We start from the raw sequence: 72,089 nt of genomic DNA, 5'->3' as shown, positions 1-72,089 counted from the left end.
CTCCCGCAGTCTACCTAAACCCATGTCCGTTGAGTCAGTGATGCCATCTAACCATCTCATCCTCTGTCATCCCCTTCTCTTCCTGCCCTCAATCTTTCCCAGAATCAGGGTCTTTTCAAATCAGTCAGGTTTTCACATCAGGTGGCCAAAGTATTGGAGTTTCAGCTCCAACATCAGTCCTTCCAATGAATACCCAGGACTGATCTCCTTTAGGATGGACTGGTTGGATTTCCTTGCAGTCCAAGGGACTCTCAGGAGTCTTCTCCAACACCACAGTTCAAAAGCATCAATTCTTCGGCACTCAGCTTTCTTTATAGTCCAACTCTCACATCCATACATGACCCCTGGAAAAACCATAGCCTTGACTAGATGGACCTTTGTTGGCAAAGTAATGTCTCTGCTTTTTAATATGCTGTCTAGGTTGGTCATAACTTTCCTTCCAAGGAGTAAGCGTGTTTTAATTTCATGGCTGCAATCACCATCTGCAGTGATTTTGGAGCCCAAAAAAATAGAGTCAGCCACTGTTTCCACTGTTTCCCCATCTGTTTGCCATGAAGTGATGGGACCGGATGCCATGATCTTTGTTTTCTGAATGTTGAGCTTTAAGCCAACTTTTTCATTCTCCTCTTTCACTTTCATCAAGAGGCTCTTTAGTTGCTCTTCACTTTCTGCCATAAGGATGGTGTCATCTGGATATCTGAGGTTATTGATATTTCTCCCAACAATCTTGATTCCAGCTTGTGCTTCCTCCTTTATTTGGCTGCACTGGGTCTTAGCTGCGGCATGTGGGATCTAGTTCCCTGACCGGGGATGGAGCCCAGGCTCCCTGCATTGGGTGTGCAGTCTTAACCACTGGACCCCCAGGGAAGTACCTGTGTTTTTTTCTTAATGCGTAGGAAGTATGGGACATAAAGCCATCACAGTGGGCAGGGACAGGAGAGTGCACACACATGCATTCTAATCCCAGCTCTGTCCCTTGCCAGCTGTCCATCACTTGACCTACTCTCCCCACCCTGCAGTTTATGTGCCTGTAAAATAGGGATGCTGTGTGTTCAGTGACTCAGTCCTGTTCGACTCTTTGTGACCCCACAGACTGTAGCCCACCAGGCTCCTCTGTCCATGGGATTTCCCAGGCAAGAATACTGGAGTGGGTTGCCATGCCCTCCTCCAGGGCATCTTCTGCACCCTGGGATCATACCTGCATCTTCTGCATTGGCAGGTGGACTCTTTACCTGTTGAGCCATCGTGGAAGCCTGTAATTCACAATTCTTCTGCTCTTGGGAGGGTTATTGGAGATAATGAATGCAAACACTTAGCACAGTGCTTGGGGAATGCATAATATGGACTTAATATACATTAAAGCCAAATATGATAAGGATAGTTTTATAATTTTGTTTCCAGAAGAAAGCTTGATAACAGTTTGTGATGGGCAATTTTATCCTTCATCATTCAAAGTAAGAGGCACAATTCAAACTGTTCTTTATAAAGAAGTGTGGGGGCTGTGGAAAGAAAAACTTTTAGGAAAAACCTTTTTTCTCTCTGTAGAAGTCTCTCCAGTATTTTTTCTGAATTTCTCTATCTTTGCAATGTAATTTTAGTCAAAGACTAGTTTATTAAGACAGTTCAAGGTCTGATTTGCATGCAGTAATCTTTATTTTTTTAATTTAATTAAAAAATTTTTAATATAAATTTATTTATTTTAATTGGAGGCTAATTTCTTTACAATATTGTAGTGGTTTTTGCCGTACATTGATTCAAGACAATAAGATGCTATTCTTTTGGAGTTTTTTTCCCAGTTTTAAAAATCAACAGAATATGATCTTAATAGATACCACTGAAAGAACCAAGAAGTGAAATATTTGTAAATTTCCTTTACTGTTAGAAAAACAAGTTCACTGGAAGTCACACTATTTCAGAAAAATAGGGAGCTATAGTTCCTTCCCTTTGATCGGCTTCTCCATGAGACTAATATACTTTCCATATTTTACATTTTCTAAATTATACAAAATATGCGCAATAAAATGGAAAATTATTACCAAAACAATGATGATACAATTAAAAAAAACAACTTTCTCTGAAAGAACTTGAAAATATAAACGTATTTCTAAACTAAGGATTATTTGGGGAATTAAACTAAAATGGCAAATCTCCCGTTCCACATGCATACAATTCAAATGAAAAGGAGAATTGTCAACCAACTGTATCTGAAACAAAACTCTACAATTCGGCAGTGCTACTGGTACCTGTTTCTTGGGGCTGCATCATTCACTTGAAAATTGAGATGTTATTTAATTCTCTACAAGCATTTACAAGGCAGGATGCAGGTCTTTGGCCATGAGGAGCGCAGCCCAGGTCTCCATTCCCCCATCTCAGGCCTGACTGCCAGGCTCTGCTGAGGCCGGTGCAGAATCCCCTGCTTAAAAACAGACTCCATCTTAACGCAACATAGATACAGACCTGTGTGATATGCTCTTTGGTTTTTTTTTTCCTTCAACAGTGAAAACACTTTCACTGTCTAGGAGGATAATTAAATTTCTCCAGATTGCAGGCATGTCCTGAGTTGCAGGCCTAAGATAATTGGAGCCAGGCAGCTATTTGCTGTCTAATTTAAGTGGGTCCTAAGGCTTGGAGGTAGACAAACGAAATCAGCTGCCTGCAAGAGCCAAGACAGCAAAGGAAATGTGTGACGAGGGCCAGGTGGAATGACAAACAGAGGCACAAACGGATGGAAAGTGACAAGTGACATTCGGCCTCCATGGGGATAAAATAAAGCCTGTGGAGACATGGCAGAGAGGAGATTGCTGCCCCTCAAAGGGGTCAGCCTCGACTCCGGAACAAACAACTGTGGCTCAGCACAAAAGCGGGCCAGCACTGCCAGATCTTCTGACTTTTCAAGTGAACTCAAAGATCTGGGTTTTAGATGAAATTTTCTCTGTTTTAAAAGTCAGCAAGTCATTCAAGTGAAAGGCAACAATGCAGTGACATCATTATGATGACCAAAGAAAAATAGGACTGTAATTACGACACTGATTTCCTCACTCTGGCCCAGACTATGATGTTTTCTTTCAGGTTGCGTTTCGCCTTGAAATAGAAATTTGAGACAATTGTTATTCTGTCAAAAAACTCTTCTCTGTAAGAAATATTGAAGAAAAAAGAACCTAATGAACTGCATAGCACAGGGAACTATACTCAATATTTTGTAACAGCCTATAAGGGGAAAGAATCTGAAAAAGGTGTACACCTGAAGCTAACACATATTTCACTTCTTGGTTCTTTCAGTGGTATCTGTTAAGATCATATACTGTCGATTTTTAAAACTGGGGGGAAAAACTCTAAAGGAATAGCATCTTATTGTCTTGAATTAAAGATTACTGCATGCAAATCAGACCTTGAACTGTCTTAATAAGCTGGTATTTGACTAGAATTACATTACAAAGATAGAAAATTTCAGAAAAAATACTGGGGAGACTTCTGCAGAGAGAAACAAGGTTTTACCTAGACGTTTTTCCTTTCCATAGCCCCCACACTTTTTTATAAAGAAGAACAGTTTGAATCGTGCTACTTATTTTGAATGATGAAAGATAAAATTGCCTGTCACAAACTGTTATCAAGCTTCCTTCTGGAAGCTAACAAAACATTGTAAATCAACTATACATCAATTTAAAAAAAAAAGGAAGCTACACTAAATGCAATGTGATATCCTGGATCCAATCCTGGAACCGAAGGAAAAAACAAAAACATAATGGTACAGTAGTGAAATCACATCAGGTCTGGAGTTTAGTAGTAGTGTTGAAACAATGTTAGTTTTGACAAGTGGGCCCCAGTTTGTGAGATCTGAATGTGAGCGGAGACTCAGTGAAGGGTTTCTGGGAACTTTTATGCAAGCTCAATAACCTTTCTGTGTATCTAAAATGATTCCACAACACAGGGTTTATTTTTCAGTGAACTAAAGTTGACCTTTGAACAACATGCAGGGGTTAGTGGCCAGACCCGCCTCACAGTTGAAAATCCACATATAACTTCTAGTTGACCCTCCTGATCTGAGGTACCTCTTCGTCTGTGATTCAATCCACCCCTTACTGTGATATTTACTGTTGAAAAATATCTGCTTAGAAGTGAACCCACACAGTTCAAACCCATGAACTGTATATAAAAGAACAGGTGTGAAATACATCCAACAAGCCAAATGTCCATAAGCATTATTGTAGTATTGGCACAAATAAGTCAGAAATAAGGGCTAATGTACAACTGACTTTGGGTGGGGGGGTGGCTGAAAGTGAAAATTTCAAAAAGCACAATACATTGGGTTGGCTAAAAGGTTCATTCAGGTTTTCCACGAAACCTTACAGAAAAACCCAAACGAACTTTATGGCCAACCCAATATCTTCAGACGATTGGGTAAACCAATGTTGGTAGGTCAGAAGATGTATTAGGGAAGGTTGTAGGTGACAACTCTGAAAGAAAATGAGAGTGCACTGGTACAGAGCAGATCATGGCATCACTCATTTCTCTTAAAACACCGTTTCATAATCACAGGAAAGCTTCTGTATTCATCTGTGGCCTGCCAATTTCCTAACTTCTGATTTTCAACGGCTTTTCCTTCGCCAAGTTAATGAAATACAGGGTGTGTACTACGAAAGATTAAGCACGACTAAAGGGCCAGGAGAAAAGGAAAAAACTGTAGCTGTAAGACACAGCTACACACACGCACATGACTGTCTAGTCTCTAAATCCACCTCGAGCCGGATTTCTCAGCACTTTGCACTAGTTACTTCCAGGGGGGCTATCCTGTGATGTAAGATGTTTAGCTGTGTCTGAGACTGGTCTCTGCTCACTAGACAGTGTCACGTGTCCCCTGGGGGGAGAAATATCCCTGACTGAGAACCGCTGGCCAAGAGAAAAGCATATTTATGAGGGAGCATGCTGCACAGTACTGGTGTTCGAGTTGTCAGAACTACCAGGTAGAATCACAGGCCAGAGCTGTTTTTGTAGGTCATAAATGGTTCAATATCAGAGATTTCATGTCTCAACCTGAAATTGCTGTACTTTTCTACTAAATGGTAAATATCAAGATAGTAGCTGCTATGACTGGAGAAGGCAATGGCACCCCACTCCAGTACTCTTGCCTGGAAAATCCCATGGACGGAGGAGCCTGGTAGGCTGCAGTCCACGGGGTCGCTAAGAGTCAGACACGACTGAGCAACTTCCCTTTCACTTTTCACTTTCATGCATTGGAGAAGGAAATGGCAACCCACTCCAGTTTTCTTGCCTGGAGAATCCCAGGGACAGTGGAGCCTGATGGGCTGCCATCTATGGGGTCACACAGAGTCGGACACGACTGAAGCGACTTAGCAGCAGTAGCAGCAGCAGCTGTTATGACTAATAAGAATCATTAATAACATGCATTCCAATATAAACTTAGTGACAGGTTTTGCCATGTCATTGAATGTCCTGAAAACCAATCGTCAGGGTGGCTGTGCGACTTGGTTAATTAATGGAGATATTAAATATGTTCACATCCCAGCTAGAAAAAGTGGCTGGGAAATGTTTTTATTAATTTGCTATTGCTTCATCAGAAGTTGAAAGTGGATTATGCACTGAGAATAGTATGGTTGCTATTAACATATATACTCTGCTGATTAGATAAGAAATCCCCAGACAGTATGGCTCTCTGGCAGCTTTGAAGGCGGGTGAGGGTAATGCCAGTGTAGGCTGCCTGGCTGGCTGGAGCAGGGAGTTTTGGTGGCCCCATGTCTGAAGAGCCATGGTTCTCACAGTCCATACCATTGTCGGAAGCTCTGGTATCCACAGGTTGAGCCAGCTGAGATGTGGAGCACCCAGCCTGGTGGCCCCTGGGCTGCAACAAATCCAGGAGCTACCCCTGGGGCCCTAGTGATACCCATTTAAGGGGGACATCATTGGATGAGTTAGATGCGGTTCCTTGTGTCAAATTACAGCTCAGACAGGGGCATCCTTTAGCTGGTCATAGCTGCATCAAGCAAAAGATCATGTGGACAATTTTTAAAAATCAGGAACAATTTGGAAAATATTAGAAAATTAAGGAGCAAGATGGTACCCCTTAGGTTACTTGGTAAACGCTCTTGGATGATACAACTTAGTTTATTTAGAGACTAAAAGGGAACACATGTATAATTTTATATATGTATGATTTTTATATTAATTGTATTCCCATCACAGTTGTAAGATATGTTCATCTCATCAGTGACCTATCATCAGATATTTTGCATCCCAGGAGTTTCCAAAGGAATGCTTACCCTACCCGTTATTTAAGAATGAGCAATTATCTTCTATGTTTCAATGTTTAAAAAACAATCAAACTTATACACAGATAACAGAGAGTTTAAATCCTTGCCCACCTCTAACTTTGGCCACTTTGCTTTTTTTAAATTAAACTGATACAATTTATACTTGATGCTTTGTATTTCACACAAGATGGGTGTTTATTAAATGTATTTTACTGGATTAATTTAAAGCACCTGCAATTTAAGGACCTAAATATTCCAGAGGAGTGCATTTGAACTAAAATCTGTGATCATGGCTTGCAGCAGCTTTCTCTTGCTATGATAGTGTAACCCTGAAGGAGTGCCAATGGAGTTAATAATTGACAAAGTATGGCTCTTTCCCCAAAGACACTTGAGCTGAAGCTTTTTCAAGCCCGTATAAGGTCACATTATTCCTCTTTTAGAAGATTAAGAAAATCACTTCATGCTTTTGAGGACTGATGAGTTATCATACAGTTGGCATTCAGGGAAATAAACATCTTTTTTGTTATAAAACTATGCTCATAGATCAGATTCTTACATATGATAAACCTTCAGAAAGTACATGCTGAACTCATTGACGTACTTTAGAATTTTATTTTGGAGAAAAAGAAAAAGGCTTCCAAAAGTATTCATTTTATCTTTTTAAGAAAATAAACAGCTTTTCAAAACAAAACACTTTTTCAATAAACACCAAGAAAACGTTGATTTCAACATTTCCCTGCCACCTTTGCTAAAATAATTAGGTAGCATAAACAGTTTGTATCTGTTTAACTGACTCCTCTGAGCCTGAGAAACAGGATATCTGTAATACAGCAGCATAAGGAGAAATTGTATTGTATCACAGCCCTAATGGCATGACTGATGGCAGGAAGAGAGGATGGTGGTCCACAGAACTAAGCCAAGAATAAAATGACCCCAACTAACAGCAGAAGCACCACTAAATTGGGTGCCGTTTGGGGGTTCACTACCAATTCCTCCAAGGAAAAGCAACTCAGTATTCTGGGGAAAGAGAAGAAAAGGATCCAGAGAGACAAAAAGTCACTGCTAGAACTGGAAAGATGAAGGATGTGTTTGTGCACGAGTGTCCCTTATTACAGGATGATCAGAAAAACATGTTTTGTTGAGTTATTCCTTATCACTTCTAGGGGTCATTTGATACTATAATAATTCCCGTTTTATCCCTGGAATGTTTATGAGAATGGCTGTGTCTGCACAGCATAAAGAGAAGTGAATCTTTAGGAGGATGCCAAACGATGAGGGGATTTTTGGTTGCTGTCTGTGTTGATCATGTCAGTTGCAAAATAATTATGTTTTCATTTCACCATGTGTTTGCTCTATCCACATGCAAATTTAGGGAGTATTGGTTGGAGAATATTTCTAAGTTCTTCCCAGTCTGTCTTCTTTATTCCCCTCAAAAGAAAAAAAAAATGATGAGAATCTGCCAAGCAGTGTGCTAGATGAAGGACTGGCAAACTCCTTATGGCCTACAGGCCAAATCTAACCTGTTCCCTGTTTCTGTCCAGCCTCCAAGCTAAATGGTTTTTACACTTTAAAATATTGGGGGGAAAATAATATTTTGTAACATAACAAAAGTTAAATTTCAGTGTCTATAAATAAATTTCTATTGAAATGCAGCCATGTGCATTTATTTACATGTATGACTGCTTTTGTGCTACAATTGCAGGCTTAAGTAGTTGTAATAGAGACCCTATGGTCCATAAAGTTGAGAATATTTACCATCTGGCCAAACCCAGCGCTAGACTCTGAGGATGAATCTGTGGCCAAGACTGACTCAATCCCGGACTGTGTTACTTATGGTCTAGTCAATAGGCAACATGCAACTGGAGGCAGCACAATGACAAGTATATATTAAGATAAATGCTATGAAGGCAGTCAACACAGGGAGCAGGGAGGTAAAGAAAAAGTAGAGTGGAAATGAGGAGAGGAAAGAGAATTGTGGTTTGTGGGGAGATTAAAGAAGTGACATTTATAAACTGAGCCCAAGAGAGCAAAGTAGCCAAACCTGTGATGGAGGAGTCAGTTGAAAGAGCTTCCTAAAGAAAGGAAGACACATGTGAAAAGGTCCTGTGGCCAGAGAGCTATTTGTGGTGTAGGCAGGAGATGAGAGAAGCTGAAGGTCAGTGAGGGCATGTGAAGTTGGAGGGTTAAGCAGGGCCAAATTCCAAGCACAATAGGAAGCCATTGACAGGTTGTAAGCAGGAAAGTGACATGATACAATTGGCTTTGATTTTTAAAAAATATCATTCTTATTGTTGTGTGGAGAGGGACCAGAGAGGCAAAGATCTTAGTATGAATATCACGGAGGCCAAGGCTGGGGCTGACTGGTGGCTATGGCGATGGACAGAAGAGATCAGACTTGAGATTGAGACTTTACAAACAGAACCAACAACCTCAGCACATGAAAAGTGATGAGAAGATGAGAATCAAGGTCTGGGGAAGTAGGGGGTGGAGGAGAGAAGGAAATATTAGCCATAGGAACATACTTTCAGCTGTAAGATTAATCAGATCTGGACATCTCGTGTGCAGCATAGTGATTATATCTAATATTGTGTTGCCAAAAACGTTCATTCAGGTGTTTCTGTAAGATCATATGGAAAAACCCAGATGAACTTTTTGGCCAACCCAATGCTACTGTATTATATATTTGAAATTTACTGGGAGAGTGGATTTTAGTTGTTCTCGCCACAAGAAGGAAATGGTAATTATGTGCTGAAGGTGTTAGCTGACACTATAGTGGTCATCATTTTGTAATATACAAGGGTAACAGACAACACATTGTATATGTCAAGCTTACACAAGGTATATACCAATTATACCTCAACAAAGCTGGGGGTGCGGGGGGTGGGAATAAGACTTCTTATCAAAGAGGCCCAGCTTTTTCTGTAAATATAGTGAATATTGAGGCCTTAAATTCACATGATCTCTGCCACAACTCTTCAAATCTCTTCTTGTGGCACAAAGCAGCCACAGACAACATGTCAATGACCATTTTCATCTGTATGTGAATGTGTAAAGCTTAATTAACAAAACAGACTATGAACAGCATTTGGCCTTGGTTTGTCCACCCATTATAGAGTTGGATGTTCACACCTAGCCCTCAGGAGAGAGGTCTGAGCTGGAGATGTGAACATGTAAATCATCAGGATTTTCCAGGTCACCACGGGCTTGGATGATGGTAAAGAGAGCTTATAGAAAGATCAAAGGAGACAAGGCAGGCCAAGTCATTCCAACAACATCTCAAGAAATGTTGGGTGGGCAGGATCATCTTTATCAAAATTGTGTTACTGTGATTTCTTTAGAAGCAGGAAATAATATCATAAGGAAGAAGTATGTTTCTTGTACATCACGTTGATCTAAAATGGAAAGCCTTCTTCAGTTTCTCCTACTGACATGATGCAGTGATGTAAGAGGCAGTGGGTACAGTAGTAAAAGCTTCCTGACTCCACTACATAACTGTGGGACCTTGGGCAAGTTACCTAACCTCTCTGTTTCCCAGTTTCTTTGCCCGTGAAATGGAGATGAGAGTTATAAGACCAACCTCATTAGGGTTGAGGTGAAGGCCTGCCATGTAGCAAGTGCTATGTCAGTTCAGTCGCTCAGTCATGTCCAAATGTTTGTGATCCCATGGACTGCAGCACGCCAGGCCTCCCTGTCCATCACCAACTCCTGGAGCTTACTCAAACTCATGTCCATTGAGTCAGTGATGCCATCCAACCATCTCATCCTCTGTTGTCCCCTTCTCCTCCTGTCTTCAATCTTTCCTAGCATTAGGGTCTTTTCCAACGGGTCAGTTCTTTGCATCAGGTGGCCAAAGTACTGGCTGTATGTATGTGTGATATTATTCCTTATCTCAATGACTACCTTATTCTAGAAAGGGTTTTGCAACAACTTACTTTTTTGGTCCTTACTTAGTTTAGACCTTTCCCTTCTCTATCTGTTTGGCTCACAGTAAAATGAAACTCAATTCAGTTTAATTGACTTTGTGTTGCTCCTCTCATCAGAAAGCTCTCCCACCTTCTCACCACCCTGAAAACCCTCTATCCGCTTGAAGAACCTCTGGCGCTGCCATTATTAAACTTCTTCACACTCCCATCTGTGCCCTGGTTGGGAATTCCTGTGCTGCTTAACTTGCTGGACTCCACTACTTGAATTATGTATGCCATATCCAGCTCTCTTAGGATCAGTGAGGGCACTGAAGTCTTTATCTTTGATCTAATTTCCAGAAGTGACTGATCCAACCTACATGAAAAGGAGGTTCCCCTGGGCAGCATCAGATTATATGTAATTATCCAAGAAATCAGCTAATTCTACCTTCACCTCTCCTCTCAAGAATGCAAACTCTCTAATGACCAATTTTCATGGAAAGGAGTTAGTTTAACATTCACCTTCCTTGGGTCCTAGTGAGATTGACTTCTATTCCTGTTTTGTTCTGGTTTTCATTTTATTGCCTATTATTCTGGACTTGTTAATTTTTAGATACTTTGTGTATTTCAGCCCATTATCCTTCCATGACTTTTTGCTGTTCACACGGTCGCACCTTTGATGAGAGTAACCACTTTAATGGAGAAGGCAATGGCAACCCACTCCAGTATTCTTGCCTGCAGAATCCCAGGAATAGAGGAGCTGTTGTCTATGGGGTCGCACAGAGTCAGACATAACTGAAGTGACTTAGCAGCAGCAGCAGCAACCACTTTAAGCCAGCTCCCTGATCCTGCAGACATAGTCCTCTCTCCTTGCCTTGGAAAGAGCTGACACAGGGTTTCCTGGCTTGTGTTGTCCGTCCTTGCTTGGGACCTTAGACCTGCCAGATCTCCAAAGACCCTGGTTCCTTTCAGTGGCAGATGACATTCTTACTGAACTCCATATTCTTAAAACTGGTCATTAAAAGGAAGAAAATGAAACTCTAGTCTTGATTTTCTAGTACAAATTATATTTGAGGGTAACTACGTAGCTTCAGAAGATAAAGGATGCTCTTTTTTACTGGAGAATTCCAGTGAATATTTGTAGACAGGAAGGGATGACAGAATTAGGAAATTAGCATTTGCAAGGGTAGAAAAGAGCCTTATAATGAAGGAGTCGGACTATCACCGCCTTAAGCCAGGGTCATCCTCAATATCACTCATAGGAGGGCAACCTGACATGTTAATATGTTAGATGATAGTTATATGTTAGATAATATGATAGTATTGGAGTCATAAAGAGATGGCCTTTTAAAAATATCTCTAGAGATATAATTCACACACTATTCATCATTGTAAAGTATAAAATTCAATGCCTCTTAGTATATTCATCAGAGAAGGCAATGGTACTCCACTCCAGTACTCTTGCCTGGAAAATCCCATGGGCAGAGGAGCCTGTGGGCTGCAGTCCATGGGGTCACTAAGAGTCAGACACGACTGAGTGACTTCACTTTCACTTTTCACTTTCATGCATTGGAGAAGGAAATGGCAACCCACTCCAGTGTTCTTGCCTGGAGAATCCCAGGGACGGCGGAGCCTGGTGGGCTGCCATCTATGGGATCACCCAGAGTCGGACATGACTGAAGTGACTTAGAAGTAGCAGTAGCAGTAGCAGCAGTATATTCATAGAATTATACATCCATCTCCATAATCAATTTTAGAACATTTTCCTGACTCCCAAAGAAACCCCACAAGCCTTAGCCATCACCCCCTAGTCCCTCCATCCTCCCATGCCCCAGCCCTATGTAACCTTTAATGTACTTGTCTATAGATTTGCCTGTTCTAGGCATGGAATCATGCAATATGTGGTACTTTGTGACTGGCTTCTTTCACGTAGCATACTATTTTCGAGGTTCATCCATGTCACCACATGGATCAGAACTTCACTCCTTTTTATGGCTGAATCAATATACCATTGTATGGAAAGATCATGTTTTGTTTATCCCACTCATCAGTTGATGGACATCTGGATTGTTTTCACCTTTTAGCTCTTGTGAATAGTGCTTTTATAACAGAAGAGTCCCTTGGACTGCAAGGATATCCAACCAGTCCATTCTAAAGGAGATCAGTCCTGGGTGTTCGTTGGAAGGACTGATGCTAAAGCTGAAACTCCAGTACTTTGGCCACCTCATGTGAAGAGTTGACTCATTGGAAAAGACTCTGATGCTGGGAGGGATTGGGGGCAGGAGGAGAAGGGAATGACAGAGGATGAGATGGCTGGATGGCATCACCGACTCGATGGACATGAGTTTGAGTGAACTCCGGGAGTTGGTGATGGACAGCGAGGCCTGGCGTGCTGCAATTCATGGGGTCGCAAAGAGTTGGACATGCCTGAGCCATTGAACTGAACTGAACTGAAACATTCACGTAAATTGTTTCTCTGAGTACCTGTTTTCGATTCTTTCAGCTATATACTTAGGAGTGGAATTGTTGGGTCATGTGGCAATTTTGTGTTTAACTGAGGAACTGCCAAACTGTTTCCTAAAGCAGCTGTACCATTTTACCTGCCTTCAAGCAGTATACAAGGGTTCCAATTTCTCCACATTCTCACCAACATTTGTCACTGTCTTCTTGACTATAGCCAAACTAATGGGTATGAAGTGGTATCACTGTGGTTTTCTTTTGCCTTGCCCTGATGTCTAATGCTGTTGATCATCTTTTCATGTGTTTATTAGCCTTTTGTTCATTTTCTTTGGAAAAATATCTGTTCAAACCCTTGGCCTGTTTTTCTCATTCTTTTAATGGACTTTTTTTTTTTTTAAGAGCAGTTTTGGGTTCACAGTAGAATGGAGTGGAAAGTACAGAGAGTTCTCAACATACCCCCTGCCTCTTCAACTATCAACATTCTGTACCCAAGTACTACATTTATTACAACTGATGAACCAAGGTTGACATGTCATCCTCAGCCTAAGTCAGTAGTTCACATAAGGGTTCACTCTTGGTGTTGTGTAGTCTATAGGTTTGGACAAATCTATAGACATGTATCTACCGTTATAGTCTCATACAGAATAGTTTGCCTAAAAATGTCCTAAAAATCATCTGTGCTCTACCTATTAATTCCTCCCTCCACCCAGCCTCTGGCAACCACGGCTCATTTTACTGTCTCTGTAGTTTTGCCTTTTCCAGAATATCACCCAGTTGTAATCATACACTATGTAGTCTTTTCTGTTTGTTTCTTTTACTTAGCCATAGGCCTTTGAGGTTCCTTTGTATCTTTCCATGACTCCATAGCTCATTTCTTTGTATCACTGGATACATACTGGTATATAGTTTGGACGAACCACAGTTTATGTATCTATTGACTTACTGAAGGACATCTTGGTTTCTTCCAAATTTTGGCACTTAGGAATAAAGTTGCAGGTTCCTTTGCCCATTTTTGAATTATTTGTCTTTTTATTGTGTTGTGGTCATATTTATATGTTCTAGATACAAGTCTTTCATCAGATACATGGATTGAAAACATTTTCTCCCATGCTTTGGATTGTCTTTTCGGTTTCTTGACGGTGTCTTTCAAAGCACAAAAATGTTTAATTTTGATGTCCAACTTCTCTGTTTTTGTTGTTGTTGTTGCTTGTGTTTTGGTGTCATAATAAAGAAACCATTGCCTAATCCAAGGGCCTGATGTTTTCTTCTGAGAATTTTATAGTTTTGGCTCTTATATTTAGGTCTTTGATCCATTTTGAGTTAATCTTTGTTTATTGTGTGATATCTATATCTTTTTATAGATGCAGACTAAATAATTTTGAGGTCAGTATGCAATGACTGTAATGTAGAACACTTCAAAAAAAAAAAACAGATGACGCAAATACAGCAAAAGTGTGACAGCTGCTCAATCTAGGCGATCAGTTTGTGGGTGTTCAGTATTTAGAAAGTATTCTTCTTTAAATAGTAGAAAGTAAAAGGAAAATATATCAAAATAAAAATTGGAAAAAATACTTGATTATGAGTGAAAAATACCACTACTCGAAAAATAAACTTACATTCATTTTAACTTATACTTTGTTATTTCTAAACATTGGCATTTTATGATTAGCTGTAAATTATTTGTCAGACTCCTAATAAAGACACAATAGAATGGATGAATCAGTGTGTCTTGGCACTGCTCTTAGGAATCAGTGTTCTAGAGATTCTCTTCTAATATGGCAACTACTAGTCATGTGTGGATATTGAGTACTTGAACTATAGTGAGTCTAAATTGAGATGTGCTATAGGTGAAGTGTATGATTATACAGTGGAAGTGAGAAATAGATTTAAGGGACTAGATCTGATAGACAGAGTGCCTGATGAGCGATGGAATGAGGTACGTGACATTGTACAGGAGACAGGGATCAAGACCATCTCCATGGAAAAGAAATGCAAAAAAGCAAAATGGCTTTCTAGGGAGGCCTTCCAAATAGCTGTGAAAAGAAGAGAAGTGAAAAGCAAAGGAGACAAGGAAGATATAAGCATCTGAATGCAGAGTTCCAAAGAATAGCAAGAAGAGATAAGAAAGCCTTCTTCAGCGATCAGTGCAAAGAAATAGAGGGAAAGAACAGAATGGGGAAGACTAGAGATCTCTTCAAGAAAATTAGAGATACCAACGGACTATTTCATGCAAAGATGGGCTCGATAAAGGACAGAAATGGTATGGACCTAACAGAAGCAGAAGATATTAAGAAGAGGTGGCATGAATACACAGAAGAACTGTACAAAAAAGATCTTCATGACCAAGATAATCACAATGGTATGATCACTCACCTAGAGCCAGACATCCTGGAATGTGAAGTCAAGTGGGCCTTAGAAAGCATCACTATGAACAAAGCTAGTGGAGGTGATGGCATTCCAGTTGAGCTATTTCAAATGCTGAAAGATGATGCTGTGAAAGTGCTGCACTCAATATGCCAGCCAATTTGGAAAACTCAGCAGTGGCCACAGGACTGGAAAAGGTCAGTTTTCATTCCTATCCCAAAGAAAGGCAATGCAAAAGAATGCTCAAACTACTGCACAATTGCACTCATCTCACATGCTAGTAAAGTCATGCTCAAAATTCTCCAAGCCAGGCTTCAGCAATACGTGAACCATGAAATTCCTCATGTTCAAGCTGGATTTAGAAAAGGCAGATGAACCAGAGATCAAATTGCCAACATCTGCTGGACCATTGAAAAAGTAAGAGAGTTCCAGAAAAACATCTATTTCTGCTTTATTGACTATGCCAAAGCCTTTGACTGTGTGGATCACAATAAACTGTGGAAAATTCTAAAAGAGATGGGAGTACCAGACCACCTGACCTGCCTCTTGAGAAACCTATATGCAGGTCAGGAAGCAACAGTTAGAACTGGACATGGAACAACAGACTGGTTCCAAATAGGGAAAGGAGTACATCAAGGCTGTATATTGTCACCCTGCTTATTTAACTTCTATGCAGAGTACATCATGAGAAACGCTGGGCTGGAAGCACAAGCTGGAATCAAGATGGCTGGGAGAAATATCAATAACCTCAGATATGCAGATGACACCACCCTTATGGCAGAAAGTGAAGAGGAACTAAAAAGCCTCTTGATGAAAGTGAAAGAGGAGAGTGAAAAATTTGGCTTAAAGCTCAACATTCAGAAAACGAAGATCATGGCATCTGGTCCCATCACTTCATGGGAAATAGATGGGGAAACAGTGTCAGACTTTATTTTTTGGGGCTCCAAGATCACTGCAGATGGTGACTGCAGCCATGAAATTAAAAGACGCTTACTCCTTGGAAGAAAAGTTATGACCAACCTAGATAGTATATTCCAAAGCAGAGACATTACTTTGCCAACAAAGGTCCATCTAGTCAAGGCTATGGTTTTTCCAGTAGTCATGTATGGATGCGAGAGTTGGACTGTGAAGAAAGCTGAGTGCCGAAGAATTGATGCTTTTGAACTGTGGTGTTGGAGAAGACTCTTGAGAGTCCCTTGGACTGCAAGGAGATCCAACCAGTCCATTCTGAAGGAGATCAGCCCTGGGCGTTCATTGGAAGGACTGATGCTAAAGCTGAAACTCCAGTACTTTGGCCACCTCATGAGAAGAGTTGACTCATTGGAAAAGACCCTGATGCTGGGAGGGATTGGGGGCAGGAGGAGAAGGGGACGACAGAGGATGAGATGGCTGGATGCCATCACCAACTTAATGGACATGAATTTGAGTGAACTCCAGGAGTTGGTGATGGACAGGGAGGCCTGGCGTGCTGCGATTCATGGGGTCACAAAGAGTCGGACACAACTGAGCGACTGAACTGAACTGAACTGATAGGTGAAGTGTACATCATGTTTCAAAGACTTGGTATAAATATGGAAAATATCTCAATAATTTAAATATTGATTATAAGTAGTAGTAATAATATTTGGGGAATATATTTGATTAAATAGTGTATTAAGACAACTTCAGTCGTTTCTTTTTACTTTTTTTACACATGGCTACTAAACATGTAAATTACATACATGGTTTGCATTACATTTCTTTTGGACAGCACTGTTCCAGAGCACAAAGGACTGAGCTAGAAGGCCTGCATTCTAATCCCCTTGCTGCCTTTTACTAGCCATGTGACTTGAGCCATTTTTTCCATTTCTCAGCCTTAAGATAGTTGACAATAAATTCATTCAGCAAATACTTAGAGCTCTCACTATATAGACAGAAAATGGCTAAAAGATTGGCAGGAAATATAAGGTAAGAAACAGTTCACAAAGTCAAATCAGTGTTTTCCCATTTCAGCCCTATCCATGGGTCAGTGAAAATAGAAGTCAGCAATGGAAGTACCTTATCATTTTAATTTCCTCCATTAATATTTTATCCTAAAATAATATTTTACAATATGTTTGTTGTCTGAGATCATATGTAAAGATAGTTGATGTTCTTTTCATCCTCTGAATCTTGAATCTTTGAACATGTGTCCCATTTTCCTGGAGGCTTCCTCAACCCCACATTCTGTCCAAGAAGTCAGTGTACTGGAGTAGACATCTGGTGGACCTAGTATTCATGCCTTTATGTTGTCCCATACCACATGGATGCTGGTCTTGGCCATGTGACTTGCTTTGGCCAGTGGGACCTCAGCAAACAGGATAAAAGCAGAGGCTAGATAAGCTCTCACTCATTGAGAACTCTTTTGTGACCCATCTTGGAACCCTGCAGCCATGCTGTGAGGAAGCCCAAGCAGTTCCAAGGAGAGGTTCATGTGGAGGAAGAAAGGGACGGTGGTTCAGACAAGTGGTTCTCAACCTGGGGTGATTTTACTCTTCCAGGGACATTTAACAATGTCTGGAGACACTTTTGGTTGTCACAACTGGTGGGAAGTTGCTACTGGTAGAGGCCAGGGTGGCTGCTAAACATCCTACAAGGAACAGGAAAGAGCCTACAACAAAGAATTACCCAGTCTAGATGTCAGTAGTGCCAAGGCTGAGAGAGCTGCTCTAGACCAAGATTTCCGCACAACCTGGGTGTTATGCATCAAGGATGAAGTGGCTTGGGAGAGAAAGTATTCACATTTAAATAAAAATCAGCTTTCTGGGCAGTCTGCTACTCCTAGTGGTTTTAGGTGGCTCAGATCCATCCCAGTGGTACATTTCCCCTTGTTTACGCTCAGCATTTAAGCAGAGTAACTCATCCAAGTGTTGTGCCCACAACCATTTTTATTAGTTGCCCCAACTCAGATATTGCTTCTCCCTGGTAGTATTGAAGTTGTGGCTTGTGACACTTCAATCATAGCTTCCAAATGCCCAACCATGAACAGACTTTGAGGACTGGGGCTTTAATTTCTCCTGTTTTACAAAGTCCATATGTTTTGTTATCAAAGAACTGCAGCCCCACCACGCTAACAAGAGGCCACTCTCTGAGAAGAATGTATATATATTTTTGTCTGTGAGAGAAATTTTAAGGACATAAAAATTATAGTAATACTGTTGGTAGTAAATTTTATTAGGAGAGCTTAAAATAATTACATTGGCAAAGTCATTCAATGAAAACTTTAAACACATGGTTGAGTATGAGTATGAATCTCATTGCTACGGTGATTATCCATAAAATAATAGATAAAAAGTCATTGCAAGTAGGGTTTTTCCTCCTAAAACAATAGAGCACATGCACATCTCCAGGCGGAATGGAAAAGGGGCAGAGGTGCTGCCAAAATGAGTGCTTTGGCCAATTTTTTGGTGAGCAGGCAGACGCAGGAGTTTAAAAGAAACACTTGATGCGCTAGGTAGTCTAATTTGCAGAGTATATGGACCCAGATGAAAATTTCCGATGGTATGAATAATCCCAACAATCACCCACAGCCCAAGAATATGAAGTTGAATTAAAGCAGGCTACCCCCTGCCTGCAAGTGGCCTTCTCTTACTGATAGAGAGTCAATTCTTGGCAACATAAGGTAAAACCTAGCCATTTATCCACCCTGTTTAATTTGTTTACATTGAGAACGTTAAACTGACTAGCATCATGAACACATAGGCCCTCTACCCCTCTGTAACACACTCCTTTCCCCTGCATTTGGTTTGTGCCCAGAGGTTGGCTTTAGGACTGTATTTGCTTCTTTGCTTGTTGTTGTTTTGCTTTTAGAAATTTTGCTTTTTATTTATCTTTTTAAAATTGCAGTGTAGTTGATTTACAATGTTGTAGTAGTCTCTGATGTATAGAAAAGTGATTCAGTTATATATATATATATTCTTGTTCACATTCTTTTCCATTATGGTTTATTACAGAATATTGAACATAGTTCCCACAAACATTCTTAAATAGTGAACTACTGCCATGTCCTTTAAAAAAATATTTTGTTATTTTTTAAAATTAATTTTTTGTTAGAGTATAGTTGCTTTACAATGTTGTGTTAGTTTTGTATTTGCTTCTTGAGAAAACCTTTCTTCTCTGTCTGCAGGGAGGGAAGGGAAGGCAGGGCCTCTAGGAATGTGGAGGGCTGTGGCTGGGAGTCACCTGGGCCATCTTGCTCCTGGGGTCAGGCCCTTGAGAAAGCAACAGATAGGAGGCTGTGAAGCTGATACGAGGGGCACCGGGTCGACCTAAAGATGGGGAATCTGGCGGGGCCTTGGCTCCATCCAACATCGAAAGCAACTTTGCCCCTTAGCTGCTGTCAGGGCTCAGGTGATCATTGATATTGTGGCTTTTTCAAGGACCCCGGGCAATTCTGCTCTTTAAAGAAGGACTGAATGGTAAATAATTTAGTCTTCGTGGGCCAAGAGGCAAAATGAAGAGGCTATTACGGAGGTACTTAAATATCAAGAGAGGAAAAAACTTCACAATGTTTTTATTGATGAAATCCAAACTCTAATAATACTTTTTTTTTTTTTGCAGCAGACACCCATTAATGAGAGAAAGGAAAATACTTCTCTTAACTGGGGTTCAATGGCATGGTAGCTGTTATCAGGTACATCCAGAAATGGTCAAGTGTAAAGCGATGCTTAGCTCTCTGGTACAAACAGGCAGGATGTGGATCTCGTCTGCAGGCCAGTGTGCAGACCCTAGTAAACTGCCCTAGCGATCTGCAACGGGTTTGGGGGTATTTCAGGTTGGGAGGCGCTCCTGCTGGGAGGCATCTCCCTCCCCCCTTCCCGCACCCTCCGTCTGTGCACAGTTCAGCAGGTTCACCGACTCTCTCCCGCGAAGCTGGACGGAAAGATCAAGATTAGAGCCTGGATCTCTCCCACGGAGCCAGGCCACCCAGGGTTTCTCATCCTACCGCCCTCGGTGTGCAGCAGCCTCCGCCTCGCAACACCCTCGGGGCTCTTCTTCCTGCTCTCCGCCCCCGCCCCGCCCTCCCTCGCTCCTCCAGCTACCCGTCCGGCTTCCATCCTCTCAGCGCCTCGCGCTCCTCCTTCCCCGCCCCTCTCCTCCAGTTCCTCCGCCTCCAGCTCCTCCTCCGGGTCCTGCCGCCGCACTTTCCCACTCCGCGTCCTCTTGCAGCTCCTCCTCCCTCAGGCCCGCCCCTCCAGCTCCGCCTCCGGAACTCACCGCGGCGCTTAACCCACGCTTCCCACCGCGCGACTCCTCCTCCTTCAGATCCGCCTCCGGGACCGCGGCGGCGCCTTGCCGCTCCTCCGCCCCACCTCCTCCAGCTCCTCCCCCGAAGACCGCGGCTGCGCTTTCCCACTCCTCCCACCCCCGCAGCTCCACCCCTTGAGCGCCACCGCCTCCAGCTCCTCCTCCCCCAGGCTCCGCCCCTCCGCCCCGCCCCCTCCGGCTCCTCTTTAACTCGGCTCCTCCCGGGTGTCCGCCAGTCGCGCTTTCCCGCTCTCGCCACGGGTTGCCGAGTGACCGCCGCCTCAGCCGCCCAGCGTCGCTCGGAACTCCGCGCCCGACCATGCCCAACATCGTGCTCTTCAGCGGCAGCTCGCACCAGGACCTGTCCCAGCGCGTGGCCGACCGGCTGGGCCTGGAGCTGGGCAAGGTGATCACCAAGAAGTTCAGCAACCAGGAGACCAGGTGGGGGCCGGGCCGGGGAGGGCGCTGGGCGCGCGGTTGCGCGGCCGGGCAGGGGCCGGCGTCTGCCTGAGACCCCCTCTACAGCCGCCCGCTCCCCCTTCCGGGGCGGGCCGGCCACGACGGGGCCTCCGCGCCACTGCCGCGGCGTCCGTGAGAAGCCAAGGAGAGCGGCCCCAGCCCGGAAGAGCGACCCCCCGGGCGGCCCGCGGGGCTAGGTGGGTGCAGCCGGCTGGAGCCGAATCGAGTACGGGGCACGCGGGCAGGGACATGGCCCGGGGCGTGCTCGCCCCGGGGTCCGCGTTCCTGCCTGCAGCGCTGCTCGCAAACCCAGGGTGCGCTAGGGAACGTCCCGCCCACGTCCCCAGTCCCGGCGGCGCTCTGGGTTCGCCCAGGGCTGTGGAAAACGCAGCTTCGCTGCGCTCCCGGAGAATTCTTCCGAGGGCTGTGAGGGTCCGCATGTTGAAAACTCCCCAGGTGACAGTCCTGAGTTGATCGGGTGCCAGCTCTTGAGTTATCCAGCAGGTGTGGTCCTGCAAAGGGTTTAAAGAGCCTGAGAACTTCAGGGCTCACGTGCTGGGATCCCTTGTGCTAACTTTTCTGCCTCAGAGATGATGGACTTTTTTTTTTTTTCCTCCTCCAGCTTGTTCATCGTCCTGGGACACTGCATTGTCCAGCAGCAAGGCCATGGCTTGAGTGTAACTGCTGCCCCCCATGTCTCAGGTCCGCAAGAAGCGGTGACCTCCGTTCAGTGAGGTCAGGCTGGTGGCCCCCTCAGAAGCCGGGCCAGGGGCTCCTTTCTTTCCACTGGCCGGCTTTCACGCAGCTCTTAATTCATTTCAACTTGGTCCCATTCCTTCCCCCTCCCCCCTTAAAATATCTACCACTATACTCCGGTACTGATCTTTTTTTTTTTTTAATTTACTAATCATTTTGATATCTTTGGCAAAGATCCAGTTCAGCCAACATTTCCAACAAGCAGGGCTGGAACAAGTGTTGGTGAGCTGCAAAAAAAGAAAAACAAACCTCAAACAACTCCATCCATACTTTCTACCATTTCAGAAATGAACTTGAAATCCTAAACCTAAATGTAAAACCTAGAACTGGAAATTTCTGAGAGAAAACACGGGAGAAAAATCTTGATGACCTTGGCATAGGCAAAGATTGCTTAGCTACAGAGGAGTGGTTGTTATGACATAGAGAGAAGGTGGTGTTTGCTATTGAGTCAGCTTTTTAGGCTCCGTGAATTCCTTCTTCCATTACATGACCCTGGTGATAATAGAAGACACATTTGTGAATGAGTAGCAGGTAGTATTAATGCAGGAGTCTTTCAGCTAAAGAATTCCACTTTGCAGAGTTCCATACAGAAGTCTCCTAGGATTGTCAGGGCTCTAGCAAAGGATAGTATATTTAGGTTTGAAGACGACAATATTTAGCAGTCCTGTTCAAGTTTCAGGAGCTTTCAGAAGAAAGGGAGAACAGTTTGTGTTCCAGAGGTGGTGTCATATAGGTCAAGAAGAAGTTATTGTTTCTGAGTATTTTATAATTACCAGGGAATCAGAAATCATGAGGTGTCAGAAACCACTCACCATGAAGTCTGGGAATTGCTGTATAGTTATATTTTATTTTTTAATATCTAGACTATCAGAGGTTAACTTCCTGATTTCCCTCTTTCCCATGAACTGTCTAGGCCCAGAGGTTGAGTTTTTACAAACAGGCCTCGCTTTAATCTGGTAATCTGGTTTTTACTGTGTGGTCCTAAAGATGAAAAGCAGAAGGGCGAAAGGAAGAGAAAAATGCTTCAGTTCAGGTCTAGGGGCCCCTTCCTAAATCTCTCCCTGAGCCAGGACCATAAATCTGGTTTGGCGTCTGCTGGTCCTCAACTCCTCCTATTACCCATTTAAAAAGCACTGTCTAATTGGACACAGAGCCTCATGATTTTACCTTCTCATCTCTAAATCATTTAAGCTCCACAGGGAGATGTCAGTTCCAGCTTTCCAGTTGACCATTGAAAGGCTGTGATGACGTCCTAGAACAGCACTGATGATGGCGTCTGTAACCCTTTCTGCTGGTCAGTTAACCTGCCCAGAGTGGCTACCTGGATTGTAAGACCCAAAGTCCTGGTTATTTATCATGTACGATCGTTATTTCTTTGACTCTCACAGTGACTTGAGCAGGGCTCAGCAAGGAAGGCTTCTTTCTGCCCCACGTGTTGGCATCTGGGGCTGGAGAATCCACTTCTGAGCTGGCTGGCTTGCATGGCTGGTAAGTTGGCAGTAGCTTTGGCCTGAGAGCTTGGCTGGGAACCTCTGTACCTCTCCCCACAGGGCTGCTGGAGCTTCCTTATTAGAGCGTGAAAACTAGCGTCCAAGCACAAGGACTTCAAAACACAGGAAGTCAGAGCTCCCAGTCTGTGAAGGCCTGGACCCTGACGTCAGGGCATCGTCACTTCTGTCACGTTGTGTTGTCAAGCACAGAGTCCTCCCAGGTCTAGGGGGAGGGGCCGTAGATTGCCCTTCTTGGCAGAAAAAGTGTTAGTCTGTGGCTGTCTTTTTAATTACCACACCCATTCGTTGTTGGCTCAGATAAACTCATCAGCCTTATTTCAGGATCAGTGAAGAGCAGTGGATGCTGCCTTCTGCCCACAGTTTTTGAAAAACCTAGAATAAAGATCAGTCGTGACCATCTATATGAGTAGAATCAGGAATAGCTTTGGGAAAAAGTTGCCATGGTGATCGTACATAGTTTCTGTCTTCCCCATGGGGATTGAGGTTGTTCCTGAGGAAAAATAGGGCAAAGAAGTTTATCCCCCTGAAATTTGGGGCTAAACAATCATAACATCAGGAGTTGTTGGCAAACTTTTTCTGTAAGGGGCCAGATAACACTTTAGGCTTCATGGGCCCATAGCAGCTCTGTTGCTGTTGCATCTTACAGTTCTGTGGGTTAGAAATCCATCATGGGTCAGTGTTCCTTCTGGAGGCTCTAGGGCAGGATCCATCCATTGCTTTCCCAGCTCTTAGAGGCTGCCTGCTTTCCTTGGCACTTGGCCCATTCTTCCATCTTCAGGGCCAGCCACATAGCACATCTCTGACCCTGCTTCGGCCCTCAGATCTCTTTCTCTGACCTCTCTCCCTCTGCCATCTTTAAGGGCCCTTGTGATCACATTGGGCCAACTAGAATAGTCTAGGATAATCTCTCTTGTTTTCAGGTGACCTGACTAGTAGGCTTAATTCCATCTGCCACTTTGCTTCTCCTTTGCCCTGTAAATGAACATATTCGAAGGTTCTGGGGATTGGGACATTGATGTCTTTGGGAGGCCACCATTCTGCCCACCACACTATTCTCAGCTCACGGGCTGTAGATTGTCAACCTCTGAGCTATAATACCGGGATTTCCCAATCAACTTCACCTCACATTTGATGCAATGTTCACAAAGGAATTACATTTAGCTCCTTAGTACTTGAGCTCAAGAGGAGTACACTGTACTCTGTCACATGCTCATCCTGAGGCTGGCATTGTACCTTTTCCATCCATGGCAGAGCACAGAGTATGTGGGAGGCTGACCCACTATGATCAAAACTGTTTCCAGATCACGTCAAACTGAAAAATGGCATTTTTATCTTCTAATTATTTTACTTGAAGTTGGATAGAAGCTTCGTTGGTTCAGATAGCTTACTATATGGTATTCCAAATACCATTTATATTTCCATTTTTCTTTAGAAATAATCAGCTCTTCCAATGCTATTGGGTATAATTGGCTTCTGATCGCAAGAGAAAGGGCACAGCTAATTGTATATGTTTGCCAGTGTTGTATTGACTCATTCTCTTATTGAACCCCCAGAATCCTACACTTGGAACTTCCTGACAGGCAATTTTCAAAGAGTTAAGCTCCTGTTTGCTTTTTTCAAGACACTACCAGAGGATGTCCATCAGCAAAACCAGCAAGTGCACCAAGAAAGGGTACAGAGAGCAGGAAATCAAGGGCAGGAGACAAGGGAAGGGAATCCCCAGGAGGCAGCTGTGCACAGGGAGGAAGAGAACCCTGGTCAGCCAGCTGGGGGGCGAGCCTTGAGCAGGCCGCGGAATAGAGGTCACGCTTGAGGCCTTGACCTTGACATTGTGGGGTTTCGTTTGTTAGCTCAGTGTTGAGGCTGCCATTTGAATTGGAAAACTTAGTAGATGAAGAGGTAGGATCACTTCCTCCAAGGTGAACAACCCACCCCCCAAAATTGTGTACAGAAAGGCACTGTGAACTTGGTTTTCAGTTTACTGTATGGCTTGGCTCTGAATGGCACCGGCACAGTTAAAATGCAGCCCTCAGATTTGGTTGGCAGATAACTGATCTGTGCTGGGAGGATGGCAACATGAGATGGGAGGGCTGCGCTTGATGCAGGGGGTGGGATGGGGAGGGGACAAGTCAGTCCTCATGGTCTGGAGTGAGAAGTCAACCCGTGATGCCTAAAATGAAAAATCCAGATGAAGCAATCCAAGCATTAGTGAGGGTCTTTGAAGATAAATATGTCAAAACCACATCAAGAGATGAAATTGGCTGCCTCTGGGCTTATTTTATTTGCTATAAGCCTTACAGAATGGTTGGAATTCTTAAAGCAATGTATACATGTAACAGTAATGAAAGTAAAAAACTAGAATACAGTATTGAGCCAAAAAAGAGTTAACGTAACAGGCCAGAGACAGTTTCTAAAGAGCATATTAGAGTCCCTCGTATATGAAAAAGGCCCCTTTATAGGATGACCCTTGGCTGGCTTCTGGGAACTGAGTTTGCGCAAAGTTTCCCCCATTGCCCATGGGAAAGGGTCCCTGCTGAACAGTGAACCACATGGTTAACACTGAGTCCCTGGCCCCCAAGAAAACCCAAGGCAACAGAGTCTCCGATGAGCTTCCCAGGGCGATAGGGCTTCCCCTATGATTGTGTTGTCACAGCTGGTCGCTGGGGGAATTCACATGTCCTCTGCAACTCCACTCGGGTAAGAAGTGTTGGAAGCTTGTGCCTAATCTGCCCAGACCTTGCCTGTGTGCCTCTTCCCTTTTGCTGACTTTGCTCTGTCTCTTCTCAGTGGAAGATGCTCTACCTGCAAGGACCACCGCCTGCTGAGTACTCGCGAGTTGCAACCCTTAGGGGTGGTCCCAGGGAGGCTTAGCTATTAACAGTGGCACCTTCCTTTCCCAGCGTGGAGATTGGCGAAAGTGTGAGAGGGGAAGATGTGTACATCATCCAGAGTGGCTGTGGCGAGATCAACGACAACCTGATGGAACTACTCATCATGATCAACGCCTGCAAGATTGCGTCATCCTCCAGGGTGACTGCTGTGATCCCGTGCTTCCCCTACGCCCGGCAAGACAAGAAGGACAAGGTATGCGTGCGGGACAGCTGCTGGAGGAACCGGCTCCGGCTTGATGGCTGCGTTCATTTTCTCACTTCATACCTCCGACTCCCTGGGAAATGTTGGCCTTCTACTGTCATGATAGAGTAAACATGCTTTCTTGCCCTTATCCAAGGTTTATCTTTGAATCAGCCGTCATGTTTGTTGATATAGAAACAGGTTAAAAGTATTTTTGCAGGTCTGAAAATACTCTTACTATAGTCCTTGTGATGAAACTGGTGTGTGTCTTTGTGGTGGGGAGTAGAACTAAACACATACACACACACACACACTCTCTGGTGAGTGTAAAACGCTGATGGAGTCCCAGGCAGACCCCTGGATTGTATCCATGTCAGCATCCCGGTTGTGATTTCCTCCCTTAGGGCTGCAAAATGTCACCATGAAAAGCTGGGGTAAGGACGCACCATCTCAGCACTGTTTCCTACAGCTGTGTGGGAATCCTCAGTTCTCTCAGGATACCAAGTTAAATTTACACCAGTATCCCTTTTTAACCCCCCCACAGGAATGAAGTTGGTATTGTTGAATTATCCTTTTTGCAACAGTGGCATTGTAGGAGGCCCTGTGAGGTTGTAGAAGAAACTGAAGAAGATATGGTCTCTGCCCTCAAGAAAAATCAGGGAAGGTGGAGGGGAACTTGAGAAGGGATCGTATTACTCTGCTAGGGCTGCCGAAATAAACTGGAAGGCTTAGAATGACGGAAATGTGCACCCTCATCGTCCTAGAGGCCAGATGTGAGAGGTCAAGGTGCCAGCAGGCTGCACTCCCTCTGAAGACACCAGGGGGAGCTTTCTTTGCCTCTTCCGTTTCTGCGGGCTCCTGGCATTCCTTGGTGTCTGGTAGCGTCATTGCCATCCCAACTCGTCTTCACATGGCTACCTTCCTGTGTCTGTGTGTCCTTTCCTCTTTTATAAAAGGATAGTCATTGGATTTAGGGAGCCCCCTAATCCAGAATGATCTCATCTTGATCACTGTCTTCCTTTGAAATCAAATTGCAAAGACTTGATTTCCAGATGGGGTCAGAGTCTGAGGTTCTGGGTGAATGTGAGTTTTGGGGTTACCGTTCAACCTTCTATGGGAACAACACTTAAGCTGTTGCCCTCCTTGTGTTTTATGAATAGATGGTCAGTTCCAAGTGAATCCTTTTAGTTCATCAGCCACACTGTTGTCCTGTGATGGGATAACTAGTTACAAGAGAAACTTTCTTCAGTGCACCTCCATTTGTTTCCAGAATTGATTTTCTGAAACAATGCAAATTTTTCAACAGAACATAAGATTCCCCTCATGTGAAAAAAGTCTGTTTATAAATATGGATTCCTGTAGCAAGGTCCCTGTAAATTTTAATGTCAACTCCTTCAGGTGTGGTTTCCAGACTCTGCTGAACACGGCTTAGTCAGTAAATTGCCCACTAAAAATTTGATCTCCAGAACTCCATTCTGCACTTGAAATGTGACTTAGCATATATGTTAGAAAGGGTCAGCAAGCTTTTCCTGTGAAGGTCTGCATGGTCTCTGTGGTAACTACCAAGCTCTAGTTTTATGCCAGAGACAGGATGTAAATGAATGGACCCGGCTGTGTGTCTATAAAACATTTATTTATGGACATTGAACAGCAGGTAATTGCCATTGCCATGAAATATTGGAGTGTGTGTAGTATGTGGGGAGGTGTGTGTGTGTGTCTTTCACTTTGTGACTTGGCTTTAGCTTATGTGTAGGTCCCATCTGCTCCGGTGAGGCATATGACCTCCCACGTGTCATTTGTCAAGCTGCTTTTATTCCAGACTTGATTTGCAAGTTTTATGTGCGTTTTTAGCTGCTAAATTTAAATTGATTTCTTTTGCTCCCTCAGTGTAATGTGTTGTCCTAGCTCTTCCTCCCATTTGTGCGTTTCCATGGGATTATTCAGCATCTTCATTCTTGTCTGTGTCCTAGAGAAGCTAATATTCTGCTACCATCTCTCTTCTACATAACAGGAGGTTTAGTAAATTCTGTATTCTACCATTTGTCATCAGATTTCCTTTTATTTCTAGTAGCCTTTGCACTTGACACTAAGATATTTGATACATTACTGCTTTTTCAGTAAATTACTCCTTTTATTATTACTTGGCCATCTCCCACTGTGTTAACAGTTTGGAACCCTAGCTGGTTTTTTGGTTTTTTGCTTTCTGTTTTTTACCCTAACTTTCTTTTTAACTGATACAAATGCTGAGACACCTGCATTTTTTGTTTGCAAGTATCTGATTGGCAGTTACCTCTTGTTCCAAGATTGTATTTTCAAACTTTGTTTCTTCCATTTGATCATCATGATATAGAGACACCAGCAGGGTCTGTGTGGCTGATTGCCTGCTCCCACAGGGGGTGTGAGGTCACTCCTGGCCTCTGGCCTCCACTTGCCATCGTGCTGGCAAAGAGCCCTCCAGAGCCCCTAGTGGGCTTAACTATCCCCTGAATCTGCTTTGTCCGACTATCTCTTGATCCAGCTTCCATTGTTGGACATTTAGATGGGTTTTCTTGTGGAGGCCATTTTGAACACCAGTTTCTTTCCTTTCTTTCACTGTTACTTAGTCACTTTGCTGTCGGTACATTTCTTGGAAACAAAACGGTGGGCACTTTTCTTTTTTACCTCAATCAGACAATCCCACAACTTTCTGAACTTAACCACTGGTAGAAGAGACAAAGTGATCACTGTCAGCAACACAGAAGCAAGGGCACGATAGCAGTTGAGAGTTGACACCAGTAGTAGTAGAAGGAACCCAGAATTCAGAAATGGTACACTGTATTGTTGGAGAAAAACTGATAGCAAAAAAGGAATCACAGAGGGCTGTTTTTCAAAATTTTCAAAGTTATGATCTATTTTCAATGATCACATTGTTTCTTTTAATTTCTTAACTGGAAAAATTGAGGACAATTGTGCTGACACAAATTCTATAATCTTGTCCATTTTTAAAGCTTGTGAAGTTTACGCTTTTTATCAGGGCAGCAGCTAATATGCTGAATGAAATCTGGACTCTCTGGAGAATCTTTGTCCAGACTGGTCTGGCTCACAAAATATTTGATTTTTAACCATTTTTCATTAGAGGAGTCAACCGTTTTATTTGCAGTGGCTGTACCTTGACTACCTTTGTTGAAATGCCATACTAATGTTTTCTCTTTCTTGGCCATAAAGTCAGTTAAAACTTGTGAATCATTTTTCTTGCAGAATGCAGTTGGGTGTTAAGGCAAATTGTGAAAGATGGTCTGAAAATTAACTTCTAAAACAGAGTTTGAAGGAGAGCAGAAAGTATGGATTTAGAAATTGCTCCTGTCTCTAGCTCTCAGAAGTAAGAATGGCTTGATGCCGTGGAGAGACAGAGGAAGGAAGTTGATCAGCATAGTGAATCGCATTCCCAGCAATGGATTTGTTCTTTTACTTACCCTGGAATTTTGTTAGACTAAATAACTCTCTCAGTCAGTGAGGTGAATGACTAAGCCTTGGAAACTCGGTTTTCTAGAGATCCTGTTATGAAATATTTATTGAAGAACTATCATATGCAAGGTACAGAGCTGGGGTTGCAGGTGATGCAGAAATCTCCAAAACCAATCCTTTGTGCTTGAGGGACACATAGTCTAGTTGTGAACTATGCATTCTACATAAACTATCTTCTGATGTCCATCTTTAAGCAGGTGGCTTATGGTGGTCCCATGTGGTGGGGGCCAAATGCTGTGTCCCTTTATAACAGACAGATCATTCCTCTCTGGAATTGTCCAAGTGCCTTAAAGTTTGGAGACTGGAACCAGATCTGGAGGATCAGACATACAGGGTCTGCAGAGATGGGGGCAGATTAAGGGTAAAGTGGGAGTGTGGGTGTAGACAGCAAGACTTACAGTGTTCTCCAGAAGAGAGGGAGAGGGGGCCCAGAGCCCATTCTGGGGAGGACCCCCTCTTCAGGCTGAGGGTGCAGGACAGACCACTTCTAAGTAGCTAGAGCCACACTGGCGGGAGGGCTTTTTATCTCGAGGACAGTGTGGAACAGAGCAGGGGGGTTACATGATGAAAAAACCTGAGTGAGTTGAGCAGGTTGAATGATTCACAAAAAATTACAAAACTATCTCCCCATCATCTCACTTTCTGGAAACATTTACTGTTAACATTTGGGATGTTTCCTCTCATTCTTTGTGTGTGAAAAAAAACAGTGTGTATGGGAGGGGTGTGAATTATCGTAAAATATAATTTGTTTTTTTAGAAAAGAATGATACTAGAGAAAATAAAAATAATCGGTTCACATTTTGATTTAATTCCTGTGTATGTTTTTACAGAAATATGCTGTGTGCGTGTCTATGTATGTTTTTACAGAAATATACTGTGTGCGTGTCTGTGTATTTAACAGAGATCATTTATTACTATTTTGAATGAAATCTTTGTTTTCAGCTTTGAGATATAATTGAAACTTACGTAACATAACATTGTAAGTTTGAATTAAATCTTCTATTAAGCTTACATTTTCTTGTCGTATGTAGGAATGCTTGGTTTATAGCCAAGTACTGAACTCTTTCCGTAGGCCTAATCATGCCTGTATAGTCCCTTGGATTTTTTTGATGTGGGCAGAGTTCATGTCCATCACTTATGGTGTGGCAGCTAAAGCTATGAAGAACTTAGCTACCTTCAAGAAGATACAGTGTCACACTGCGGTCTGTTTCTCTAAATATCAGCTGATCCATCACCTTAAGCTGTTCTTTCTTCCTTCTGGTAGTTGTTGAATTCATAACAGCCTTTGCTCCTAGCTGTAGTGCAGAAACTCAGCTTTCAGGACTGGCCTTTGGGGCTCTGAAGGTGTAGCCCTGCCTCCCTTCAGGTATCCCCTTGCGCTGCATCCTGGCCCATAGGTAGCCACACTAGGCTCTGTCCGTCCCTGGATGTGAGTGACCTCTCAGCCTCCATGACGTCACATGGGTTCTTTCTGCACCACTAGACTCCATCTCTGCTGGCCTCGCCTTAAGAAGCACTTTCCTGTACAGCCGTGGTGGATTCATGTTGATGTATGGCAAAACCAATACAATATTGTAAAGTAATTAGCCTCCAATTAAAATAAATAAATTTATATTAAAAAATTTAAAAAATTAAAGTTGCTCAGTTGTGAACTTAGAAAAAAAAAAAAGCAGCACTTTCCTTAGAGGGGCCTCTGACAACTAATGTCTGTTGACTTCTTGTCCATGCTGTTGTCTGTCTGTGTCTCTCTGTCTCCCTCTCACTTTCTCTCTCAGTACCTTTTATTCTACCTAGTTGTCACAATTGGAATTACATAAATTGTGATATTATGTGTATTTATCTTTAATTATTTGCTTCTTTGATATTTGTTTTCTGTATCCAGTGTCAGGCACACTGTCTCCCAATAGTAAATAATTAGTATTTGGTGAATAAAACTGGGATGAGTCTCTTTTGCTGTTATAACCTATAACTTTCTTTATTAAATAATTTAAATTACTAAGGTCAAATTATTGAGGAATTAAATTATTAATGTTACTTCTCTTCACGTGTAATAACCCATCTGTGATTCATCTTTCTCCTGTAGATCTCAGTGGGAGAAATCTGGATGTCGCCATCTCTCCCTTATTATAAAAGTTGTGCCTTTGTATTTTAGAGTCGTGCTCCGATTTCAGCAAAGCTTGTGGCCAATATGCTCTCTGTTGCTGGAGCGGATCACATCATCACCATGGACCTGCATGCCTCTCAGATCCAGGTTCCAGCATTTTCTTTGTTCTTGGTTATAGTGAAGGCTTAATGCAAGTGGTTAAATCCTAACTCTCTGTTAGGTTAGTTTTCAGAGGAGGTAACACTACTTGTGTTTTTAAGTTTGTATATGGCGACTGTCTGGGATTTTCTTCTTTTTTACTGAACTTAGATAATTTAACATTGATATCGCCTGTCTCCACCACCACCTTGCCTCCACTCACTTTTGGAGGAGCGGGAATGGCTTCTTGGTAGTAAACTCTGTAATTCTACCTCAACTTCTGCCAATAATTCAAGTGGGAGAGTTGTTAAGTTTTTAAATACTCTTCATAACTTAGTTCCTTCATCTATAAAACAGGCCAAATTACAGTATACCTGCCCTGCAGTACAGTGAACTGTGAATTATTTGGCTTACAATAAGATGCTTAAGATTTGCTTTAAGCAAATCTTTCCCCCACTGATCTACAAAGCCAGTCTCCTTTTCTTAGAATAGAGGTGATCATAAGGTAATAGACCATGTCCCCAAAGATACCAGCTGAACTGAAATCTGCTTCTGGAACATATCTGTCTTTTGATTTAATTCCATTTGAATTAAGAAAAGGGAGTCTGTACAGACATAAAAAAGAAACTTACAGTTACCAAAGGGAAGATGTGGAAGGAAGGATAAAATATAAAATAGATACACAGCAAGAACCCACTGTATAGCACAGGGAACTATATTCAGCATCTTGTAGTAACATATAACAGAAGAGAATCTTAGAATATATCTATATATGTCTGAATCACTTTGCTGTATACCTGAAACTAACACAGCATTGTCAATCAACTATACTTCAGTTACAAAAACATTTTTAAAAAAGAAATACATTGTATACTTCAATTGAAAAAAATGTTTAAAAAGAAGTAAAAGGGGAATCTGTTGAAAAGGCTTCTTTTGAATAAAAAATTCTGATTTTATTTCATGGCAGAGAAGATCTTTTTAAAAAAGCCCTGTTATAACATGACACCCACTTCTCCCCTTAGGGCTTCTTTGATATCCCCGTGGATAACTTGTATGCAGAGCCTGCGGTCCTGCAGTGGATTCGGGAGAACATCACCGACTGGAAAAATTGTATCATTGTTTCACCTGACGCCGGGGGCGCCAAAAGGTATTGCACAGGCTCAGGTGGTACGAGGCAGGTTTCTGGGTTTGCTAACTGCTTTTTCCTTGCTGTATGTGTTAGGTAAGGAAGCATGTCTTAAATGACTTACCAGTTTATTTTGCAGATGACCAAGTAAGTAGCCAACAGGCTTCACCTCCAGAGCAGAGAGCTGTCATCTTTAACATTTCATCATTAACGAAAGAAAAAAAAAATACACATAAACATTTATTTTCAGCAAAGAATGTTCTGAGTTTTTTTAAAAAATTTATTTCTGATGATAGAAGCCATGAGCCTAATTGGAAAATAAGGCTTTCACTTCACAACACAACTGACCAAGCTTGGCCTTCTAAAACAAACACTTAGCAATGGAAGCCAAAATAAAACAGTTTTAAAATCCCTGTCCGCAGAGCAGCCCGAGAGAAAGGGAGATGAGTGAGTGAGTGAAAGTCGCTCAGTCGTGTCTGACTCTTTGCAACCCCGTGGACTATAGAGTCCATGGAATACTCCAGTCTAGAATACTGGAGTGGGTAGCTTTTCCCTTCTTAACCCAGGGATCGAACCCAGGTCTCCCACATGGCAGGCGGATTCTTTACCAGCTGAGCCCCAAGGGAAGCCCAAGAATACTGGAGTGGGTAGCCTATCCCTTCTCTAGCGGATCTTCCCGACTCAGGAATAAAACCGGGGTCTCCTGCGTTGCAGGTGGATTCTTTACCAACTGAACTGCCAGGGAAAGGGAGATACCTGTGGCCAAGAAATAAAAAAGGCTGAGAGCTGCGCTCAGGGTGACCTGGGTGATGGATCAGATCCAGGAAGAGACGGGTGGCTCGGCAGAGGCTAGTGCCCACAGGGGAGCCTCTGGAGAGAAGGGAGAGGGCAGGGAGAAAGGCGCCACCTGCGAGAGCGCCAGCCCAGGGTCTATGCCACGGCTGGATGTGTAGTGGGATTTGCACTTGCACCCTGGTGTGGGGGTCCCAGTGCTGGGAAAATGGACCCCAGGCTGCAGAACGGCAGAGGGAGAATTCCAGAAGCCCAGCGGTTCAGGAAATACTTCCTGCTGAAGACCACCTCGTGCGATGAAGACCACCTGATGATCCAAGTTAGGAAAGCAAGAGGGTGCAGCCACCGGAGAGCCTGTGCTTGCAGATGACTGGGCAGCGGGCAGCCCACCTCGTGGGGCACAGAACAGTGCCAGGCTGGAAAAGGAGGATGCTGGCCAGAAACTGGCTTGGCACTGAAAGCACCAGAGCGCAGGCCCACCCAATGGCCTCAGGAAGGGTACTGAGCAGTCAGTAGAGACAGTTGAGGATCAGGGTGAAGGCGGTGGAACGCCGGTTCGATAGAGTGCTGTAGTGCGCGCCGAGCCTCCAGACTCGGTCCCCGGATAGAAGTGCAGCTGCTTCTCTGGTGGGGAGAGGGCTCTCCACCAGGAAGGGCGAGGTGAAGAGAGCTCCGTCCACAAACTTGTGTGGCCTTGTCTTTTCCCATCCCAGCCCCCTTCCGTTTGTTTTTTTATTTTTGGATGAGGTGAAGTCTTTCCAATAGCATTTGGAAATGCTATTGAAACATGTATCTCCCTTTTTATTTCACACAGATGATAATACGCTGCACATACTTCTTCTCTGTGTTTTCTAAAAACGTGTTCTACCTTAGCAAGCATTCCACAGCTGTGCAGGAGCTCGGCTTTCTTGATTTTTGTGGCTGGGTAAAATCCCAGGGACGGGGGAGCCTGGTGGGCTGCCATCTATGGGGTTGCACAGAGTCAGACACGACTGAAGCGACTTAGCAGCAGCAGCAGCAGCAGCAACAGGCCCTTGTGTGTAGGCATAGGGATTCCTTTGGCCAGTCTCTCATTCCTTTTGAGTTGGTGCTGTTGTTGGTGTTCTTAGGCACGTTCCTACAGCACGACACTCACTTTCACATTTCCTATACATGTGCAGGTAGTGGAAGTACAAGTGTCCCTAGAACTACTGTCACCAAGTCCAAGAGCATGAGCTATATTTCGGTTTTGATGGACAGGGTCAAAATTGGGTCTTTCAAAGAAGATAAAACATTGGGATCAGCAGATAAAACTACTGTGTATAAAATAGACAAGCGAGAACCTACTGTATAGCACAGGGAAGTATATGCAATATCTTATAATAAACCATAATAGAAAAGAATCTGAAAAAGTATATATATATATACACATATATACATATATATACACACACACATATGTATTACTGAATCACTTTGCTGTATACCCGAAACTAACACACCATTGTAAATCAAGTATACTTCAGTTAAGAAGGAAGCGACCAGTTGACATTCCTGACTATGCATGCCAGTGACTTCGTACACAGGTTCATTCGCTCAGCACTTGATCAAACTTCTTTTACTTTACAGATCAGCTGAGTGGTACAGAGCATGTCTTCCTGTTAATTCCAGTTGCTGTGCATAAGGTTGAGCGCTCTTTCCAGCATGTTTATTTTTTGTTCGTACCTTTTGCTTGTTCTATCAGCTGGAGGCCTCTTCCTCTGGTTTGTTAGAAGTTCTATGCAGGCAGGAAGTGACATCTTTGCTTCTCTGTGTAGCAAATAATTCTCCCAAGTTTTTCACTTCTTGTTGTGTTTTTCTTCTCTGCAGGACTCTTAAAACATTCTTATGTAGTCATATTTATCTCTTTTTCAAATTATGGCTTCTGGGTTTATGAAAGATTCACCCTTAACATTTTTCCTCTCCTCTGATTTTACATATTTTAAGGGTTGCTTTTTTCCTTTTTAATATTTTGATTTTTCTTCCATCTGAAACATGTTTTGGAATAAACAGTGAATGAAGAATCCAAGTTCCCCTGTCCCCAGCTATCTAGATTGTCCCCAAACTGTTAAGTAATCAATTCTTCTCCCTTTGACTTGAAGTACCATCTTTTATGATATGCCAAGTTCCCTCATGTACTTGCTAACCCCTGCTAAAAAAAGAATAATAACAGAATCAGCTAGCTAGGCCAGCAGCAAGATGTTGTTTTTGTTCAGAGCCCCTTCAGATCAGTTCCACTCAGACTACCCTGCTGCTCCCTCTCTGCTGGGAAAGGCAAACTTTTTAAGGGCGTGCATTTCGGAGTTCTTGTCACCTCTGTCTTTTCCCTTAAATTTTTGCTACACATCTCGCATATCTTGGAGTAAGCTGTTCCCCAACCAACAAAATAGCCTCGCAAGTAACACATGATATATGCAGTTGACATTATCTGTGACTTCTTTGCTTGATGTGATTAGTTGTTTTTCACACACACAGATAAAAATAGGTGTCTGAGAAATTGGGACTTGTTGCTGTAGAAAAAACTTTGAAGCTTCATTTGTTCCAGGTAAAACTTAATATCACCACAAGAGGTCACTTGTGGGTAGTCTTTGAAGCTGAGAAAAAATACACCTTAGGAAGGAAGCACGCCACTGTTGAGATGGTCAATATTCACATAAAACTGATTCGGGAAGTTGGTGCAACTAATTCAGATTTGCCTTTTTTTTTTCTTTTTCTTTGGTAAAGACTGTAATGGTGTATCCAGAAGAAATAGAAATCAAACTATGTATTTTTGTTGTTGTTGTTCTAGCTTTTTCCACCTGAGATTTCTGTATGATGCCCCGTCTCAACAACCGTATGTTAGGAATAGGCAGTAAGTCACAGTTGTACACCTGGAAGAGAAGCGTTGGAACCTGTGGAGAAATAGGGATATTGTCGCAACCCTGGAGCTTTTTTGCAGGAATAGTTTCCCTGATTGTCTGCTTCTGACGTTACCATTGGTACCTGAAGTGGCTGGGGCTCCCCACTCATGTTCCATGCCTTCCTCTGTCCCCCTGACGCCCACCCTACCCACCAAACTGCATAGCTCAGCTTCCTTCCCACTCAGGCCGCTGCGCCCCCTGCTGGTGTGTTTATTCGCTGGCTCAGGAGAGCAGATCACCTGGCAGACATGTGAACACAGGTGATGCCACCTTCAGCCCACGTGGTGGCGCGTCCCCGTGTGAGGCTGTGGACCTGGGCCCTGCCGTACCGAGGTCTTCCTGATCCTTACATAGAAACAAAATTTTAATATATATGCTCATACGTAAGGTGTTCAAGAGGCTTTTCTTGGCAAAATCTGTCTTATGTTCTGAGAAACTAGCTTTCCTTAATTGGAGTTTAAAGGGCATATCTTTTATGAAATTGGCATACCGAGAGTAGTATATGTTTTAAGGCGATTACAGGGCAAAATTTTTGTCAGCGTTCAAATTCTATTAGGTATACATACCTCTATGTATATAATATGTATAACTTTTTCTACCACAGTTAAAAATGATACCAGTTGTTGAATGTTCTCAGAAACAAGCAGGGGTAACCCGTGGTACACAGTCCCCTTGTTCTATCAGCTGCTGTCCTCTTGGCCCCAGAAAGTGGGTTCTTCTCAATGATTTGGTCAGGCTCTGCTTGGTCACCATTTTGGTACCAGGACTTAAGCATCCAGAGGTTGTATCCTCTAGTCACTGCATACTAAATTGGGTTGTGTCTGAGTCTGTGTTTTGGTCCTTCAAAAAAATTTTTTTCAGCTGCATTGCATAATAAGAGACTGTCATTTTAAGAAGTGAAACAGGATATTTCATGTTCCCTTATGTCAGTGGGATTATTTTATGCAAAGTTTCATCATTGAAGTCTATTCTTCACAGGAAAAATGTAGAATGTCCTGGGCTCAGCAGCAAGCCTAGCCTGCCAACTTCTCCTTTAGCCAGTTCAGGCCTTTCAGGGCTGATGACTGAGCATTAGCTGTAGATGGGCAGAGGCCTGGACTGTGATTACAATCTCAGAGGCCTCAAGTGAAGCCAAGCCCTTTGTCATAAGCCTGCAGCTTACGTGGCTTCACTAAACAGGACTTTGTCCCTCATGGCTGCTCCCCAAACTAAGCAGTTAGTAGTTTCTAAATAATTTACTTTCATTCGGGCCTCTGACTTTAAAAGATGCCCGTAAACACCAACCTGTTGAGTGTCAGGAGTTTTAGACCGTGGTCAAGGCGCCCTGGCTTTCTTCCTCAGCTGCCCCCAGGCACAAGGCCGTGTCCTGGCACATTCCTCCCTGTCGGTTGCTTAACACATACCCCACACCAGTCCCAGCTTTTCAGGCGAGGCCTGATTCCTGCATTATCTTGAGTGGGGCTGGTTACAATAGTGCTAAAATACAGCTGTGAAGAGCAGTCTTTTTTGTTTTGACAATATTTGACACATCTATGTTTTTTTTTTCTTTCTTATTTTGTAAACTGAGAGTTTTCTAACGTAATTTTGGGAATGTGTTTTCAGACTTCAGGTGTAATTCTTTTCCTTCTTTTCCCTATGTATCTTTTTAACTTTTAATTTTATGTTGGAGTATAGTTGGCTAACAGTGTTGTGTTAGTTTCAGGCGTACAGGAAAGTGATTCAGTTATTTATTTACACGTTTCTATTCTTTCTCAATTTCTCTTCCCATTTAGTTTGTTGCATAATATTGAGCAGAGTTCCCTATGCTATACAGTAGATCCTTGTTGGTTATCCATTTTACATACACCAGTGTATACGTGTCCACCCCAAACTTCCTAACTATCCCTTCTTCCCAGCCTCCCCCCAACCCCCTGCAATAACCAGAAGTCTGTGTTCGCTAAGTCTGTGTTTGTATATGTCTTTGAGCAGGGTCACATCAATTGCGGACAGGTTGAACGTGGAGTTTGCACTGATTCACAAGGAGAGGAAGAAGGCGAATGAAGTGGACCGGATGGTCCTAGTGGGCGATGTGAAGGACCGTGTGGCCATCCTTGTGGATGACATGGCTGACACCTGTGGCACCATCTGCCATGCTGCGGACAAGTATGAGGGTGCTTCCGGACCCTTCAGGAGAGTGCTAGGCCATCTCATGAAGAAAGGAGAAGCGTCAGCTGCTAAAAACCAGGCTCCATCCTCCTAATTATTACTGATTGCTTAGTAGTGGATTTTCAGACTGAAGTCAATTTCTAGGCCCATTTCTTTTTGTCTTGGTAGGGAAAAAACCATGGTCCTTTATGGCCCAGTGTTCCTTTTCAAGGTTTTACTTGCAGTGTATTTTTTAAAAGTTCAGAGAAGATGCTTCTGAAACTGAGCACAGAGGGGAAAAGATAGTCTTTCAGCCTCTTCAGGCCCTCCCTTCCTTGTGCTCGCTTTCACTCCAGCGTTCTCAGCTGTGGGCTTCCAGAGACTTAGAGCTGGGCTATCCTACCTAGGAGGCGCTGCCCACCTGTGCATGGCTGCAGAATGCATGGACTGAGATGTGCTGGGAGGGCACAGTGCACAGCAGGTTTCTAAGACAGAGCAAAACTAAGAGTGTAGAATAGCTCACCTTTTTGTATTGATTGTATGTCAACATGTGACGTTTTGGCTTTGCTCTTTTAAACCTGGGCAGTTTTGTTTCCTGGGAGACATTTGACAATGTCGGGAGACATTTTTGGTTGTGACAGCTGACGGGAGGGGTGTTGCTATTGGGTAGAGGCCAGGGATGTGTGCTTCACAACAAAGAATTGTCTGGGCCCAAAGCCAAGGGTGATAATCCCTGATGTAAGGAAATACAAAATGTTTGGTCAGCACATAGCTTAAAAAATCATGTTTTAGACTAATAAATGTGAGTGAAATTGGTTTCATGTTTTCCTATATGGAACACACTATTGCTTCTAAATTCACACAAAGGGGAGAATGTTTCAAGAATATCTGTGTGCACTTGACTTTTTTATCTTTTATTTTATAGACTACTCTCAGCTGGAGCCACCAAAGTGTATGCTATCCTTACCCATGGGATCTTCTCTGGGCCAGCTATTTCCAGAATAAATAATGCTGCCTTTGAGGCTGTTGTTGTGACAAACACTATTCCCCAAGAGGACAAGATGAAACACTGCTCCAAGATTCAGGTACTGGCTATACTGCTGGCAGAGCCATGCAATGAGACACTTAGCTCACATCTCGAAAAATAGCATTGCATCTTGCATGTGTGACCCCTTGCTAAGGCAGATGTTGGCAGAGGTTGTAGCTTCCTGTAATGGGAAGGTCTGATACATGTTAGATATCTGGGAAAAGCTGGGGTCAGCAGAGGTCAAAGTTATAAATAGTAAGTGAATAAAGCCACAGTAAAGACCATTAAGAAACAGACTGTGCTAAAGCTAAACAGAATTACCATGTGATCCACCAGGTCTGCCTCTAGGATTATTCCCCTGAATCTGAAAATGGGTGTTCAGCAAAACCTTGTACACAAACATTCATAGCAGGCCCTAGTTGCAGTAGTCAAAAGGTGGAAATGACCAAACTGACCGCTGCCAGTTGAATGGGTAACCAAAGTGTGGTCTCTTCATACAGTGAAACATTCCTCAGTCTTAAAAAGGAAGGAAATTCTGACACATGCGGTAACATGGATGAACCTTGAAAATGGTATGCTAAATGAAAGAAGCCAGTCACAAAAGGGCAAATGCTGTGTGATATTTAAACTAGATTCCACTTAACCTGAGGGCCCTAGAGTAGTCAGATGCATAGAAAGGGGAAGTAGAGTGGTGGTTGCCAGGAGCGGCATTAGGGAGTTAGTGTTTAATGGGTGCAAGGTTTCTGTTTGAAATGATAAGGCTGTACCAAGGGTTTACTCCTAGCCCTCCTGACTTGGGGGCCCCCAGAGAGGTGGCAATGATTGCTGTATACCAGTTGGCTTGAAATAAGTCAAAGGGTTTGAATTCTTGTTTGGCCTCTGTACCTTGGTGAACCTTGGCAAGTCCTTTCATTGCCGGAAGCCTCCATTCCCATCATTAGAGCATGAAGATGGATCAGAGTGATCTGCCTTGTGATTTTTCATCTATCAGAGAGCAATGCAGTTCATTTGGCCCCAGGAGATTTGTTTGAAAATGGTCAAAATAGCTTTGCCTTAGATTTTCATGTCTGATTCTCAGTAGTTGAGAGTCAGTAAATTAAGGCCCGCAGGCCCAATCCAGCCCACCATCTGCTTTTTCAAATAAAGTTTTATTGTAACACAGCCATGCCTATGCATTTATGCATTGTCTGCTGCTGCTGCTGCTAAGTCGCTTCAGTCGTGTCCAACTCTGTGTAACCCCATAGACGGCAGCCCACCAGGCTCTGTCATCCCTGGGATTCTCCAGGCAAGAACACTGGAGTGGGTTGCCATTTCCTTCTCCAATGCATGAAAGTGAAAAGTGAAAGTGAAGTCGCTAGTCATGTCTGACTCTTAGGGACCCCATGGACTGCAGCCTCCCAGGCTCCTCCGTCCATGGGAGTTTCCAGGCGAGAGTACTGGAGTGGGGTGCCATTGCCTTCCCCATTGTCTATGGCTGTTCTAATGCTGACCTTGAAGTTAGGTGATTACAGCTGTATTGTTAGATGCTATAGTATCTGTGTTTTCAGAAACCGAGAGACAAAAATCTTCCATGTGATGACTGAGTAAAAATAATTTAAAAACAACAAACACCCGAAGAAAGGGATGTCTCTGGTTAACAGCAGCCCTGAACAGCCTTTGAAGTATCTACGCTGAAAAATCTCACTTCCAGGATCCCTCACCCAGGATTGTACTCTGAAGACAGGCGCAAACTGTCCTCTCAGAAGAAGTACATGTGGGGTGGGGGTTTACTATTAGCACATCTTATGTGCTGGAGAAAGCTTTTCTAGGCTTTCTGGCTTCTACGTTTCTAATTAAACGTCACTGAGATGTCCCACTTTCCTCTCCCCTTGTCTGTCTTTTCATTGGTGTTTAGGTTATTGACATTTCGATGATCTTGGCTGAAGCGATCCGAAGGACCCACAACGGTGAATCTGTGTCTTACCTGTTCAGCCACGTCCCACTGTAAAGATGTGAGGTGTGGAGCAAGCCTGCTCTGGCTTCTAACTTGCGTGCATTTGTCTGATTTTTTTAGCTTTGGGACTGAGCAGTTATGTTAATGCAAAAACATCAGGTCTGTGTATACTCCAAGGCCACTGTTTTCCCCCTCTTAAAGATCTCGACCATTTATTTTCACTTTAGTGGGGAGGGCAGTGGTTATTTGATCTTTTAAGTGAACAATCTTAAAGGAGAGATGTTTTTGTTACCTTGACTTGTTCTGATAAGTGACCTTTTTCTCCCCCCTTTGTTCTGTCAGTACTTTGAGGCCACAACTTTCAAGTCTATAATTTCATTGTGGAAGTTCATAGTTTAAGAATTTCGGGGCGACCAAAGGTCACTTCAGATTAAAGCCTTTTTGTAAATATAAAATGATAATGTCTATGGACATTTGGGTGAAACCCTGTAGAAAATTAGTCTTTCACTTTTGAGTGAACCTTAGAGAATTAATAATACCCTGAATTTTGAATATTTGTTTTTAGTGCTCAGGTTTCCAGGAAACCATTTTAGTCATTATGCTTAATTAGGACAAAATGCATCAATAGCTGAAGATGGCCACTGGCACGTTTATTTTTGGTAAACAATAGACACCTCAGAAGCAGTGTATTTTTTTATTGCCACTTCTGAAAAGCATGACTGTCATTTTCGTGAAATACACTGTTCTGAGATTCCAGAAGTTTGTTCAGCAATAGATCTGACTGAGAAGCTCTTGAGATAATCTCCAGGTTCACGGTCACATTCAAGCTCTGTCCATCTGGATGCGCCTCATGTTCTGCCTTCTTGTTTTTTTTAACATCCTGTTTTTAGCTCTAGCTTTTACTCTGCCTTTTTCCCCAAGAGTTTCATGTTGTGGATCTCCACCGCAACAAAGACTTCTTCCCTAAGTCCTCTCAGCTGTATTAGTCCCATCTCTATTTTTTTTTTTTTTTGACATGATAAAAGGGTACATTTTTGGTGGGTGCCTCCAAATACATGTTTAAACGTTATTTCCTTAGTGGTGACCTCGCAGTCTTTGGTCTTTTGTAATCACAAGTAGCAGACCTTCTAGGCAATAGATTATTTTAGGTAGAGCTGTTACATAGGTGAGAAGGACCTACCAAATAAAGGACAAATAGGTAAGCATTAGTTGCTCCATGAAGTGAATGTTCAGTGGTGGCCCAACGAGATGGTGGAGGGAAGAGAGCTTTATTCACAGGTGACCTTTGACGGCTCCTGAGTGAGGTGCCCCCTCCTCAGTGGCAGGCAGCGAGCAGCAACTCTGAATTGTACTAAGGGCACGTTGGTGGACAACCAGCTGAGTGCTTCCACACACAGAAAAGAAAATGTGCCTACATAGACAAAGCCCAGGAGAAAGAAAGAAAAGTCTCCTCCTCCTGCTGGATCTCAAAACTCAGAGGAAAGTCTCGGATCTAAATTCAGTGGGTGGAAAAATGAGGTCTCTTTAAATGATTAACACACCTGAATAGCAATCTTTAAGATTTCAAACTTCATCACAGCAGAGGTTAAATCAAAGTTTTAAAGGATTGTTTTAATCATTGTAGAAACTAGCATTTTGCTGTACCTTAAAATGGCTAAAGTCAGCTATGCGATACAATGGACTCTATCTAGACAGAGTTGATTTGAGATATATAAAGAGTATTGAGATGTATGTAATTTTTCTTTTTGACGAATGATAATCTGTATTTCTTCAGTTTCTGTGGAGTGAAAATGTAGTTATGAATGCACGCAACTAGACATCTTGGCATCCCATCATAGACACGTTAACAGTGACTAAAACCGGTTGATTTAAAGTAGTGATTTCATCGAAGATTTAGTCCAACACATAGATCTAAATGTGTTATAGAGCTGACATATAATTTTAAAATTCATTTTCAAAAATGATATTCAGATACAGATATTAAAAAAGTGATATTGTCATTCTCTAAGAGCTGATTGTTTCCATGGTTATTTAGCTTCACTTTTGTATTTTAAAGTACTTCTGGTACATCTGTCAACTAAATAGACTAGATTTAGCCCTACGCAGTGGCATTTGTTGGTGCATTTCAAAGAAAGAGGATGAAGACGGCCTTGAGAGCTGCTTAATTTGAGCTCATGCAATCCCTTGCTGCTCGTGCAGAAACATTTCAATGAAATCACCAAACATACTGGTTCTGTCCAACTCTGCTGAATGGCAATTGACTTGGTGTACATCTAGCCAAAAAGGGGATCCAGAGAAATACGAATATACCAAAGTTGCTCCATTGTCAACTTAAATTACATCCATCAGCTTCAAGAGATTTGTATGGTAACTTTCCTGTGGTAGAGATGTCAACTAGATTCAGGAACTACATCATTTGCAGTGCTTGTATTGCTTTAGAATATAGGATTCGAAGATCTTCCAACACTGTACTAAAAGATTTCAATAAAATCATGCTCCTTTTTTCTTTCATACCTTGTATAATCATTATGGAGTAATATGTTTTGATGGAGTGACCTTTTTTTTTTTTTTTAATGGGGTACCTTGAAGTGTTTGCTATGGCATGGCTAGAGCCCAGCATATAAAATTATAGAAAAAGCAGAAGTTCATTGAGGTCAGCTCTTCTCCATTTTGAAGGTGTTTCTGAAGAACTGGTGAGCAGTTTCCTTGCCCCAAAGCATAGTATCTGGGCCACTTAAGAATTCTAGATGTTTCCTATGAAATTGAAGACTGCACTGTGTGTTTTCACATCAGAGTAGTGGTGTTCGTAGTTGGAACTGATCAAACCTAAATGTAGGCCCCTTAAAAGTTTTTCACATGCTTTGATTTCAGAAGCACCAGGAAGAGTTTTGTTCTCACATAAAACAACTACCTGTTCTGTGATGCTTTAAGTTACTCTTGTGGGGACAAAGTAAATTTCTAATTATGGTTCTCCCAGGAAAGCTTAGCTTTAATGTGTGGCTAATGCTGAGAGTGGCACCATTCTGTCTTAAATGGTGCCAGTGAAATACATTTCCAGTTAAATATAAAGAACTAAAACTAAGCCTGCTGCAGAAGATCACAGTTTAAGACAGAACAGGATAGAATGTACTAGAAGGGAGGAAGAAAATTGAGAGATGGAAATATCAAAATCACTTCACCAACTTGCCAGTTTCACTTCATTAATGCTGTCACACTTCTTCAGAAGTGTTTGATTTCATGTGGTAGGTCCTATCCAACCCACTGGCTGAGCTCCTGGGTGAACGGGCTAAAAGTCAAAGGGGAAGATGCAATACTAAGAGGTTCAGAGGGTCAAGTGAGGCTGGGGAGCTGAGAAGGAACTCTGTGAAGGGACTGTTACCGATGGTACGTCATGGTGGGATTCTCCAGTACCAGTGGCTGTACTCCAGCGTGGACTGATGCAGGACAGCATAAGGTGTTTGGTACTTACTATGGTTAAGTAAGGATAGCCGATGAAGATGGAGGTCGGGCCAGAACATAGTACGTTATCCTTTGTGTGCACTGCACGCAGAAGTCAACAGAGTTGTTCCTTTTACTGCAGATCATCACCATATTGGTTTATCTCCTGCACCCCAGGAACACAGCCCTCCGCCTTTCCCCTTGCCTTCCAGAGTCCACGTTCTGGATTGGTTTGCTCTCCTGAGCTCTTGATTTCTCTTCTGAAAGAGCATGAGGCTCAGAACCCTCCACTACTTACTAGAATTAAAACAACAACAACAGAACCTTTGGGGGCTGGCTAATTACCCCACTATGCCTCAGTTCCCTTGTATGTGAAATGGGATGATAGTAACTCAGAGGAGGTGATGAGGATTAAATAAGATGATACCTGTAAAGTGCTTAGAACTGATTGTTTTCTACCTTAACCTCAACTTTGTAGAACAGGCATCTTATGTCTTCCCCCTGAAAGAATCTAAGGTATGAAGAAGCAAGATTTTCATGCACTTTGTAGATGCTAATCTGTGTGCCTGTGAGCTAGTCACAAACCAGCCGGTCACCCAGGGGTACATCGTCCTGGCATGTGACCATCTCCACCAAGGGTGGCATCTCGTGATGACTAGTGGTTGTGTGTTGAAGAGTTTTCACTGGGCTGTAAAATGACAGGAATGGATGCCATGTAGTAATGGGAATGGCCAGTTGAGGCCAGTTACAGCCTGCTGATGCTATTCACTATCCCAACATGAAAAAAAAAAGTGTTGCCCAATATAAACAGCAATTTTCACTGTTTTAAAAGCCAAGTCCTGTAAGAAAATTCAGATGAACTCATTCTACAAGAGCGATAAGAGCAAAGCAAAAAATGTGATGCAGTGGAAAGTGCCCTATATTGGGAGTGTCGCATTCCAGGATCTGGTTCCTGATACACCAGCAAGCTGTGTGACCCAGGGAAAAGGTTGACAACCACTCTGAGTCTGGTATCTTTGTGAAAATGAGGAGGTAGATGATTGTTCAAGTCCCAGCTATTTTAATAGGCTGTGACTTCCATGCTAGATTTAGCTGGACTGTTTCTACTAATTGAAGCCTGTGGTACTAATGTAGCAAAGATGGTTCCTTCCCCATCAGGTGAATAGCATGTTTGGGCTTGCAGGGGACTTGCTCAGTGTTAGCTCTGGAAGTCCTACATCCCAGGAAATCCTGCAGTCCTGGGCATGCCAGGTTGGTCACTCGAATTCTGTTTCTTCTGACGTGGATGGTTCTGGATCCCCAGCATCACCTTGGCTAAAGGATACCATGCTCGTGGCTCTGAACTGGCTTTGTGCCAGTTGCAACAAAAAGGAGGCTATATGACAAGCCTAACAATGTGCCAGCGACCTGTGGCATCACAGTTTTTAAAAAAAACCCATTGTCAATTACCTGTAGAAGCTGAAGGCTTTAGTCAGAAGCAAAAGAGGGACAAAGGGGTACTCTTAGGAAAAATATTCAAGATCTGACTTGACTGCCAGTCCTTTGGCAGAGCTGCCTTTAAAGCTGTAAGTGACCTTTAGAGACCCCGGGGAACAGTCCAGGTAGAAAGAAGGCAGAAAATCCCGTGTTCACTGACGGACTTCACCCTCCCCTGCTTTGAAGGGAGTATTCAATGTAGTATCTTCCTGCCTCGACGCCAAGACTGACTATGAATTACATAAAAATAGTGAGGCCTTACACTGAATTTGTGTCAGATCATCAGAGTGATCCTTTGGGGGCACATTTTCACATACGTTTGCTATAGAATGAACTCATGGGAACTTCCCTGGTGATCCAGTGGTTGAGACTTCACCTTCCAATGCAGGGGGTGCGGGTCTGATCCCTGCTTGGGGAGTTAAGATCCCACATGCCTTGCGGCAAAAAAAAAAAAAAAAAATCAACAACAGAAGCAATATTGTAACAAATTCAATAAACACAAGTAAGTAAGTAAGTAAAGTGACTCAGTGGTGTCTGACTCTTTGTGACCCCGTGGACTGCAGCCCACCAGGCTCCTCAGTCCATGGGATTCTCCAGGCAAGAATACTGGAGTGGGTGGCCATTTCCTTCTCCAGGGGATCTTCCCGACCCAGGGATCAAACCTGGGTCTCCCGCATTGGAGGCAGATGCTTTAACCTCTGAGCCACCAGGGAAGCCCCACACTAAACAAGAACTCAGAAAGTGCCACTGAAACTCATCCAAGGAACCCAGGAAGGGTCCCAAATTTTTTGAAGTCTCAGAATATCCTGTTTTTAGGACCAGGTCTTTGGAGCAACCTCCTAAAGTACTGAAAGGGACAGACCCCACTCCCCGGTAACCGTGCACTCATTTCCCCTGATGGTTTTCATAGCCTACAAAGAGCAGCGCGTCCATGAAGACACAACTCATGGACAATGTCCTGTGAATAAAAGAGCACATGGAGGACAACCAGTTAGCACAAGAAGGCTGGTGTTTGCAGTCAGTAATTCCTTACTGATTTGCGTTGGTGCAGCCATAAATGGAGTCTCAACCTTTGTCACTGGAGATGTTATATTTGTGCAAGTTATAGGAACTATAATCCATCTGAGAAATACGTCTTACTTCTCTGTGTTTTGACTCTTAGGAACATTTTGTTTCAGACGGATGTCAAATGGAAGATTTGTATCTGGAGTCCTGCGGCCTGCCTTGATGGTTTCTTCCACCGGCAAAGTGAAGAAGGGGTCTCACTCACCTGTTCATTCTTGGTGGAGCAGTTGCTAGAAGATCATTGTGTTAGGATGGGCTTCTGATGAAAGTACCAGATAAATGGAATGTGTCATGGACTGTTTCATACACAGGCGTGTGATGTGGGCAACATGGAAGGATGATTGCCTCACCCTGGTAGACATGATCCTTCATTTGGAGCAAGGGCAGTGCTGTGGGGTGTTTTTCTGTTTGTTTTTTAATATTGTTGTATTTTTCTTCTTTCAGTATTGTAAAAAAACAAATCTGCGATCAGAATTGTTTATGTTGAGCCTACCAAGATGCCCATACCCAGCATTACATGTAAACAGAACAAAGGCAAGCTTGTTTCAAAGGTGCGTGACTACATCTCTACCAGGTTAAAAACCTGCTTTCAGATACTCTGTTGTTTACATAGCCATTTCTGTTGTGCTTCTGCTGCTAATCATTTTTTTCCTGTGTTTATTAGCTTCTTATGTTTAGTACGTATTTTCCTCAGAACCAATTTTAACTTCAATCAATGTCCCTGGTGGAAGCATTTCAAGATGGGGTGGTGGAGGGAAGTCAGATGTGCAAAGGAGCACAGCCTTTCTCTGGGGTCAGACACCTCCCTTCAGGGACAGAGTCTGTCTGCTTCTGCCCCTCTTCATCCCTCTGGCCATTTCCTTTTGCCTCCAGAAGATCTATTTCTTTTCTTTTTTGAGGGGGCGGGGGAATTGCACATATTTATTAATTTAAAATTATTTTTATTGGAGTATGGTTGATTTACAATGTGTTAGTTTCAGGTGTACAGCAGAGTGAATCCGCTGTACATATATACATATACATGTACATACACACACACACACACACACACACACACACACACGTGCTTCTCTGGTGGCTCAGTGGTCAAGAATCCGCCTGCCAATGTAGGAGAGATGAGTTCGATCCTTGGGTTGGGAAGATCCCCTGTAGCAGGAAATAGCGACCCACTCCAGTATTCTTGCCTGGGAAATCCCATGAGAGGAGCCTGGTGGGCTATAGTGCATGAAATCACAGAGCTGGACACGACTGAGCAGTTGAGCATGCCCATATATATACCTATATATATACACACACACATACATACACACACACATACGCACACACACATACCCACTCTTTCTCATATAGTCCATTACAGAGTATTGAGTAGAATTCCCTGTGCTGTACAATAGGTCCTTATTAGTTATGTATATCAGGATACATTTATTTCAGGGTTTCTCAACCTCAGTGCTGTTGGCATTTTGGACTAAATAATTCCTTGTTGCGGTGCTGTCCTTCCCATCATGGGATGTTTAGCAGCATCCCTGGGCTTCTGCTGTCTGGAAGCTGGTGGTAGCCTGCCTCCTTCCTTTGGGGCCAAGACACACATTTTTGACAACCCAAAAAATGTCACCAGATATTGCCATGTATTCCCTGGGGGCAAAATTGCCCCTTACTGAGAACCATAGATCTATTTTAACCAGGACCTTCTTTGTTAATCGTCTGTCCTGACATTAAGGTCAGAATTCCAGAGGAGCTCCATCCCTTCCCCTGGTTCAGTCTCAAGTAGAAAAGCATTTTAAAACAAAGTGGATAAGACAATGGTAGTCATAAGTCACACTTTTGAAATGTCTTTATGAGTTTGTTATAATATTGCTTCGGTTTTGGTTTTTGGCTACAAGGCGTATGGATCCTAGCTCCCTAACCGGAGATTGAATCCACACTCCCTGCATGGGAAGGTTAAGTCTTCACCACTGGACCACCAGAGAAGTCCCCATAAGGCACTTTAAATATATTAACACCAGTACTTGCTACGATGTGAAATTTACATCAAAATAATTGCATTATCCTTTTGATCAGGGCTTCAAACAGTGATCCCTACGTCGGCCATGAATTATGGTGATTTTAATAAATCACGAAGTGCTTTCTCGCTCCCTCCACTTCCTCTCAGAATGGTTTCAGCTTTAGAATGGATCACAAGGTGTGTTTGTTGTTTTTGTTTTTTGAGTCAAGAAACTGGTTAAGGTAAGCTTTAAAGAGGTGGCTGGATTTTAGTCTGACTTCAGTGACGTCCAGAGAGCAGAGATCCCTCTTCACTGCCCAGGTGATGGGGGTCCTGGGCCTTCAGTGATTGAACTCTCATGTGACAGATGGCCAGAGTCTTCCGTGGTCACATCCTAGAGCCCATCACCTCTCTTGTCAAATGTCATGGAATTGATAAGATTTCGGAGTTAGATGAAACATTCTAGACTCATTTTGCAGATGAAGAAACTAAGGCCCAAGGATGAAGTGACTGGCTCAGTTAAGGCCATCCTGTTCCTTCCTCAAAATGCTGGAGTTGGTCAGTGGGCCTCGTGCTCTTCCACTGGAGGCCTTTCCTCTCACCCAGGTGTTTCCTCCAACATTCCCATCACAAAGTGACAGGTAAGAAGTGCATTGATTTATTTGGAAAGAAACACACTCCACAGAGTGTGGGCCATCTCAGAAAGCGAGTGTGTGTCAGTTGCTGGAAATATGTGGGTTGGGTAATGAGTGGGAGGATTATTCCTGCGGTTTTGGGGAAGGGGTGGAGATTTCCAAGCATTGGGCCACCGCCTACTATTTGGTCTTTGATGGTCCTTGAAGGAGTTTATCATTAAGTCTCAGGGCACTAAAAAAAAAGCACAAAATAGTGTGTGGTAACTTCCATCAGCCTGGGATGCTTGCTTCTGCAGATTTGGTTGTTCACTTTCCTTCTTCCAAAATAAAAGGTCTTCATTGCACACATGGCATTTGCCTGGTCCTTTTTCAGAGTCATGCTAATGTGGGGAGATTTGAAATAATCACCCTGGGGGCATGGATGTTTTTAACAAAACCATAGTTCTATAGGGAGTGGGTCTCAAAGTGTGGCCCTGGACTAGTGACATCTCTATTGCCAGGGAGCTTAGGAGAAATGCAGATTCTTGGGTCCCTCCCCAGACCTATTGGATCATAAACAGATGTGGCAGGCATGAGGTTCCATACAGTAAAGTTTGAGAGCTATACCGCAAGGCTAAGTCCTCTAGTTTAGTAGTTGGCAACTTGGTTGCATATGGGGCCCCCAAGGAGCTTTTAAAATATTGTTTAAAATGAAATTAATTTTAAAACTGTGTAGCTCTGTGTGGTGATGGATGTTGACTACACTTACAGTGGTGATCATTTGACAACATATACAAGTATTGAATCATCAGATTGTATAGCCGAAACTGATAATTCTGCATGTCAGTTACAGAAAAGAAAGAAATTGATGCCTGGGCCTTGCCCCTGGAGATTCTGACTTAATTGGCCCATGGAGCATCCAAATATTAGGATTATTAAAGACCTTCAGTGACTTGATTCCACTGTGCAGCCAAGCTTGAACCATCCCTGATGACTGAGTTCATGCATTGCGCAGAAGATCCTTTCCTTCTTAAAGAAGATGGTTCTGACTCTAGTAAGTTACAATCAATTTAATTATATTTAATCGTAATTCATATATTCAGCTGAAAAGTTATGCCTACTCTGGACATTTATGCCTACTTATGGACATTTGGAAAGAAAAGCAGCTTTCAATTTATCTGAAGATTCACATGTACCTAGATTAGAAGTTTTTGATACTTGTTTTCACTTACCTCCAAACTATAATTGTCAGGCACTTAGTAGCTTGGAATATTTGAGTTGTTAATGCTTTAGTTTTATGGATGGAAAAAAGCAATGCTTATTTTCTAGAAACACAAAGTATAAGATTCCATTTGCAAAAATACAGTTATTACCAAAAACATGTTAAAAATTACCAGTACTTAATCATTTGTAATAATGGGTTCAACACACACTTCTTAATGTCTAAGGAATTTCCAATGGTTTTATTAATATGGGAATCTCTTTTACAAGAGTGTTGCCTTTAGAAAGGAAGCTGGAACCAAGAGAAAAATAATAGAAGCAGTTTTATTGAATACTATTTTTTTCAATACTGTTGGTCAGTTAAACAACAACAACCAAAAGTCAATTAAATCAAGGATTCTTTATTTTTTTATTGAAACATAGTTGTTTTGCGGTGTTGTGTTAGTTTCTGGTACAGGGCAAAGTGGTTCAGTTTTATAGTTGTGTGTGTATATACATATATTTTCAGATGCTTTTCTATTATAGCTTATAATGATATTGAATATAGTCGCTGTGCTCTACAGTAGGACTTTGTTGTTTATCTATGTTATATTAAGTAGTGTGTATCTGTTAGTCCCAAACTCTTAATTTATCCCTCCCCCACCATTCCCCTTTGGTAACCATAAGTTTGTTTTCTATGTCTGTGATTCTCTTTCTGTTTTATAAGTTCACTTGCATCATGTTTTTAGATTCCACCTATAAGTGATATCATGTGATACTTTTCTTCGTCTGGCTGACTTCACTTAGTATGATAATCTAGGTCCATCCATGTTCCTGCAAATAGCACTATTTCATTCTTTTTTGTTGCCGAGTAGTATTCCATTGTATATATGCACCACATCTTCTTTATCCATTCGGCTGTTGATGGACTTTTAGGTTGCTTCCATGTCTTTGTGATTGTAAATACTGCTGCAGTGAACACTGGGGTGCATACATCTTTTCAAATTATAGTTTTGTCTGGATATATGCCCAGGAGTGGGATTGCAGGATCATATGGCAACTCTTGCTTTTAAAGGAACCTCCCTACTATTCTCCATAGTGGCTGCAATTTACATTCCCACCAACAGTGTAGGAGGTTCCCTTTTCTCCACACCCAAGGCAAGGACTCTTATTAAAAAAGGATTCATGTCAATGTATGGCAAAACCAATACAATATTATAAAGTAATTAGCCTCCAACTAAAATAAATACATTTATATTTTTTAAAAAGGATCTATATATGACTTAAATATTGTGTTTTAACTTGAATTATATAAATGGACTCATTTGGGGATACAATTCTCCAGAGGTCTCTTGCAGTTCTCTACATTTCCTTAGCAGAGGCATTGAGAGCATTGGTTCCGGATCATCTTGTCAAGGATGTTTGTATAGCAAGCAGAGGATAGTGGCTAGTTTTGGAAGACAGACACAGCATCCCTTTCTGAGGCAGATGGCAGGTTTGTTTGCTGTCCGGTCAAATAAGGACAGCATTTCCCTCTGGGCAAAGTTCAGCTAGGTTTGCTTTCAGCCCATCATGAATGTTAGGGTTCACTAGACTCGGGGGGCCCTCAGCTGTGTTGCAAACCCACTTCATGTATGGCATCCACCCGAGGCCACTCTGGCATTGGTGGGATAAAGGGAATCCGTGCCTGCTGTGCTATGAGTGCTAAAGTCCTTGTCCCTGACCTCGAGTCTCATATTCCCTCAGCATCCAGGAACCTGTGGCAGATGAACTTGTTAGCTGGCAAGTACAGCACCACCTCCAAGCTTTCACAGTGCCTGGCTGTTATATTCACCACTTGTCTTCAGGTACAGCCAAGACCCCTTGAGTACAGGTCCATGATTACCTGTCTTCCACAGACTGTGCCTGGAATACACTAGCTATTATTTACCTTTACTTTTAAAAATTTTAACTGGAGTGAGAACTTAAATACATGTGTACAACAGTCTGAGTACAGAATCTTCCCAGATACTTTCCCCTTTTCATTTATCTCACCCACATCTCATTTGACAGCTTTTAGTCAGGATTCTTTGGAGACTGAACCAGTAAGATAAATAGATACAGATATGAATTTGCTGTAAGGTGTTGGGTCAGATTATTGTGAGTGCTTGCGAATCTGAAATTTTCCAGGCAGGTGGCAGGCTGGAAACTCAGGCAGGATTTCTGTGTGACAGTCTTAACGCAAAATTCCTTCTCCTCTGGAAAAGCTCGACTTTTGCTCTGAAGCCCATTCAGACTATCTGGGGCAATCTCTTACTTCAAATCAACTGATTGTAAAGCTTAATCGCACCTACAAAGTACCTTCACAGCAAGATCTAGACTGTTTGACCGAACAATGGATCACTGAAGCCTGGCCAAGCTGACACAGAAAATGAACCATCATGAAAATAAGTTTTTAAGAAGAGAAGAAAAATGAACCATTGTGGTTTTCTTTTCTAAGCAGCTTGCTTTGGCTGCCAGTCAAAAACATTTAACTCTGTCTCTGCTTATACTCATATTTATTTAAAAACATACAACTGGCATAAAAACATTTAGAAACCAATACAACTGAATCTTGGAAATAACTCAACTGGTGGACACGTAAGAGCAAACATACTAGTAGCCGACTGACTTGAAATGTTAAATAGTTCCTGGAGATGAGTCAATAATTTTTTTAATAGAAAGGAGAATGCAAGTCAACCAATCATATTTTAAACATAGGTCAATTCAGAGAATTACTGTGCCTGTTGATCTCAACCTTGTCTGTCAATTGGAAATGAATCGGGCAGCTTGGAAAACTCTGGGTAACCTAAGCCTCACCCAGGAGTAGTGAAATCCGAATCTTTGGGTGCCAGACATCAGTCACTTTGTACTGATCCCTTTCCAGTGTGTAGCTGAGATTAAGAACCTCTGGTTTAATGTCACAGCCACAAAGAAGCTCTCAAGTTTGGCTGGCTCTTCCTAACATGTGAGTGTATCAGCATTTATATATTTAGAAAATATAAAGAGCAGAGGAGAGTATATAAAAGAACAAAGCACCACCATTAATCCACAAATCAGTACAAGCTAGCTCGTACATTTTGGAGAATTTTCAAATATTTTATCCTTGTTAGAATTCCTATGAATAGAATTGCTCCATCAAACCAATTCCTGTTTTAAATTATAATATATTTCATGCATTTGTAGTAATAAGTCAAATTTGTTCCTAAGTCCTACAAAGTTAGCTTAGATACCCAACTAACACAATCAGCTATATAGTACTGTACTGTTATAAGTTTATAATACTTTTCACACAAATAATACATAAAAAACAGAAACACAAAAAATAAAACGTTTTTAATCTTACAGTATAGTACCTTGAAAAGTACAGTACAACAGCTGGCATACAGGAGCTGGCATCAAGTGAACAGGCAAGGAGAATTACTGACTGGGGGAGGGAGAGGAGGTGGGAGATGGTAGAGCTGCAATGTCACTTACGCCTGATGTTGATGGCACAGGTTCTGACTCTCTGCTGGATTCAATTCTATCTGCCCTCTTGAAAACACTGATCCAGTGATTTCTGGATGGTGGTGGTGGTGTTTAATCATTAAGTCATGTCCGAGTCTTGAGACCCTATGGACTATAGACTGCCAAGCTCCTCTGTCTGTGGGATTTTCCAGGCAAGAAGACTGGAGTGGGTTGCCATTTCCTTCTCCAGGGGATCTTCCAGATCCAGGAATCGAACCAGAGTCTCCTACATTGCAGGCAGATTCTTTACCGACAGAGCTGTGAGGGAAGTAACTCCTTTTCTCTAGTCATAGATGACACGGTAGAACTGGACTGCATTCTGAACAGCTGCTACAGCCTTTGTGTACTGTTCTACATTTGGGTTCTGTGCCTCAAAAACTAACAGTGCCTCTTCAAGTAAAGAAAATCCCCTGGTTGTGAATCTCTTTGGTTTTTCAGTTACTCCTTCCTCTAGTCCGTCTTCGTCCTTTCTCTGGGCATCCAATCCCATCAAGTCCTCATTAGTAAGCTCCATGTTTTGCATTTTTGAAAGTTCGAAACTTGGAGGTTTGTATCTAGGGGACTTACTGTAAATAAAATATTAGGAAGGATGATGCAGACAAGGCTTAGTAGTGCTTGCATATTAGGGCTTATCTATACTGAAATGCTTATTTTTAGGACCTAATACTTTAGCCACCTGATGGGAAGAGCTGACTCATTGGAAAAGACCCTGATGCTAGGAAAGATTGAAGGCAAAAGGAGGAGACGGTGGCAGAGGATGAGATGGTTAGATAGCATCACTGACTCAATGGACATGAACTTGAGCAAACTCTGGAAGATGGTTGAGGGAAGCCTGGTGTGCTGCAGTCCATGGGATCATAAAAAGTTGGATATGACTTAGCAATGGAACAACCGCAACAGGACCCGATCACCATGAGAAGAAGCCCAAGCTAGCCACATGGAAAGTAAAAGAGCAAAAGGTCACAGCCTCCCAACCGTCCCCACTGGGGCACCAAACTTGTGAACAAAGCCATCTGACTCCATCCACATGAGAGACCTCAATTGAGACAAACAGAAGAACAGCCCAGCAGAGCCCCAGCCAAACGACAGAAGGGTAAACAAATAAAATGATCACTGTTTTTACGTTTTGGAGTGGTTACACAGCAATAGATCATCGAAAGATGACCACTTCTAATATGAATAGTTACATCACATATGGAAAATAAACTAAAAAATCATGCTTTTTGTTCTTATCTGGTTAAATTGCTGAGGTCTTCACTGTTTAGATGACTTTCAGAAAGAACATGGGCAGTGGAGTCAAGAAAACATGAATTACAACTGGTTTCGCATATTAGATATACGATTTCTTGGAGTATCAGCTTCCTTGTGGGCAAACCAGGTTTTAACAATAGCTGTCTCTCAGGTGTTTTATTCTTAGACTTTTCGAGTGATGGTGCTTCTGGCTCAAACATGAAGAAATGTATAGGTGTGAGGTCACATATTTACTACAAAGCTATGTCTCGAATCCCAAGCAAGTGTTCTTGCCACAGTACCTCACTACTAGTGAATCCACTTATGAATCTATGCAAACCAGATGGTGAGAGGGATTATCTGTGATGCCCACCTGGCAAAACTGCTTCTGGTTTTCCAAGGCAGCAGGCAGAACTGCTTAGCGACCACTACCTCCATAAATAGCCTTTCTCTTTCTAACTAAGCCATGCCCTCCAGTATTTGCATCAGGGCCTTCTTTCAAAGCAGTTGACCCTTTGGACTCATCTGGTAAACTAATATTTACATGGGGCCAGTCCTCAACGTGAAAGAAGGTTTCTGTTGTATGAATTTGCATATCCTGTCAAGGACTTTTTCAGAACACTTTCATTTCAAGATAAAATGAAACTTACAGGACTAAGCACAGAACTGCCTCACATTTCAGTTTAAAGGAGGAGGGGGGATGAAACAAAAGACAAGTTTAATTATGACACTGGGACTTTACAGTACTAAAAATATACTATATACGGAGGAACTATGGAGGCTGTGTTCTGTTTCCACGTGTCGTTTATAAAGAGCACATTCATGGTATCTGCAAATTCCTAATAAAGGTTTTTATTTGAAAGACATTCATGGCTATATCTAACTGAAAGGGTTAAAATTTCAGCCTTGTTATAAAAATACTATGACGCTTGTCGTTAAAAGTTCTTTTGCTCAAGCGAGCCCTGACTTTAAGTATGCAAGAGTGGAAACAGGCAACAGAAATTGGGGAAGCGCTGGGGTCTGTCACTCCCATCCTCGCCCAAATAAAGAAACGTTAAGATGTTCTACTTCTCCATGCTGGGACCACAACCTTAGGTGGACTAGAGCAATTGATTTAAGGATTTATTAGGTTCTCATCTGCTTTAGGAAAGTATGTATGTTGTTAAGTTTCCACCCAACCTCTTTGATGTTCTACATCCGTCAAATGGCAGCCTTGGGGCTCAAACCTTGGGTTTCTGTCCCCAGCTGTATACCTGTTCACTGAGCACTCTGGATGCTGCAGAAGTCTGGCCTGCCTTTTCATTTCAGAAACTTAATCATCAGTGTTTAATTCTCTAGATGAAAGTATGACACAAAGCTTGGACTGCCAGGTAAGATACAGGATACCCAATTAAAGTTGAACTTCAGACAAACAACAAATACTCTTTTAATACCACATGTTCCAGTTTGCTACATTTACCAACCTTTTGTGGCTCAGCTGGTAAAGAATCTGCCTGCAATGCAGGAGACCTAGGATCAATCCCTGGGTTGGGAAGCTCCCTTGGAGAAGGGATAGGCTACCTACTCCAGTATTCTTTGGCTTCCCTTGTGGCTCAGCTGGTAAAGAATCTGCCTGCAATGTGGGAGACCTGGGATTGATCCCTGGGTTGGGAAGATCCCCTGGAGAAGGGAAAGGCTACCCACTCCAGTATTCTGGCCTGGAGAATTCCATGGACTGTATAGTCCATGGGTCACAAAGAGTCGGACACAACTGAACAACTTTCACTTTACCCTAAACCTTAACTACCCACCAAGGGCAGTTCCATCTTCTTTTATTTCCATCTGAAAGGAAAAAGTAGATTTTTTCCTTTCAGATGTAAAAGGGGCTTCCCAGATGATGCAGTGGTAAAGAATCCACCTGCCAGTGTAGGAGACGCAAGAGAAGTGGGTTCAGTCCTTGGGTAGGAAAGATCCCTTGGAGGAGGAAATGGCAGCCCACTCCAGTATTCTTGCCTGGGAAATCCCATGGACAGAGGAGCCTACAGAGGGCTACAGTCCATGGGGTCACAAAGAGTAAGACACGATTGAGCATCCAAAAGGAAAAAACAAATGTGTTGAGACTTAGAAAACCAAGTAAGAGGTGTCCCAGCCAACGAGAGGCCTGTTCTTGCAAGATAAATAGAAGCACTCTATCCCCTTCATCCACAAAGAATCAGACACAACTGGAGTGACTTAGCATGCACAGCACATCCTCATCATCCAGTTGTTTCTCTTGAGCTAACTAACCTGCAGGAGCCTGGGCCCACGATGTCACCCAGATGGGGGTAGCTCATGGGGGCCACCCTGACTCCTCTCAAAATTGACTTAAGAGATCGAATTATGCGGGTTTTCATGATCACTTTCATTTTATCATCATGAAAATGATTTGTAAGTACCAATTATGGATGAGATGCTGGGGACAATGCATTCTTGACTCAAGGGGTCTTCAATATCACTGGGGACCTAGCAGATAGAATCAAAGATGAATAACAATACAAGAACACAGAATTGTATCATAATCTCTCAAGATCTTAGAGTATAAAACATGAACGTGTGCCCTTACTGATCACATGGCCTCATTCCTCACTTTTTAGATAAGTAAGCAGATATATTTTTTGTAGCTAAAGTTTTTGATGTTTTCTTTCAGACTTTGGTGTTGTTGCTGTTGAGTTTTTGTTTGTTCTTGTTGTCATGCTTATAATGGCTTTACTATATCAAGAGTATATAAACATTTATCTGTGGTTTCTTCTAGTATTTTTAATATTCGGTGTCTTGTTCAGTCGCTTAGTCATGTCCAACCTTTGCAACCCCATGGACTGCAGCACGCCAGGCTTCGCTGTTCATCACCAGCTCTCGGAGTTTGTTCAAACTTGTGTCCATTAGGTCAATGATGCCATCCAACCGTCTCGTCCTCTGTCATCCCCTTCTCTTCCTGCCCTCAATCTTTCCTAGCATTAGGGTCTTTATATTTAAATTTTTGAGCTGTATGAAATTAATTTTGATGTAAGATACAAGGTAAAACTACAGCTTAATTTTTTCCCAAACTTTAAGCCAGTTGCCCAATGTTATCTTAATATTTCCTCTTACCATTGATGTGACTTTAATACCCCAGATGTGCTTTAAAAATTTTTTTTATTTATCTATTTGGCCACGTGGGATCTTAGCTACACCATGCAGGATATTTTGTTCTGGTGCATGGGCTTAGATGTCCTGTGGCGTGTGGGATCTTAGTTCCCTGATCAGGGATTGAACCCACGTCCTTGGCATTGGAAGGTGGATTCTTTACCTCTGGACCACCAGGGCGGTCCCCCCATATATGCTTTTACTAAAATTTGCTGTCTCATCCCTTTCACTGATGTGCCGGCACTATGCCATTGTAGGCAGTGCAGTATTATGAAGCATTTAGAGATCAAGAAAAAAAATCCTCCCCTTGTTACTTTTCCGTTCTGGCTGTTCTCACTGGGGATCTTAACCCAGTCAGATCCAGTGGCTCATTTTTATAAGAGCTATCTGGTCGTGTACCCTTTACTATCCAGAGGAGATAACATTTATGGATAGCATAACCCTAATCTTTGTGATAAACCAAAAATGCCTCGCTGTGACCTCTAGCCCTAATAATGATCTATTTCTCTTTATCTTTTTACATCTTCTCTGTGTCTTCCAGGGTCCTGACGAGAAAAACATGTGGCACACTCAGAATAAGAAACTGATGAATTGGAAAAAGTCACTATTCTTGATAGTGTGCACAGAATATAGGGAAATCAGAAACAAGGGTTCAGCATTTTAAGGTTTGAGTCTTTACAACCCCAGGCCTAAAACGGCGAGGTGAGGAAACGGTAGAATTCACAAAGAGTGGCCCTGGAGCATCACCTGATGAGAGCCTCATTGGAGGGTTGCAGCCAACCCACAGCCTCAGAGAGGAAGGGAGCCCAGGGCTGCTCTGACCTCTCTCTGCATTGGCCGAACTCAACCAGAAGTGTGCCAGCTAGTGATGAAGTTCATGCAACTCAGCCTGCCCAGACACATAGCTGGGTAGGAAGGCATGGAGTGTGGATTCGGAGGGGCAAATAAATGGATAGGAAGCAGCCTGCGAGGTAAGGCGTCATTGACCCCTGCCCATCTACCACCTTCTTCATTCCCAAGCATTTCATGTCAATTTTCTTCCCAAATATTTCATATTTTTTGTTGCTCTTTTACATGGAAGTTCTATTATGCATCTGGATTAGTTACTATTTATATGTGAGAAGGAAATGTTTATTTGGAGAGGGAAATGGCAACCCACTCCAGTATTCTTGCCTGGGAAAACCCATGGACAGAGGAGCCTGGGAGGCTACAGTCCATGGGGTCTCAAAGAGTCAGACTCATCTTAGCAACCAAACAACAAAATATGTGAGAAAGCTATTAATTTTTATGTATTATTTGCATGGCAAAGTGGTTTGATAAGAAGGCATTTAATTTTTGCTTATGTGAATATCATTTACATGGTATGTGACCTGAGAAGCGTCCAGTATCTTTTCTGCATTAATTCCATTATTTGTAAAAAAAAAAAAAAAAATGTTTAAGGCTAAGAAGATATTTCTTCATTCTTTTTAGTAGTCAATGAAATAATACATATTAGTCAGTTAGAATAGTCTGGTTCAAAATAAACTCCCAGTAAAGATCACTTATTATTGTATCTAGCAGTTTTTCAGCTGATCTAGGGCACTGCTTGCTTTTCAATCCAGTAGATAACACTGATAGTTAGCAACTGGTTTTCCTGTGGCACACTTGGCAATTTTCAAATTCTCTCTGGATCAACTAGGTGGACTTTTAAACATAACCACTGATATTTTGACTCTACCCCCTAAAAGGCCCAGTAGTCACTTCAGAAGGGAATGAGTCTCCCAGAAACCCCACTTTGAGAAACAGGTTTTACCTGACCCTGGACTGCGAGTGTAGCTGCCCTCATTGAACCAAGTCTGCCCCTGCTTAGAAACCAGAGTCCCTTTCAGCTGAGCCTAAGAGAGAACAAGGGAAATGTAGACATGTCTCAAAGATACCTGTAGAATGACAGTTCTCAGTCAGGGGCAGGGGATGTGTTACAATGTCTAGAGACATCTGTGATTGTTGAGGGGCAGTGTGGCTGGCATCTCATGGGCTCAGGTCAGGGTTGCTGCTCAGTGTCTTACATGCCACAAAGATGTATCTCACCAGAAATGGCAGGAGTGCACCAGTTGAGAAACTTCTAGAAAAAAACATCAGCCAGCCAAGTTGCTTGAATTTAGACATGAGGTTGCCCTGATTGTGGTGGTAGAAATAGAAGGAACCTGCTGCTTCTGCAAACCTCATGTCTGAGATGGCATAAATAGTCACACTCCTCCCCCCACCCCCTAACCAGTCTTTGCACTTCGAAAGTTCACGACTGGCAGCCTGCAGTCTCCATGACTTAAGTAGGTTTGCCACAGCTCATCTCTTCACCTCAGAAGACTCCAGACCTGGACTCACTCCATGCAGCAAAGAAAGGTATGTTAAACATTGGGAAAAACTCAGATCATTTAAGTACCTAGATCTGTGAGCCATTCTCAGAGAGAAGGGGAGAGAGGGTAAGGGACCCAAATCATATGCAAAACAATCTTTTTTTTTTAGAATCTAAAGAAGAGTTTTTGTAGTCTCAAATGTCACTTCTTTGAAGATAAAGTCAGACTTTTACAATAATGCTGGAAATGGTTTTCTGGAGTGTATCTCTCGTCTGTATAATTTTGAGGAAGTAAATACTATTAATAGGTGTTTTCAACAGCGTATATTAAAGCAGCCTTTCCAGCACGTTTTGAAGCGTCAATCCTTTGCTGTCTTTGCAAGGTAAAGTTTGGTGTTTTCTCTTTATCTTAGTTGATGCTACTGGGTCCATCTCAGGCTGATCTTGACACCTTCCATGTTCTGCTCTCTTCAACCAGACTTGTCTGTTTCATTTTGGAAGAAGACTAAAAATGGTAAGGACAGCTAAGAGATCCCTAAAAAGTGTTATTTGTCCTTTTTTGTGGGAAGAACTAAAACTGGCTAGCAAGAGAGATGTTTAAGTTATCTGTACTTCAGTTATTTACTGAAGAAAACTTTCATGATCTTTCATAAACAAGATTAATCATGGGGGTATTGTGTAATTTCAATTAATTAAGATTAATCAATACTTGCTGTGTTCTCCTTCCTATGGACTTCCCTAGTGGCTCAGATAGTAGTAATTTCAATTAAGATTAATTAAGATTAATCAATACTTGCTGTGTTCTCCTTCCTATAAGAGTTAATGCATCTTGCCCTGAGGAGGAGCAAATGTTTGAATTGGGGAAATAGCTTCTATGGGTCGAACTTTTTTCACCCCACGTTTTTGGCTTTGAAAGTTAGTCATATAGTCGTGTCCAACTTTTTGTGGTCCCATGGACTGTAGCCTGCTGGGCGCCTCCATCCGTGGAATTCTTCAGGCAAGAGTACTAGAGTGGGTTGCCATTTCCTTCTCCAGGGGATCTTCCTGACCCAGGGATTGAACCCAGGTCTCCTGCATTGCAGGCAGATTCTTTACCAACTGAGCCACTAGGGAAGCCCTCATTTTGGGCTTTATGACCATACAAATTACTGAGGTTTCTTTGTGTTTTTCTAGCATTTGGTGGTGTCTAAACGAGTATGCAGGGGAGGGAGGGGGCAGGATGCATAGGACTAGGAATACAGGGAGGCTGGGCTCCCATGCAGTCCAAGAAAACCAGAACTGGACAGTAGATAAAGCTGTAAAAACAGATTTTGTTCAGGAACTGTTGCAATCGGGGAAATGAGACTGCAGTATAGGACTGGGATCAGTTCCAAATAGTGCGGAGGCATGTGCGGATTTATAGTCCAGGAGCAGAGTGGAGGCCAGCGGGTGGAAAATTACTAAGAGGAAATATCAGGGGTGGCAGGGCATAGGGTGGTTCTGACTCGACCCACCTGACAGGGTTCTTGCTGAAAGCAGGCCAGGAAGATGGACTGTCCCCTGGGGGGTGGTAGAGATGGGGTATTTGATCAGATAGCAAGGATAATGAAGCTGTAGTGAGGGGCTCTTGCTAAACCAACCTAACAGGATCCTTGTGAAAACTGGCCGCATGAACACAAAAGCCCAAATATCAAGGCCGAGTCAGAGGAGCTTGACTAAAGTTTAGTCAGGGAGAGACTCTGTCCGTGTTTGCTGTCCCAGTTACTAGTTGGGGATCCTTAGGTTTATCACTTAAGCCCCCTGAAACTCAGCTTTTTTTAATACTATAATATGAACATTACTATGGCTCTCTAGTTGCCTTGCTGGGCCATTGTGGAGGCTCAAATAACAGAATGTATATTCAGGTCTTTTGCACATGGTGTGAGTTATCAGGCATGCCGCAAAATTCATCAGAAAAAGACACCAGTGACTTCTTGCTGAAATTATTTTGTCACCCCAAGTAGACACAACGGAGTACTTGCCCCAGGAACCCACTCTGACTTCTAGATTGGAAGGTGGGCTCCCGGGCTCATTTCATGTCTAATGAAGACTTAACCACAGGACACTGTGCGAAGAGACAGAGAAGCAACAGCGTAGAGTTTCATTTCCTAGAAACTCAGATGTCTGTTTTTAGGCAAACCCAGGCCCACATCTGTCTGTGTCCCTTGAGGGATGGTGTGATAGGATTGATGGTAGTAAAGAGTGCTCACATTTATTGACTGCTTACTACAGTGAGCATCGTGCTTCGGGCTGGACGTCTCTGTTTCGATTTCACCCTCTAAGCAGCCTTGTAAGTCATAGATGAGGGAGCTGGAGTTTCAAGAGTCTAAGAGCTTCTGGTTTTGGTTGGGCAGCTCAACCCTGGAAACCGTGCTGGAGACCCCTCTGTTCTACCTAGACCGAGCCCAGCACACACTCCTACTCAGGACATGGTCAGTCAATGTGGGCTTCAAGTGTGATAATGTAGTCCTTAAGAAAAATATTGGGATATCTTTTATAAGAAAAAAAAACATAACAGTTTAAAAAAAAACCAGAAAAGGTCAAAAAGCATAGGGAAATTATTTGGTCTTATTAATAGTTATAGTTCAGACCCTTTGATATGGAAACTCCACTTCTAGAAACTCTTCTTAAAGAAATGATCAGGGATGTCACAAGCAATTTATGAAGGTAGTCTGGGCAGCATAGCAAAGAAAATACCTCATGTCCAGTGTTGGGAAAGGGTTCATTAATTGTGGTCCCCCAGAGACATTACTTTGCCAACAAAGGTCCATCTAGTCAAGGCTATGATTTTTCCAGTAGTCATGTATGGATGTGAGAGTTGGACTGTGAAGAAAGCTGAGCACCAAAGAATTGATGCTTTTGAACTGTGGTGTTGGAGAAGACTCTTGAGAGTCCCTTGGACTGCGAGGAGATCCAACCAGTCCATTCTAAAGGAGATCAGTCCTGGGTGTTCTTTGGAAGGAATGATGCTAAAGCTGAAACCCCAGTACTTTGGCTACCTCATGCGAAGAGTTGACTCATTGGAAAAGACTCTGATGCTGGGAGGGAATGGGGGCAGGAGAAGGGGACGACAGAGGATGAGATGGCTGGATGGCATCACCGACTTGATGGACATGAGTTTGAGTGAACTCAGGAAGTTGGTGATGGACAGGGAGGCCTGGCGTGCTGTGATTCATGGGGTCGCAAAGAGTCGGACACAACTGAGTGACTGAACTGATTGACTGACTGACTGACATTAAATAGCATGTTATGTAACCATCAGATCATCTGTTTATTTGTTTAATTTTGTTTTTTTGGCTGTGCTGGTTGACATACAGGATCTTAGTGCCCCAACCAGGAATTGAACCTGTGACCCTGCATTGAGAGCATGGAGTCTTAACCACTGGACTGCCAGGGAAGTCTCATAGTTTTTAAAAGAAGACTGAATGACATAAGAAAGTACTCGGGATAAAATGGTAAAAGGAAAGAGCAATCTAGTAGTGAAGTATTGTTTATTCCTGATGTTTTTAATGCACATACTAGATGCTTGCTAAACGTTGGTTCATCTGGAATGACACTTTGCATAAATCGTTTTTCTCAATAGTTTCTCAATAGTTTTTCTCAATAGTTTTCTTAATAGTTTCACAAAAGAGCCCTGTATTCAAACCATTTTATACTTCAGAAATCAGAGGCTCATGAGGGCAAGTGATTCACTAATGTCAGAGAGAGCTTAGGTGACAGAATAAGAACTTAAAATCAAAACTTTACTAGATGAAGCACCTGTCAGTATTGAAGTGCTTCTCAACTTTTGAAATAGATACAGAAAGGGGGAGATGAGTGTTAGAGGCAACATGCCAAGATGTAACAGTAGTTAAGCGATTTTACAAATAAAAACATTATTCTGCTCTTAGTTATAGCACACTCCTTCATGGCCAAACAAAGCAGTCCATTAACTAAACTAATCCAAACTGATTATTTAAAAATAGGGAAAATCATACTAAAATTAAAAGCAATCATTACAGATCAACCAAGCAACCAGTGTCTCTGCACCCCAAGAATAGATCATTTTTATATCTCAGAAGTCCCTCAAAGTTTAGGTTGCAATGGCAAATAATGGGTGTGGGTCATAGCCAGTCTGCCACCTGTTTTTGTATAGCCCACAAGCTAAGAGGTTTTTTTTAATCTCTTTAAATGATTGAAAAAGTCAAAGGAAGTATACTGCTTTGTGACCCTTAAGAGTTATATTAAATTCCAATTTTTGTGCCGACAATTAGCTTTAGTATTTGCATATTTGTGTATATATTGTCTATAACTGCTTTTGCACTGCAGTGGCAAATTTGAGTAGCTGTGATACAGACCGTATGGCCTGCAAAACAAAATATTTACTGACTGGCTCTTTATTGAAAAAGTGTGCCAAGTTGACAGTTTTCCTTTATGGAAAAAAGAGGGTAGGGTATGAAGTCAAGTAAGATGTAATTTCTTCTGGTCTTTGGTGCCTGTTATGATGCAAAGTAGCTATTGAATTTCTAATTTATATAAGATTCCTTTATATCATTTGACTCTTTTATTTTGAAAACTGGGTCTGTTGGCCTAAAATGGGAGAGAGGAAATGATAAAAAGTCTCTTTATTTTTTAAGTAAATGGGTTATGTCCTTGTACTTAATCTATTGGTTGTTATATAGTGAAATTTTGATGTCCATGGTGATTACACTTTTCAAAGGTTAGCCTAGAATTAGAAATATTTCAAAAATTTGCAAAAAGGGGATATTTGGTCATTGTAAGTCTAGTAGGGAAATTCCCAGTGGAGTCTGGCCTATAAAACAATATCACATCTGTTAAGTTCCATTATTCTCAGACCTCGGTTAGCCCCTAGGGTGATATATACAACGCTTATTTAGTTATCAAACAATTCAGTGTCACGGCAATGTGACAAAAGGTTACTGAATTCGAATTCAAGGATTTCCCACAATTGCGCCCCACTGCTTGTCTCTTCCTGGTCCCTGTCTCATGATTCTCCAGCCCGCCATCACCTCTGCTTCAGCCCAGCTCATCCATGTGGAGGAACCCCACTGCACCATGGTCTGCTTTCTTAGTAGCTTGGCTTCAGTGACTCCCTCCACTGGAAATGCATATTCCAACACTTCCTTTTCAACTCAAGCAATGTGGCCTTTTTTTTTTTTTTTTTCCTGCTCTGTCGTCTTGAAAATAAATGGGAGGAGCATCTGAGGGCACCGACCTGTGGTCCCCTGAAGGCTGGCATGTCACAGCCCACAGAGGATGCCTGGTATGCTGGCCTTTCAGTCTGTTGGGTAGATGAGCGAAGGAGGGAGCAGATCTTCTCTTAGTTGAGTGTAACCGTGAGTGTTCCCTGACCTCACTCGTTCTCACCTTGAGGTCAGTTTCCTTCTGTGAAGAATTTTTCTGTAGGCCTTTCACCCAACCAGATCAGGGGCTATGGAAAATTACATAATAAAGACTGTGAGGGGAATGAAGATGAAATACCAAAAGGTGAAGGGTTTTTGCCTGCCACCAATTAATCACACCTGACTTCCTCTGCCTAGAGGACTCTCTCCACCTTCCCCTCTCCCTTCCCCCCCCCCCCCAGCCCCTCCTGCTGGCTGCTCACTGTTTCGCTGATACCCTGGCTTCCTGTTTCCCCGAGAGCATCACAGCAATTGGAAGAGATTTCCCACCTGCTCCTCCCCGCTGTGTGCCCACCTAGAGCTTCTGCACCTGACCGTCCTGCTTGACTTACAGATCACCCCCAAACCCACTGGCTCGAAACAACCACTGTCCTCGAGTGTTAGGAATGGCGGGCCCACGGGTTGACTGGGCTCAGCAAGGCTGCTCTGGCGCTGGTGTGTGTTCCCCCTCGCCTTGCAGGCAATGTCAGGGGCTGGGCTTCACCCGCACAGATCTGGTGCCCAGATGGGCAAGCTCCGCAGCTGGAGGCTGCCCCTGTTTCTGGGTGGTCTCCCCAACATGGCAGCTGTGCTGTCCCCGGGCTTCTTCCAAGGCTGCTGGCTCAGGACTCCAGTTCAGGTGGAGAGAGAGACAGGGACAGATGGAGCACCGGGTGCCATGAAAGTCTCCCACCTTGTCTGTCCCTGCCTGGGAGGTTGTGCAGTCCTGCTTTGCTGCTATCCTCCAGACAGTCCCCAAAGCCTGCCCAGCTTCTAAGGAGGTGGGAGATAGCTGAACAGTTTGCAGACTCTTATACTAAGGATGGAATATACTAGGCTCCTTGCTAAAGCCAAATCTCTCCACTAGTGCACTGGGTCACCTCCCCGCTTCCCTCCCTGGGCTCCATGCACCAGCATTCTCCCATCTCTCCTGCATTGTCATTGGTACTATTATTAATGATGGGGTTTTTGTAAAAAAGTTTTTTTCCCTCTCACCATGTGCCGTTATTCCTCCCATCCTCAAATAAATCCTCTTGACCCTCTTGGCCCTGGAAACTACCGCCAGCATCTTTGTTCCCCTTTGCAGGAAGCTTCTCAGAAATGCTGGCTGCCTCCAACCCCTCTTCTCATTTTCTTCCAAGAACTTGAAAGTCCTATTTGATTTGGCTTCACCTTCCAAATCTATCCAAGTGTCTGGCTAGTTCTCACCACCTCCACCCCAGCCAGCTGGGGCTTTTGCTTGAATTACTGTCGTAGCCTCTTGACTGGTCTCCATGCTTCCAACCTCACCCCTCGTTGTCTTTTTCAAGGCAGTAACCAAGATGATCTTTGTAACATGGAAGTCAGACCACAGCACTCTTTGGCTTAAAAATTTGCAATGGATGGACCTTCCATTCCTTGTTGGGATGGCTGACAAGGCCCTGTAGGAACCCTCAATGTGGGACTACAGCTCCTCCCTCTTTGACTTCATCTCCTTTCACTCTCTGTTCCTCCTTTGTTGCCATTTTTGTGGTGATTCCAGCATGTTTGCACCTGGGGGCCTTGGCATATATTTCTTTATTAGAAAGCTAAAGCTCAGTCTGCCTTTAAATTTATAAATCCATGAACTATGCTAGCATAGCATTACTGAATATGAATGCACACCTAAGAACTATATGATCTGAAAAATCTCTCTTTTTTTTTCCCTCGAGTTGGTCCCACTCAAATCATAAATACCTTTTCATAATATTTGGACATTTTTATTATGAAAACTCTAAATAGCACAATATCAAAACATTAGATGGCCAAAAATCCTTTAACTGAAAAGGAAATTAACCAAGATGCATGTATATAGCATACCAAGTGCATTTGTTGGAACAATATGAAATAACTGAAAGATGATTGGTCCAAATGGAGTTTGAATCTTGGTTTGAAACTGCCTTTCTGATCCCTGTTTTCTCATCAGTGAAATGGGAATATTTATGTCTTTTCAACTTCATTGTCAGGGCTCAGTGATGTAAAATAAACAAAGTATCTTCTTTGGCATCTAAGAACGTAATAAATACCTGGTAATAGACAATTATAAAAAAACATAAATGATTATCTGATGACTAGTCAATGTGAATTCTACATTTTCCATTTTAACAAAAAGGTGATTTACTGAAAGAACAGAACACCTGTGAGTACAAAATCAAACAGTCCCATTTTTACCATAATTAGCTTGCTAATTGAGCATCCAAATTTACCCAGTATATTTGCAAGTGTAATCAGCTATGATTCATGACTAAAGCCAGGCCTATTATGGTGAATTATGCTATTTTACAAATCAAATTCCTGAAAGATGTATGTCTTTGGCAATTATTGCAAAAAAAAAAAAAAATAACGTGGGTTATTTGTATGAAATGAAGAAACAGACCTCATATCATGCTGAATGAACACTTACATTTAAAAATAGCCATTAGTTGAAGCGAAGGTCCTAGCTTCATTCTGAAGCCATGTAGTTCCCCATGGTTTAAAAGGGGAAGTTTCCATATTTTGGGAAATTTAAATGGGAATAAAGGACTATTTCACATTTTACAATTATCTTCTCAAACATACCTTTTCTATTTGGAAGCCTGAAGGTATTATTTCTCATTAACACATTTAAAAGGCATTGTTCATTGACTCAGTTTTCTTCCTCTCCTGCTTGATCAGAACTCATCTGTGAGTTCCAGGCAGCTGGCACAGAGAGCCAAGAGAAGGCTTCTCTGGCATCCAGCTTGCCTGGGCTGGGACTCAACGATTGAATACAAGTCAGGGACAGTCCCATCCTGGCTGTGCTTGTTCCCAGGAGAGACAAATGAGTTCTGTGCTCCCACTCAGGTTTCAGGTTCCAGGGGGCAGAACTTCTGAGAAAACAGATTGCAGAGGAGTCCCTCTGTAGGTCTGCTCCCCAGGGCCTCCCTTGGATACCATCCCCTTTTCTTCTGTGGCTCTTTTCCGATTTCAGACTTCCCTGGTGGCTCAGATGGTAAAATGTCTGCCTACAATGCGGGAGACCCGGGTTCAATCCCTGGGTCAGGAAGATCTCCTGGAGAAGGAAATGGCAACCCACTCCAGTATTCTTGCCTGGAGAATCCCATGGATAAAGGATCCTGGTAGACTACAGTCCATGGGGTCACAAAGAGTCGGACATGACTGAGCGACTTCACCTTCCTTCCTTCCCTGAGAAGCCCCCAGCCCTCCTGGTCCCTCCTTGCTGCCTTATCAAAAATCTGATCTTTGGAAAGACTTTACTGTTTGTGATCATTGAATGTGAGCCTTCCACAGGATTTTAAGAACGTTCGAAGCCTTTGTTTACTTGACCGATATTTGTCTTGTGCTCACTAGGTGGCAGGCATCATCAGAAATGGTCAAAACAGATAAAGCCACGGCCCCTAGAGTGTTTTACCTCCTAGAGGGAGAGATGGGTGAATTGATGCCTAGACTTCTGGGAAGGTAAGCCAGGAGAATTGCTGAGGGCCAGCACTGCATCTGAGTTACCTGGATCTCCTGGCAGGCAAGTTCTATAGTCTCTGCATCTCAGTGTCCTCATTGTCAGTGAACCTATTTCTTGGGGTAAGGATAAAATAATTGGCTAAATGCTCTTGGTTGAAATCAGTGGCCCATGAGGCAACTTAGAGGTTTGCAGGTGATATGATTTCTTCTCATATTTGGCAGACTTGAACTGAATTTGCTTTGAGGTAGTTCTATGTGCAAGTGGAAGGTTTTGCCCAGACCAGGGCCCTGAAAACTACGACCCATGGACCAAATCTGTCCTGTTACCTGTTTTTGTGAGCTGAGAATTATTTTTTACCACCTTGATTTATTATGCTCTAAGTGGTTATTTAAGTACCCACATTAATAGCCTCAATTATTCTGGGAAAGATTGAGGGCAGGAGGAGAAGGGGACGACAGAGGATGAGATGGTTGGATGGCATCACCGACTCAATAAACATGAGTTTCGGTAGGCTCTGGGAATTGGTGATGGACTGGGAGGCCTGGTGTGCTGCAGTTCATGGGATCACAAAGAGTCAGACATGACTGAGCAACTGAACTGCACTGAGTCTAAAATATTAACTGTCTGGCCCTGTAGAGAAGAAGTTTGCCAAGCCCTAGTCAAGACCATCTCTGTCTACTAGAACTTTGCACAGTGATGGAAAATGTTCTGTATCTGTGTGCTTGAATACGGTAACCACGAACCTGATGTGACTTCGAGCGCTTGAAATATGGTATGACTGATAGACTGATTTTGAAAATTGCACTTCATTTTAATTCATTTAAATTGAAACAGCTACACGTGACCAGTGGCTATCACATTGGCCAGAGCAGCTTTAGACCACTTAAGTCTGAAGATTCTGTATTCTCTGTGTTCTTGTCTCTCAGTTTAATCAACTTCCCAGAGGCTGTCTGAGTCAAGAGGAAGGCAGCACTCCTAATCAGATTTCAGGGGCCCTGGACTGGCTTTCACTATCTGCTAGAAAATGCTTAATGGAAAGTGCTAGAAAAATGCATGTGAACATACACTTACTTCCTCTTAAAGCTGTATCCATGACATCTGCTGTTGTTTGGGGTAAGGCAGTTGGCTTTTTCAAACCCAGAAGGCCCCAAATTAAGGAAGTCTTAATCATCTTTAGAATTCAGGCTGCAGGCAGTGAAAACCTCACTTAGCGAAGCTGTATTTCCTTCCATCCCTGCTTACAGAACTGAAACTAAGGTTAGCTTTCCAGGGCACCCAAAACTGGTGCTCTGGGACAACCCAGAGGGATAGGATGGGGAGGAAGGTGGGAGGGGGTTTCAAGTTGAAGGGGGACACATGTATACCTGTGGCAGATTCATGTTGATGAATGGTAAAAACCATCACAATATTGTAAAGTAATTATCCTCCAGTTAAAATAAACAAATAAAAAAATAATAATAAAGTTAGCTTCCCATCCCCCCTAGGCTAACTTCAGCCCTAGGGCATT

The 72,089-nt window shown here is 42.7% G+C and overlaps 1 protein-coding gene across 1 annotated transcript; it reads left to right on the top strand.

Annotated features, from left to right (window-relative positions):
- The first annotated feature begins 20,576 nt into the window (after positions 1–20,576).
- Positions 20,577–41,848, top strand: PRPS2 (phosphoribosyl pyrophosphate synthetase 2). Its single transcript, XM_052663194.1, has 7 exons — positions 20,577–20,698; positions 25,884–26,067; positions 31,712–31,810; positions 32,824–32,948; positions 38,606–38,779; positions 39,687–39,846; positions 41,683–41,848. The coding sequence occupies exons 1-7, from the start codon at positions 20,577–20,579 to the stop codon at positions 41,773–41,775; spliced, it is 957 nt and encodes a 318-aa protein (XP_052519154.1). The 3' UTR covers positions 41,776–41,848.
- The last annotated feature ends 30,241 nt before the right edge of the window (positions 41,849–72,089 follow it).

Source organism: Budorcas taxicolor, chromosome X (genome assembly GCF_023091745.1).
Source record: "Budorcas taxicolor isolate Tak-1 chromosome X, Takin1.1, whole genome shotgun sequence".
In the NCBI taxonomy this organism is placed as follows: Eukaryota; Metazoa; Chordata; class Mammalia; order Artiodactyla; family Bovidae; genus Budorcas; species Budorcas taxicolor.
Note: the sequence above shows the minus strand (reverse complement) of the source record. Positions and strands in the feature narration are given on the sequence as shown.

Bases quoted from the DNA above. Each gene is read 5' to 3' on its own strand.
- PRPS2 (XM_052663194.1), top strand. From the start codon at position 20,577: ATGCCCAACATCGTGCTCTTCAGCGGCAGCTCGCACCAGGACCTGTCC. The intron at 32,949-38,605 runs GTATTGCACAGG...GTCTTTGAGCAG, and splicing joins GACGCCGGGGGCGCCAAAAG to GGTCACATCAATTGCGGACA. The intron at 39,847-41,682 runs GTACTGGCTATA...ATTGGTGTTTAG, and splicing joins AACACTGCTCCAAGATTCAG to GTTATTGACATTTCGATGAT.